The sequence below is a fragment of the Nuphar pumila genome, chromosome 14 (assembly GCF_984573655.1).
Source record: "Nuphar pumila chromosome 14, dmNupPumi1.hap1.1, whole genome shotgun sequence".
NCBI classification, from domain to species: Eukaryota; Viridiplantae; Streptophyta; class Magnoliopsida; order Nymphaeales; family Nymphaeaceae; genus Nuphar; species Nuphar pumila.
In genome coordinates this window covers 90,609,832-90,681,920 of record NC_143262.1, presented here as the reverse complement: position 1 = coordinate 90,681,920, position 72,089 = coordinate 90,609,832, and the positions used below count along the sequence as shown (strand labels likewise).

General features: G+C 39.0%; 2 protein-coding genes across 5 annotated transcripts; one reads left to right on the top strand and one right to left on the bottom strand.

The window, feature by feature from the left end:
- Positions 1-13,334: 13,334 nt before the first annotated feature.
- Positions 13,335-34,181, top strand: SGS3 (XS domain-containing protein / XS zinc finger domain-containing protein-like protein). Of its 4 annotated transcripts, XM_089987665.1 has the most exons (8): positions 13,393-13,419; positions 15,408-15,906; positions 16,016-16,074; positions 18,186-19,296; positions 31,486-31,780; positions 31,926-32,170; positions 32,326-32,525; positions 33,774-34,181. In XM_089987665.1, exons 4-8 carry the CDS (start codon positions 18,226-18,228, stop codon positions 34,006-34,008), a joined length of 2,046 nt encoding a protein of 681 aa, XP_089843791.1. In that variant the 5' UTR covers positions 13,393-13,419; positions 15,408-15,906; positions 16,016-16,074; positions 18,186-18,225; the 3' UTR covers positions 34,009-34,181. The 4 variants fall into 4 exon arrangements, with proteins under 4 accessions (XP_089843792.1, XP_089843789.1, XP_089843791.1 ...); XM_089987664.1 differs by having other exon boundaries at positions 15,408-16,074; XM_089987666.1 differs by lacking the exons at positions 15,408-15,906; positions 16,016-16,074 and having other exon boundaries at positions 13,335-13,419; positions 33,777-34,181.
- A 1,334-nt stretch (positions 34,182-35,515) lies between these two features.
- On the bottom strand, positions 35,516-69,281 carry LOC149817392 (uncharacterized). Its single transcript, XM_089987394.1, has 12 exons — positions 68,930-69,281; positions 66,201-66,347; positions 65,852-65,966; positions 65,643-65,737; positions 63,979-64,082; positions 46,231-46,268; positions 45,570-45,805; positions 38,410-38,503; positions 38,126-38,316; positions 37,236-37,455; positions 36,143-36,310; positions 35,516-35,991 (listed from the first exon to the last, which is right to left on the bottom strand). Exons 1-12 carry the CDS (start codon positions 69,128-69,130, stop codon positions 35,831-35,833), a joined length of 1,770 nt encoding a protein of 589 aa, XP_089843520.1. The 5' UTR covers positions 69,131-69,281; the 3' UTR covers positions 35,516-35,830.
- Positions 69,282-72,089: the final 2,808 nt, after the last annotated feature.

The following is a 72,089-nucleotide window of genomic DNA, read 5'->3' as shown; positions in this document are numbered from 1 at the left end:
GGGTGCATGTGTGTGTGTGTGTGTGTGTGTGTGTGTGAGAGAGAGAGAGAGAGAGAGAGAGAGAGAGAGAGAGAGAGAGAGAGAGAGTGAGGTAATAAAAATCTGTTTGGAAAAAGAGATAGTGCTTGGAAAGGAAACTTGTTTTTTTTGTGTCTTGTAATAATTGATGAAAGGATTACCTCTTGCTAGCAAGAGGACCACCAAGGCATCCTGGTGGCACAATGACGAAATAATATGGTTAGATGATGATGTATTAATTAACTCTTGTTTTTTAAAACTCTTTGCTCTATGGTTCAATTTTTTGTTCACTTTTCTGCATTTGGATTAAAAAATATGAATCATATTAAAACAAAAAGGGTATGAATATGTAACGACCCAAACCAGGGCCCCTCGAGCTTGGGTTCATGAACATTAGTTCTCAGAAAAAAATTATCAAAATAACTTAAAATAATTATGCCAAAAAAAAAAGAATCATAAGAATTAAAGATCCATACATCCATCAACCACTACGGTTATCATCCAAATAAAAGTATCATAATTACACAAGCAAAATAAATAAAATGTAAAATGAATAATACTTTAAATACTGAGAGGTCCGGTGGCACCTGAGTCAAAGTCCACGATCAACTCCTTTGGCTTGCAACAGTCCTTTAACCTACAATTATAACCAAAAAAGGGGGTGAGTCTATAACTCAATAAATTTTTATTTATAAATTAGACATGACCGTTATAGTTGTAGTGAGCTCTAAACTCTTAATCTTAGTTTAATTTGCTAACTAAGCATGCACATTATTTATAGATTTTACCCTTTTTATCGTATCTTTATCATCATTCTCAAAATAGACATTCATATTCTACTCTAATCGTCTATTCTGAAAATAACTTTTTTGGGCATAGCCACTCATGTAGATAACTCAGAGTTTACGGCATTGGCTAGACATATGAATCACTAACAACAACATAATCTAAACCAACCCAAACTATGAACTCACAAGTGTTGCAACTGCTCACCGATTGTAAGTCAAGAGTTACAGTGTGTTCATCATTAGCTAGCCGAAGAGCTCGAGAGGCTATACCTGTCCTCAAGGTACTCAAAGATCTATACATGCCCCCAAGGTGTCAAGAAGTTATATCTACCCCTAAGGTTTTGTAGTTCATGCTACATCTTATATATGTCTAATAGGCAATATTTTTAACCCCTAAGGATCACTTAGAAATTTCTGAGCAAATCCTGATGTACGAATAAGGTACATACTCTAAACAATGCCCTATATCATGCCTCACTTAGTAGAGTTCATTATCATGCTCTGTATTGTTATCCTATATCCATTATTCTTTCAACTTTCATTTCTTAACGTTAGTGCCTTATACTATTATCAATGTATGTCCACTAACTACTTTTAACATGTATACATATGTTATATATTTAAGGATAACATCCCACTACAGACTCAACTCATTAAGTCATGATACTTACAATGCTCCTCCCAAGGCATAAGCGTAACATACTAATGAGAGATCCTATCCCGAAACTTAAAAACTCTATACTCATTTTCTCAAAGTCATACATCAACATTTAGCAATATTTTACATACAATAATGCCATGATTATCCCCACACATGATATGTTAATAATTTAAATTATGTTATAAATCAAGAAACATGTTACATGTATTATCATATTTAAGCATCATACTGAACATCAAGGTTATGGATTCCTAAGCATGCTAAACAGTGTTCTATTTTAAAATAAAATAAAACTTGCATACTTAAAATATATAAAATCATATTGCAAGATGCCTAAAGTAACCAACATGTATTTTATTTAATTATGGAGAAATGTATAAATGTTCACTTATCTGAAACACTTAAAATTTTAAATCTAAAGAATAACCTTAGTCATCTTGCAAGTTATGATATGAAATTGACAATAATCCCGTATCATCATTTAAAGTCTTGTCTTTTTGAAAAATTATATAAATACCACTAGGCTTTAATGTCATACTCTAACTTTATTTTTCTCAGAGTTTGTCATTATATCCCCTGCTAATGGATCCTACTCGAAGAGAAGAATTCAAGGATCTAAAAATTACGTAAATTTAATATCGGAGTGAAAAATTATATTCATTTACTAATAGGGCATATCAAAAGAAAAATGATCTTTTTACTCTTCGACCATCCTTAATTCATTTTGTATTTACACCATACCTAATTCATATTCATTATAGTTCATATTTAGTTTAATGAAATCTTTTTGTTGAATTCTGGATCTAGATTTACTCTTATTCTAAAGTGGATCATTTAAGTTTTTCAATTATAAACTTGACTGGATCCTAGATCTGGTGCGATCGATCTAAACCTTTTCATAAAAAGTTTGGCACACGTGTGGCATCAACAATGGAAAAGACTTGGATTTGAACTAAACTCAACTGGATCCAATTAATTTTAGATTTACTTTATATACACGAGATCCAATCTAGGTTTGGATCCAAACCTAGATTCAACTCGTATTAGGAAAATCGAGGCCTTCACCATCTCAATTTTCACCCTACTTTGTATACGTGTCCATATCCGCTTGCACACATCTATATATACATATATTCTCATATATATGTATATATATAAATATTATATATATCTATTCAATTTTTTTTCTAAAACATGGCCGACCCAGTCTAGATCGAGTCGATCTATCCCAAACACTAGGCCGACTCGATTTAGACTGAGTCGGTCTACCAACAGCAGACTCAACTCGGTCTGGACCGTGTTGGTCCATCGAAAATAAACCCAACTTAGTTTAGACAGTCTGAACACTACAACAAAGCAGTAGATTAGCGACGACCACATTCCGTCGCTAATCCGTCGCTAACATGGTTAGCGACGGATTAGCGACAACGAGGCGACAGTATGCTTACGTCACGAATATTTCGACGCTAACTGGCGACGGAATTATTTCGTCGCCAGGTCCGTCGCTAATTGCGATGGAATAACGAGCGCTATATTCCATCGCCAATCCGCCGGTACTAAACGGCGACTACGGCTTGGCGACAGATTTACTTCCGTCGCTATGCCGTCGCTAGATTAATATGAATAGCGACGGATGGTTCCGTCGCTAATCCGTCGCAAACACGAAAAAAAATTAAAAAAATTTTATTTGAAAATTAAATACCGAGCAATTTCTATTTCCTGTAAATAAAAAACAAACCACACACAAAAATTCATATAACAAGAATCTACAACAATTAATCATTCCACCTTAAAATTAAGAAGTTTAATTATTTACAATTCAACAATTACAATTAGAAAACATAAAAAAAATAGAACTTCTTCAACACAATCCTCTAATCATCGCCAAGATTTTGTGCGTCTTCTTGTTCATTGTCTTTATCTGTCCCTTCAGCTCCACTACGCTGATTATCGCTAGCAGCCTACACAAGAAAAGAACAGTCAGTATTGATAAACAAAATATAATGAAATAAATTACACACTATATGTGATTCTATCATGTGCTCATGTGTGATCTAAGGCAATAAAAAAACTCTATATGTGATTCGATCATGATCATATGTGCTCTAAGGCAGACAAAAAGTTTTATATATATATATATATATATATATATATATATATATATATATATATATATGTGATTCTATCATTCTCATATGTGTGCTAAGGCAGTCAAAAAATTGAATATGTGATTATAGCATGTTCATATGTGTTCTAAGGCATCTAGAAAAACTCTATATGTGATTCTACCATGCTCAGATGTGCTTTAAGGCAGGCAAAAAACTATATATGTGATTCGATCATGCTCGTATGTGTGCTAAGGCAGTCAAAAAATTGAATATGTGAATATAGCATGCTCATATGTGCTCTAAGGCAGGCAAAGCAAAAAAAATTATATGTGATTCTATCATAAATGATATATAGCATGTTCATATGTGTTCTAAGGCAGTAAAAAAACTCTATATATTATTATAGCATGCTCATATGTGTGCTAAGGCAGTCAAAAAACTGAATATGTGATTATAATATGCTCATATGTGTTCTTAGGCAGTCAAAAAACTTTATATGTGATTATAGCATGCTCATATGTGCTCTAATGCAAAAAAAAAACTCTATATGTTATTATAGCATGCTCATATGTGCTCTAAGGCAGTCAAAAAACTGAATATGTGATTATAACATGCTCATATGTGTTCTTAGGCAGGCAAAAAGTTATATATGTGATTCGATTATGCTCATATGTGTTCTAAGGCAGACAAAAAACTGAATATATGATTATACCTGAGAGGGACCTGGAATCGAAGATCCCCTATCCTGAACAACGGCCTTGATCTCATTTCGGAGAAAGGGGGCGACAGTGTATTGGAAGTAGTTATTCAGTGATTCATTAATGATCTGGCATACATCATCTCCGGAAAGAATAGTCGGCTGCTTGGAGCTTATGTCGGCGCAAGAAGTCGGTGAGCCGTAACTGGAAGAACCAATAACTGGTGAAGTGTTCATATTACTCCCAAACCCGAACACGCGACCTTTTTTGGGTTCACCTGCTGCAGTCACCCATGCTGTAGCATCAAATGATGGATGCTGAGTAGCGTCATCGCCATATCGCTCTACCATCTGTTGCTCATATGCCTCCTACAAAATAATGTTTAAAGTATTCATTAATAATTAATGATAACATTATGATAACTTGCATATATATTGCAATGATTATTAATAGAATTAATACATACCGTTGTCGTTCTCGCCTTCTCTGATACGAAGACTCCCGTGGTCTTCCGTTTATGTGTTTCTACAAACACATCCTTATATGGTACACTGCCTCCTTTTTCTGCTTCCTGCGAAGTTAAATGACAAAAGATTTAGTACACAAGTTTGCAACAATACTTATAAAATTAATATTATATATTAATGAGTTACCATTTTCTTTAGGTGACTCCCAAATGTCATAGATCCACCTGTGTGTAGATGGGCTTCGGGCATCTTCGATCGATTTTGTGCAGCCTTCGCAAAGCGATTTCTAAATGCATCTCCCGCCCACTTATCGCACATTTCATCCAAGTAATCTCTCCTGATAGTAATAGGATCATGGCCCTTCCACAGTAATGGATCATCTACTACGCCAGATGCTTTTTTTGCTGCAGTCTTCATAGTGTGCAGCATGTCTGCAAATCGATTGGCAGCCACCTTCTGCCACATCTTCCTTGCATCATTTTCTTCCACCGTAGTTGCGAAGCGATTCGAAGCCTACAAATATTTTCAGAAAGTTAGTAGACATTGCTTAAATAAATTAAATATGAAATACATTAACTATGAGGAACAACTGTATACCATGAATGAGGACCACAATCTGTCTAACACCTCCTTTGGGTACTCTTTCCATTGAGCAACTGGTCCTGGTAGATGTTGAAGAAGTGAATTTCTAATCTCCCGTACTACTTCTTGTGGCTCAAACCTCGTGCTGCACATGAATTGTTACACAGTAAATATCAATATAAAATATTTAAAAGATATGCAATAATTGAAAACAAAATACTTACGGTCGATTATCGATATACACTATTCGAATGAGTCTTCTTATGCCAGCCTGAGAAGACCCTGTTTCCTGTGTTGGCTGTTGACTTGTGTGATCAACTGGTGTAGGTGGATCGTGTACAGGTGCAACATCATCTGTAAAAAAATACATTAGAAATTCTCAGAATGCGCATTTGAACTAATCAAGCATCCAATTAGTTATATGATATACCTATCACAGGAGCCCGTGAAGATGAAGGCTGAGCCTGGCTACTACTGGATGAACGACCACTATAACCTCCATGAACCATATTCTAACAAATAACATATGTCATACAATACATTCAAATAATTCACATCAAGTATTACAATGCATTCAAGTCATTCGCATCAAGCATTGCAATGCATTCAAATAATTCAAATCATTCACATCAAGTATTGCACTAATTCAAATCATTCGTTGCATAAATTATAATACATTCAGATAATTGAAATCATTCACATCAAGTATTACAATGCATTCGAATCATTCGTATCAAGTATTATAATACATTCAAATAAAATTTATCATGAGAACCAGTTAAAAGAGAACCATCAGAATGCTATGATGAAGAAAATATCAAATTTATCATGCAATATATGATGTCATACAATCACAAGAATTATGATGCATGCATTGATAACTTAATATTTTCATGTGCAAACTATTCATGACACGATACATTCATTTGAAGCATGCTTTCAGTATACAATTTCACATGGTAGACATAAACAAATTGAAAGTAACTACATGTAAGCATGGATACAATCACATCAAACATTGCAATACATCGAAATAATTCATATCAAACAAATCTCAAACATGTACCTGCAGCAAACACACTTCAATATCCCACTAACTACTACCATGCCTAGCATGGACTCCGTACTCTAAAAATAAGAACACTTCCATATTCATACATTAAAATCATGCTCAGCATGATCTCCGAACTCCAACAAAGCAGTCCTAGATATCAACAACTAAGTGAGTGTGTGAACAATAAAGTGTTACATTCAATAAATTAAATAACATGTGATGCGCTTGCATCACTTACTCACCATGGGTATTTACCCGATTTGCATTGTTTTTGTCACTTACTTACCACGGGTGGCGGGGCACAAGCGAGTTCCGTTGAGAAATCTACACAAAAAAAATGATGTTTTAAAATGAAGTCACCATGAAAAAAAACCCTTTCAAACTTAGGACAATAGGATCCTGCCAACTCATCCTTGGGCGGATATGGATCCACGAATATCATATTTGTAGGAATTGTGACTAAATTTGCTAATGGGCAGCGCCGTTTAAAAAATGAGGTGTGGAGGGGCCCCGCTGAGCATTCAACGGGGCTCAGCTCTTGTGGAAGATTAGTTGAGGTGGCTCTGGCGATTGGAGGCACATGTAGGTGACTTCGATGAGGCTCCGATGGACATGGGAGAGGCTCAGGAGGCTGTGAATGGAGATGTGTGAGGGTTGAACTCGAGCGCAACGAAGGAGAGGGTGCAATGGGAAAGGACTTTTCCTTGCCGGGGTCGACCCTCTACCGGGGTCGACCCCCTGCCGGACATGACAAGGGGTTGACCCCCGGCCGGACACGGCAGGGGGTCGACCTCCGGCCGGGGTCGACCCCCTGTCGGACATCAAAAGGGGTTGACCCCCGGCCGGACACGGCAGGCGGTCGACCCCCTACCAGACATCAAAAGGGGTTGACCCCCTGCCGGGGTCGACCCCCCCCTGGCCGGACATGGCAGGGGGTTGACCCCCTACCAGGGTTGACCCCCGGCCGGACACGGCAGGGGGTCGACCCCCTACTGGGGTCGACCGCCTGGCGGAGTCGACCCCCTGCCGGAAAACGCAGGGGGTCGACCCCCAATCCATTTAACGGTGAAATACCTGCGATTGCTCCAGGCGGCGGCGACGACAGCAGAAGGTTGACGGAGATCGACTTCCGGCAAACGGTGGGGGCCGGCAGAGAGGTCGACGAGATGGATAGGGCGGCCGAAGGAAGAGGGCGGCAGGAGGGAGAGGGCGGCGGGCGAGAGCAGCGAAAGGAGAAAGGAAAAAGAGGGCTGGGATTAGGGGTAATGCGACAGTTAGCGACGGATTAATTACGTCGCTAAGCCATCGTAATTCAAAAAACGGAAAAGGCGACAGAAAATATTCCGTCGCCTAGGTCGTCGCTATTTTGCGACGGAATTTTAGTCGTCGCCATTCCGTCGCTAACTGCCGTATTTATTGCAACAAAATATTCTCTCGCATAATCCGTCGCTACGTAGCGACGGATTTTGCGAAGGAATATAATCTGTCGCTAGTTTCGTAAAATTCTCCAAATATAGCGATGGATTCATTTCTCTCGTTAAGCCGTCGCTAAGTAGCGACAGTATAACTCCGTCGCTAATCAACTATTTTTTTGTAGTGGAATCGATCTGCCACAATTATGGACCAGACTTGGTCTGTCCAGATCAAGCCGGTCTGCCAAAGAAAACAGACTTAACTCGGTCTGTCCAGACCGAGTCGATCTGTCAAAGGAAATAGACCTGACTCAGTATGTCAAAACAAGTCAGACTCGAGTTGGTCTATTATTTTACAAGCTTGACTCGATCTGTCCAGACTGAGTCATCCCGATCGACTGCTGACCCGACTCAGTCTGGGTTGTACCCAGACCGAATGGCATGGTCGACTCAGTCTTTCGTTATGTGCAGATCAAGTCTGCCACACACTTAGGGTCGAGACAGAGAGTTGGACTATTTGTCTTCCCCTCTTCTCTACTATGTAGTTGCCTTTAGCAACCTTACGGTGTCGGTGGCTACTGCAGGGCACCTCGCCCCCATCACCCACCATGAACACGACGGTACCACCGACAATTGTCGATTGCCAACGGTTGTCTGCCCAACATTCTTTTTTTTTTTGAAATCGTAGGCCGCTGGCAACCTAGTTGTCGACAGTGAGGGCAGAGGGGACGGACCTTCTATGCCTCCTTGCTGCGAACGACAAGTGACAAAGTTCGCCCCCTGCCCATGTCATTTTTTTTCTTTTCCATCGCCAGCAACCTGCTAATTGTCGATTGTGAAGATAGAGGGAAACCCCCTTTGTGTCTCGCCATATTAGGCGTCAGGGACAGGGTCTCCTCCCTGTTCCTGCACCTCTACGGTCACCGACAACCCCACAGTTGCCAGTTTCTTCTCTTTTTCTCAAAAAAATTGGGGAGGAAGCGACTTACTTGGCTGGCAATGGCCCTCTTTGTCACCCTTGCTTCTTCTTATCTCCTTTTTTTTCCTCTTTCTCTCAAACTCTCTATTTCTTTCTGTGTATCCCCTCTTTCTTTCCTCTTTGCCAAAATCGACAGGGGGGAGAGAGGGGACCCATAGCTTTTTTTATAGCCATGGCTCCTCACCCCCCTTGCCTTTTTGAGAGGCATCCGAGCAGCTAGTGCACGTTACCTTGTGTTAGGACGTTGCGGGTTCAAAACCCAATGTTATAGTTGTATAACTGGTAGGGGCCTGGGTAACCCCATCTTGCCTTTCAAAAAAAAGAGGCATAAGCTGATTTTTTCTTTTAGAATTATGTAGTGCATCAACAGGTGAAGGGTGTGATTCTTCATTTCTAATATTTTCTAGTTTTATGTAATACATAAGTAACAAAGGATGCTGATTCTTAATGCTTGATATGCAATGCATACATGTAAACTTCTGATTCTTAAGCCTAAATATAGGCCAAAAAATGCCAAGGTGATGCTGGAGGTACCAAGCATTATGAAATGCATTAACTAGTGAAAGAGTGGCACAATCTTGAGTTACCAAACTAGGAGTGTGCATAATTGGTGAGCCATTCCTCTTATGGCCTCATGGATATATGATGACCCATTACCTTTTAGGGGGATTTGGTAATCTCCTGCCTAATCTGATATACAAACAGAAGAATTGGGTATTGAATGTTTTTTCTTATTTGGATCCCACATTGAACAAAAGAAAAAAGGTTGGAAAAAAGCCAGATCCAATGACATAGAAAATCACATCTTCAAAGAGACACGTGCAAGGTCTCTAATGGTCCATATCTAAATCCGCCTAATCGCATAAACCTCAGTTTCAAGACAATCAAAATGCGCCCAACCCGAGTTGGATTAGTCCAAACTGACCCGACTGGGAAAGCATCTGAGCTGGATGAGGGGTCCAAGTAGGGATGCACAATGAACCGAGCCGAGTCCGAACAAAGCCATTCAAGCTCAGCTCTGAGCTTGAACATATATATTTTGCATCGAGCCGAGTTTGAACATCCCAAGCTCAGCTCAAACTCGACTCGTGTGCATCCCTAGGTCCAAGCATGGCTTGGATACTACCAACCCATAGTTACTGAAAGTGACCTTTAAATATGGGCAGTGCACTTGCAAAGTGGGAAGCGCCAAGCAACGTGGGGAAACTTCTCGTTACATGGAAACCGTGCTTCCCCACGGCTTCCTAGCCGCTTCCTCTTCATTTCTTTTATATATATATAATTTTCTATGACAAGCTTGTATGTTCATTTTACGTTGCCTACTTTTCTTAACGGCTTTTCCTACTTGTTTCTATGTAATTTCTACTTGGTCAAGACTTGCCCTTGAAAGAAAGGCTTTAGGGTACGTGCTTTAAAGAGCTCCCTTAAATGCCGCTGTATTAGTTTCCTCTTTTAACACTCACATGACCACGACTAGGCCCATATGGACCTGGTCCCATTGCCTTGCACCATAGAAAAAGAGGAGGGTTTGCCCAATCAAAAGGCCGGGATGCCCTGACCCGTCCGTACTGGATCAGCCCCTCGAGCTGACCACGAGCCCACGCCTGCGTGTGGCGTTTGCACCTGACTCGACCAGCATCGTTCGTTTTGTGTATCTGACACGTGTTACCTTTTTATTGGAGCTGTCAGTTTTCAATTTTTCAAAAAATATATAAAAAATTACAAAAACACGCGTCTAACGTTACTTATATTTTCAAAAATTACAAAAACGCCTTCGTTAACTAAATAATTCTCAAACACGCCTCTTATTCCTGCAACGGTTAGTTATATGCAAATGATTGTATTACCCTCTACCTTGTTAGTGAGGGTTTCTTCTTCCATTTCACATTTGGTCCCTACTTTCCTCTGTTTAAGTTTTGATGCTCTATGCTCGGCTATTTTCTATATAAAGAGAAAGAGAGAGATTTATGCTTGAGACTCACCTGCATTTTAAGTGACTCACCTGCATTTTTTGTTTTTTTAATAGTCAAGCTGGGGTTGGGCAGACCCTTATCAGTTATACAGTGCAGTTGTGATTGATATTTGAAGTTGGTTTTATCAATATATATATATATATATATATATATATATATATAGAGAGAGAGAGAGAGAGAGAGAGATATGAACCAAATGGGGATTGTAGGGATTCCAAAGCAGCAGCGTAGGAAGGGAAAAGAGGATAATATAGTCATTTACACATACCAAACCCTAATTTAATCATGGTAAACTCACTTTATTTTATGGAAGCATCTGTTGTGAGAATTATTTTGCTAACCTAGGCTTATTTTTGTAACTTTTGAAAATTTAGGCCTTTTTTTGTAAATATGTCAAACGTTAAGCGTGTTTCTATAGTTTTTTAAAATTTTCTTTACTGCGCATCCTATTTTCTTTTTCGTACGAATATTTGGATGATCGATAGGCCCCACCTATACGGGGGGCTCACGAACCTTTCGGTACTCTTCTATTGTTGCCACCAGAACCTGATACAATTACTATGATGCCACAATGCCCTTCACCGCAGCGCTTTAATTGATTTACTGCAAACCCCCTCACCTTTTATGATATTACAAAAGATGAAATGAACAAATAAAAAGATCTTAAAAGATCTTAGCTGTCTAAATTCTAGTTAATCTTCATTCATCAATCATGCATACCATGATTGCTACTATAAATTACAAATTGATCAATATTCTAAAGAATTCAGTCTGTCTTCTTCAATGCCATATAAAGGGTGATCCTAAGTCTTACCCATCTACCTCTTTCACACAGATTACATAATTTGTTAGGCACACGCTAGTTAGCAAATATATTAACAAAAAAAAAAAAAGATAAATGCTGAATACATGATTTAAACATTTTGCATTCAAAGGCTGGTAAAAAAAATGTAGGAAAAAGGTAAAACGTACATTAAATGATACACGAATTTAATTTTATAAAATGAGTAAAAAAAATTATGTGAGACTTTTCCTTGAAAACCAAGGTAGGGTGCAGAAACCAATAGATTTAAATATCTTTTTTTAGAGAAAATAGTTTTAGGGCACCTTTGTAAGAGAGAAAGATACAGGAAAAGTGATGCAAAATAAGAAAAAATGCATACAGTTTTTATGATCCTTCCAAGCTAGAGAGACTTTTTGGCTGAAAAAGTTTTTCTAAAAAGTACATTTTTTGATAAAAAAAATTCCTGCACGAAGGGTGATGGAAGGATGTTTCCTACCAAGAGAACAATTATTTTTATACTTACCACCACCCATCTCACTATATCTCACCACCGTCACCACACGCCATTTCACCATCACCACCACCACCCTTTTCATCTCTCTCATTTTTTTTAAAATATTTTTTCACTCTATTTTTCTCATATTACACAAACAAGCGAAAACGAACTCATATAAAAAACTCTAGTAGGCAAAACTTTATTTTCCTACGAGATTTTTTCTCTCTTCCAAAAGTACCCTTAAATCTTAAGACCCAACAAAACTATATCCATAATAAAATAATTTGAAAAGTAATTTTAATAAAACTTTCATGTTCTTTTTGGACAGCAAAGGAAGAAGGGAGTTTCCATTTTTTGAGAGGGTGTATCAGGTCACAGTGAGCTGTAACAATCATATGTTAAAATTAGCTTTGATGTCGTTCATCCAGGCAATGCACGGCATCCCAAATACCATCAATTGATAATTGAGCTAACTTTTCAACTGTTCATCTTACAAAACAACAAGATTTAGCACTTGCTTAAGTGCTTGCTTATGTGACACAGGACAATCACATGACAGTATTCTATGAACCCGCAGCAAAAGAATGCAGACCCAGCTCATAATGGGGTCATGTGATTGGACTATGTCACGTAGGCAGGCATGTAAACAATCCTTGTATCCCTGCTCTTCTGCAAATCTTAAAGCTCTGTTTGGGAGCAGTAGTTGGGAGTGGTGATGAAAACGGGTTCATACAGGGCATCAACAGCTTAGCTAAAAAAAAAACTTGAAGACCCATCTATAAGATACGCTTTCTCTAAAAAAAATTCTAGAGGTCACTCTGTTCATTCATGGTATTTGGGAGCAACAGAGTGAGCGCTTTTTTTTTTTTTTTTGGAAAGGCAAACTGGGATTAGGCTGGCTCGTACCAGTTATACAACTATACCAATGGGTTTTGAACCTGCAACTTCTCAACACCAGGTGACGTGCAGCTGCTCCAACCAGACTGAGCCGCCGTTGGTATAGAGCGAGCTGTTGCTCTGACCTGATAAGTAAGCATTCTTTTTTGGGGAGTTGGGGGTTATGCAGATGTGTTAATAAGGGCATATTTAAACAGTTTTGTTGCTAATATATGAAACCTTTTTTTTAGGACCACTCTTGCAACTTAAAGTGGTGCTCGATGGGGACTCTTAAGTTATTTTTAAAATTTTCGAGGGCATGAAGTGGTAATCTTCCCTTAGGGATTTCGGGGGCTTTTTTAGTCATTCTCTTTTCACAGACAGGACCCCCACACTCTCCCTCCTATAAATATGTACGGTGGGATATAATCATTTCTTCACACACACACTCTCTCTCTCTCTCTCTTTGGGTTGCTGCGCAAGAGTGAAGAGCGCCTTCTTCTAGCCGAGGATCGAGCCTAGGGTTTGTTTTTTTCCTCCATATCTTCCTCCGCCAATTTAGTTTCGTGCTTCGATCGATGTCTTGGGTTTATTTCTCATTTCTATTTCGAATTCTTGATCCTGGCGTTGTGCACTCTTGTTCGATAAAAAATCACGATTTCGGTGCGAGAATAAACATCTGCTTGTGAATTTATCCCCTTAATATGGGGCTCTATTTGAGAGAATAGAAATTGGGGATTTGATGCTGGAGCCGATGATTGATCTTCTTCTTGGTGATTTATGTTTTTTCTTGTTTGTGGTGTGCATAATGTTAGGGCTTGATTTTGATTCCGATAAAGAGTTCTGGGAAATTTTTTTATAAGGTTGATTTCTTGTCGATTTCATGTTTATCGGTTTTTATTCCTGGAATTTCTGTAGCAGTGGATGTTCTCGAGGGCCTTGCTTCTGTTTACGGCGTAGTTTTCTTGCTTTGTTGTGCTGAATACGTTGTTATTGTCTATTTGTTCCTATTAGGAGAACTCTTCCTTTCAAGTTTCTGTTCACATTTTTAGGAACCTCATAGGGGTATAGTTGGCTTTATGTTATCTTGTAATGCACTATGGACAAGTAAGACATCGTTTTTGGGATTTTTCATTAAAGATATTTGCCTCTTTCATTTAGCGTTTGGTGATGAAAAGACGGTACCACCCCCGAAAGTTTGGGGTCTTTCTTGGTTGTTTAATAAGATTAATGGTTAAATAACAATTTTACTCCGGAATATTGGACACACTTTGGGGTTTTTCTTTTGTGTTTCATTTTTCTTAATCTGCACGAGGCAGCCCAAGGGATTTGACGTAGTGGGACTGCTAGGCGGGGTGGTCAGGGTTACATGGCAAAGGCATTTGCTCCTCGTGTCAAAGCAAGGAGGCAAGGGGTGTGCATCGTCTTGAGCGCAAAACAACTGTTAAGTATGGCAGACATAGCGAGCACGACTATGTCTTTCTTCTGATAGGGGTAAGCTGGTCCAGCTCAGGTTCATTTAGAGCTTGGCCCATCGGTTTTTAAGTGCAGCCCGACTAGAAGATGGTTCGGGTTTTGTCTGGTTTCTAAATGTCTGTTTTTTAATCGGTTCATGACCCGGCCTATTGTCTCAATTGATCAATGTTCATCGAGTGGGTTCAGTCCGACCCAAACCCATTTGTAGGTTATTTTCTAATGAAGTTTATAAATTAATTTTTATAATACCAAAGGCAATGAATTAAATAAAAGATTAATGCACCGAACTAATTATTTTTTTATTTTAAATAGTAATAGTTATCGAGTTAGTATGCAACCAGCTACTAAAAAAAATAATTAGGTAGCTCAAATCCATCCAGTAGCCCGTGAGCTGACCAAGGCACGGATAATGGACTGGGATTCGGCTCAGGTTTGGCTTGGCCCACCAGGCCGCCCGGCCCATTGCCCAACCTTACTTTGAGATGGTTTTCCCGTTCTTCGTAAAAAAAAATCTTCATGAGGCCATGAGAGCAGTACTCATGCGCATCCGATGAACTGCGGTACGGTTTGATAGGAAGTTACGCATGTGTCAATCCGTTTTTTTTTTGTTCTGCCTTTTTTTATGTTTGGTAATTTCTGCATGAACCGTCTGTCCAAAATGTTCCTTTTTCTAGAAATTTTGGCGGCCAAGTTCTTGGCCCCCATTGGAGCGACGTGCGCATGCAGCAGCTCGCCATCGCTGTATTTTTTGTGGAAGACCATAATATCCTTCATATTAAAAAAAGAGGTGTCCTTTTTACTGTTTATATTTTATGTTCTGTTTTTTATTTTTATTCCAATATATGGAATTGACATGGTCGATCGTAGTATTGTTGTATGTTGAAAACGGGCGTAATCTTTAGTGGTGGTTGTATGTTGAGAATGGGCGCAATCTTAGTGGTAGACCGTAGTTGTATGTTGAGAAGGATTCTTGCACGTTTCTTTTCCTTCTTCCTTCTTCATCTGTCTTCTTGTTTTTTCGTTGTGGTGCTACAGGTGGGGACATTAAAAGGCGGACTGGGAGCTAGGGGCGGATCAGGTCAGGGCCACAGACCATCAGGGCTGCCATGAATACCGTTCATCTCGAGATGAACGGCAAAAGGCAACCAAACCCCATCATTTTTCGAAAGCACGAATGCCCATCACTGAGATGGGCCCCACCATTATTTCGGGCGCCGTTCATATTCCGGACGGACCATATATGATCTTTGGATGCCATTCATCATGAAGATGAGCGGCATCCTAACGTCGGATGGCACCCTTTACCTGGTCCCGGGCATCTGGAACGATCAGGCATCCGAGGTTGACGGCGGAGATTTGCGGCTGAATATTTTGTTTTCTACTCTATTGAACCTAATATTAAGTCTTTTTCGCCCCCCCAACGCCTGTGGGTCCCACCGCCTCTCATTCCAGAAAATCGAAATGGAGGATGTTCGTGAAAGCCCAATCTCTCCTTTCATTTCAAGGAGCGTTTAATGCTGGAACGAAGTGCACGGTGGATTTTTAATTTCCTGTCTGCGATTTCGAATTGGATCTCCTCTTTTATTGAAAAGGAGTTGTTTTTTTAACACCTAAATCCTCTTGCCTAAAACTATATTTTGTAGGGTTGGGAATTTTGCAACTCTGCCGCTTTACTTTAGAGCCTAGCTGATTTCGTTGCATTGTAAGGACGAAAATGCGACTCGGCCTTTTACTTAAGACTCGGAATATGTACTGCACTTCTAGATTATTGAGTAAATTTTCTAAATGTCTTCTGTTGGTTTCTTATCTTGTGGTGTCGATTCATACCTTCTCTTCCCTTAATTTGACGCCGGTCTCTTCTTGTTCTTTCTTTTCATTTCCTATCTAGAAACAGCAAAAAATGCAGGTGAGCTCTTTACTGGACATAGGAAATGCTTTCAGATAGCCTAAGTGTCTTTTTAGCTAGGTACCCGGCAAAAGTATCCCGGCTGGGAGTAAGTTTTGGCTCCTTGCATGCCTCTAAGTCTGTGAACGCTACAGATCTATGTCACACAGGTGCGGGTGGGGGTACGGGTGCAGATGCGTCGATGCTGCGCATTAAAAAAACTTGGGTGCGCGGGGTGCGGGTATATATATATATATATATAATGGACTTGATTAGGTTTAACTGAATCTACTTTTGGATAGAAATGGACCTCTATGTGGTTGACTTCACCTAACACAAAGGAAGTTGTGTCCAAGTGTCGCACCCGCCTGAGTGCGGGTGCGACGCGGGTGCGGTGCCCTGTTAGAAGAGTCCGTGTGACATAGCTACATATGCTTCACTTTAATAATAAAGAATTTGAAGTCAACGACTCTGTGTATCCATCTTGCGGAATCTAGTGTCTACGATAGATGCTGTAGATTTGAGTCAGTTTGACATGTTCACTATGTATTTTGGTCGTGTTTTCTAATTTGTTGTTTGTTGTGATTGTGTTTTATTCCATGCTTTATTGTTGGCTTACCTTCTATCTATGTTTGATCTTCTTAAGTTGTGGAATTATGTTGGTTTATTCTTCTGCTGTAATAACTCCTAATCGGGGACTTTCAGTCTTGCCTTTTCCCTCTTTTCTAATTTGCTTGCATCTAAATTCATGGAATATCTGTCTATATTCCATGTGGAAGTCTACACGTTCCTGTTCATGGATATGGATGTCTTTATGCCTCTGGGTTCTGGTTACTCTTTTTGTCGATAGGGATGTTGCCAGATGTAATATGTACGATCTGGTGTTGGAGTTTAACTCACATTAGGGAGAACTTACTATGGTCTTTGTCTCCTTAGAAAACATTTTCATTTTGAATATTGCAGGGATAACGAGTTTAAATATGTTAGAAATTGACATTGATTGCTGCATGAGGTTTGTTAGTGACCACTCCTTTTGCTTTAGTTTTATGTGTTGAATGTAGGAATGGTTAGTCATGGTTACGAGTTCTGCTTTCTGGGCTTCGATTAAACCTTGTTTTATCCTGCGTTAGATTTTGTCGAACGGTTTATCTGTATCATTATATGATCTTGACATTCTCCATCCATGTGCTATTGAATTTTAGATTTTTATGCAACAACATGAAGTCTAGTCCAACCGTTCTAGGATGTTTAGGTAATCACAACTGTTTGGCTCTTTCCTAAATTCAGCAAAAAAATGTATGTTGAACCCTGTGATTGTGATTTTTCCAGTTTAGTTCTGTCTCTAGAATTGGGCTACTGTTAATATTTCATCAATATCATGGATAATTGGTCATTGTGGATTTGATGTTTGAACCAGGATAACTTAAACCACAAACTCCACATATCGTGATCCTGGATAAGTTTCTCGAAGGAATTTTATATTGAGCTTAAAATTGGGTCTCAAGTTCCCCGTGGATAGTCACAAAGTTAACCTGTTTTGCTGATCAATATTGAACATGTTACTGAAATTGTTTTGCTTGTCATTGTGAATTATTACTATGTTCTTTTGAACATTATGAAAGCTGATTGCTTGATAATGTCTTCTGATTCAGTTTCATTGATAATGTCCAATGTTTTACTGAAGTCAGAATTGCTTAGGGTTCGTTTAATACATATAGATTTTCATGATGTGAAATCCGTCATCGTGAACTGAAGTATCTACATTGTACTTCATTTGATTTTTATCTTACATGTTGATTTATTTTACTGATTACATTGAAATGAATAGAGAAATGAAGGTGCCACTTCGTACAAATATTCCAATTATAATAGGTTGAGCTTTTCTAAATTTCACTATCTGATCCTTCAGATGTCTGTTGGTTTTGTAGGGATCTTGTATTTATCTGGTCCCACTCTTCAAAGGAAACTATGCAGGGTTCCTACAGAGATAACCATAAAAAGGGCAAGGTCCCTACCTCTTCTGTAGCATCTTCCCCAAAAGGAAAATTTACAAGTTCCCAGCTTAGATCATCTGGATCTGGTACTGCTGGTTATGACAGTAACAGACCTAATAGTGCTCAGTTGAGTGCTGGTACAGCTGATCTTGGTAATGACTCTCAAGATGGTGAGTGGGAAGTATATAGGAAGCCTAGGCGAACACAAAAACAGCCATCTGTGCCTTCTGCAGCAGCTAAAACTACAACCCAGCATGACACAACACAAAGGGCTGGGTATAATCGGCAGCAACAACCAGTGGATTCTTTTAGACAAGCTGCTAGAGGAAATGTTAGGGCACAATCATCCAATTCTGGAAGCAATTGGCAGTCTTCATACACGTCTCCACCTTCCAGCATTCCTCCTCCTCTGCAGAATGGGTGGCAGTGGGCTAAGAGAGAGAATCCAGGTGCTCCAACAGCCAATTCCAGCATAGCTTTTGAAGCTAAGGATAATGCTCTTTCTCTTTCTGAGGAACAATCGGACAGAGCTGGTGATTCTGAACCTGACACTGGGGCACACCCAAACACCAGTTCTGAAGAAGATGATGTAGCGCTTGATGACAGTGACTATGATTTATTGAGTGATGCAGAATATGATTCTGATGTTAATGAAATCGATGATGAGAACTTCAAGAACAGTAAGTGGTTTAGGAAATTTTTTGAATCTTTGGACTCTTTGACGGTGGAACAGATAAATGAACCTTCAAGGCAGTGGCACTGCCCAGCATGCCAGGGTGGACCGGGAGCTATTGATTGGTACAAGGGAATGCAACCTCTCGTGACTCATGCCAAGACGAAGGGGACCCAGAGGGTGAAGCTACATCGAAAACTTGCAGAACTCTTAGAAAAGGAGTTAACCAAGAGAGGAACCTCAGTAATACCTGCAGGTGAAACATTTGGAAAATGGAAAGGTCTAAGAGAACAATCAGTTGATCATGAGATTGTTTGGCCCCCGACCGTTGTTATTCAAAATACTTGGCTTGATAAGGATGATGATGATAAGGTATCTTATTTTATTTCCATTGCTTCCTAGTATTTGTTGAATACTTGAATTGAATGCTGGAACAGTCTGTAATGTCATTATTTTTTCACCATTAGCAATTAGGCATTGAAGGCAGTTTATATCTATAATTGATTAGAGAGACTCCACTGGTCAGTCGCCCTTCTTGTGTTCCTCTCTCATCCTGTGGAAAGGCAACCTATGGTTTTGAAAGCATTTGCCAGTGAGTTCTGACCCATTGTTCTTACCTTTCCATGCCTAAATTTAGCAACAGTGATCTGTAGATGACTTGTAATCATCAAATGCCCTAAATTCGTGAGGACATGCTCTCATTCTTCTTCCTTTTTCTTTTCCTTTGAGAAAATCAACAATTACTTAGAGCAGTTGAGTATTGTAAGCTACTTTTGTTTGCAACCGGGAGGAGAAATGGGCAAATAAATTTACTTTACAGCAGCTCTCATCTTGAAAGTCTAAAACAGAGCTTTAGTGCATGTGTTGTGTACTGTTGGAAAGCATATGTGGAAAGCATATGAGCAATAGAGAATGCTTTTTAATGACCTGCAATTGCATGTCCAGTTTGTCTTACAAGTACGCACGAAAGATGTCATTTCTTGTTTCTGGTGAATTGTGATCTTTTGGTTTAAAAATCCAGCCATCACCAAGGCTATTACTGAATCATGCATTGGTGATGTGGGCAGGAATTGAAGTTGATTCTGTTTAAGGCTAGCTAACAAGCCCATAATAGCTCTTGGATTTGTATTTCACATGCCTCCCTCAAGTTCATGTGACTTCTATATGTTAACAAAATTCTAAGAAAGCTTGCATGTGTGTGTGTGTCTGTGTGTGTATTTCTTCTTGAAATATTCCAATAACATGGCCTAGCCCTCTAGCGAATTCAAAAGATTGCCTTAGATGGTTCGACCTTTTCCTGATTGGTGATAATGTTTTTGTTGTCTATGCTCCTTTCTTTCTTGTCTTAGATTGTTGATCAATTGCTATTTATGCCCCAAGTGTCACCATCTTCATGAACAATTTAATGTTCTTCATTTGCCAATGGATGTGAAGCTTGAATCCACATGAGGACAAGTATTGAAGGCACCTAACAAGGATTTGTAATGAAATAGCACAAGAGAGCACAAGAGAACATAAAATAAAAAATGTATTTTATTGATAAAATGCTCTAAAGAACCATATAAATAAGACGGGACAAGGTCCCCTTATTTTTACAATAAAGGGGAGCTCAATAGAGCTGGAGGGGGCTCCCCAACGATCACATAGAATCCCAACCGTCCTATAATATGGACAATTTAGTCCATGATCAAAAAGTCAAAAAAGTAAAGATAGAAAAAGTAAAAAATAAAGAGAGAAAAGTCCCTAATGGGTTGTGCTAAGTATATATGATAAGAAAGACAAAAATACCCTTGAGGGTTATGTTAATATACCACTATATATATACATGAATACGTAAATACATACATTTTAACACCCCCCCTCAAACTTATTGTGACATAACTGAAAGTTTGTTAAATAGAAAAATAAATCGAGGAGTGGGAAGGGCTTTGGTGAAGAAATATGCAAGTTGGTGTTCTGATGTGATATACGATAATTGTAAGACCCACAATTTTTCAATAAAAATTCTGAATAAAACTAAGAAGTATTTTATGTAAAACTATCATATTAACTCGAAATGAGAAACGAACGAATTTCATCAAGCCAATTATACTTAGGACGTATACATGCTCGGGGATATATGCTCAAACAGTTAAGGAGCCATAATTCTCTTTATGGATAAAATTAGGAGATTTCGAGTCAATCTGTTTTGTCTCTTCGAGACAAAGAAAATGGTGTACTCATATTTTTTCGTGAAAATTATCGGCAGAACCCAAAAATACACGGGCCGCACAAAAACATCTGGTGGACCCCACAAAAAAATCTTGTGGGCCCTATATAAATATCCCATAAAATTATTAAGTGGGCTCCACAAGGACATAGATATCATTTAGTTTCTTTGCCATTATGGATCAGAACTAGACCCATGTGGATTCAAGATCCATTTTTTTCTCTATAAATAGGAGACCCCCTTTAGAAAAATTGCCCCCCCCTCTCCTCTTTCTCTCTCTAGCCTCTCTCTTGGTTCTAGCCTAGACCAAGCCCACTTGTAGTGAGCTTGGACCTGGATTTGGGGTGTTTACACCTGCCCAGCCTAAGCTGAGCTCAGTTGAGTCAAATCAGCTTGACCTACTAGGTTAGTTGTTCTCTTTGAGCTTGGACCCACCAGCCTAACCCAATTGCTCGCATTGTGGTTTGGCCAACCCATGTATATGATCAAAATCATGTACATGGATCAGCCAACATGCAGACTACATGCTTGTGCAAGTCTATCCAACAGCCTATTTACATGGTTATTTTTAGTTTGGTCGACTCAGGTACATGATTCACATCATGGACATGGATCATACCAATTGTGAAGATGTTCACATATGGCAAGTCAATGCATGTACATGAATCTAATCATGTATATGAATTTAATCTGCGGATTGCATAAGAATCTGATCATGTACCTGAACCGGACCGACAGTGGCAAATTTTTTTGCATAGTTTATTTGAGTATATGAAATTTGTCATGTACGTAAATCTGATCGAAATATGTATTTTCTGATGTTACGTAAATCTGATCGAAATATGTATTTTCTGGTGTGGTACATGAATCTGATCATAAATCGATCAGTTTGCAATTGTGTATATCATGCACATGAATCTGAAATTAATTTGATGTTTGCATGACTGTGATCATATGCATGCTTGGTTGATTATATACATAAAATTGATAATGAATGGTGTGGTCTCTAAGTATTGTATTCGCATGCATGTGTGCTTGGCTTAATGTGCATTTTTTGTGTGTTTTAAATGTGCATTGTGAACATGTTTGAAAAATGTGTGTTGCATATTCACTGAAATTTTGCAATTTGCATAAATCACTTTTGAGATATTGTTAATGGTCAAGTTTGAACCACTACGGGCCGTGTAGGCCAGGAGCATGTGTTGCTCTAAATGTTGATTTTATTTATGCATTGCATGTTGATTTGCAAAATGGTTCTTGTGTAAAGAACTTGAAATTGATTAGAAATGGTAAAAGAGACTAAAACTGTATAATTAATCTCTTTCTTGATGTCCCTTTCATAGTGTGAGCATCTTGGATGGCGGTTATGGGGGACCGTGAGGATACTAAAACTTTGTGTAGGATTATGCCTTAAAACCCGATAGGGTGGTTTATCCCGGTCACGGTTTTAGGGAGTTTTAAGTTACTTTGCCTGAGAGTGGTGTTGTTGACTCAACTGTAGTTATTGGTATACCAAGTAAATGGTGTCTTCGACTTATTGATTTAATAAATGCAGTTTGATTTTATTTCTTTATATTGATTCAATGCATGGATTGGTTGTAGTTTGGTATATTAAAACTCAGATGTGCCCCGAATCCGTGGAAGAGTTTTTGCAATTGTTTTTAAAAAAAAATCATTATTTTTACGTGGGATAGTTGGCGTCGTTACATACATACCCTTGAGAAAGAACAAAGCTTCATTGACTCTTCTAAATTTAGCAATGTTAGCATATATTTTTATGTCAACATTGTTCATAAACTATGCCAAAATTTGTACATGGTTGCTTTCTCAATCCTCTACTTTTATTTGATGTTCATTGATGACTTTAATACGATCATCTCCAACAAGAGCTTTCTCAACACCTTCTTCGACCTTGGTGAGCTTTCACGATGGTTCAAGAGAAGTTCCCATCAGTTTCTTCTAAAATGATTTTACATAGTCGAAGCTCACGTCAAGTAGTTGGATCCATTGAGTTTGAAGGAGAGCTTCACTCTTTATTCATGCTCCATGACGAAAAATAGATAGGTAAAGAGCAAGAGAGGGCAACACACCTTTGTCACAATCTTCAATCACCACAAGCAAGACCTCCAAGATTAAGAGAACCCAATGAGCTTTGATACCATGTAATGAAACAATTGATCACAAGTGATATCCCTAAACACGCAATAACAAGCCATTAATGGGCAAGATGCATAAAGTCACAAGGGCACTAATGGGCAAAATACATTGATTCCAAGCATAAGAGAGCACAAGATAACATAAAATAAATAATGTATTTTATTGATAAAATGCTCTAAAGAACCATACAAATAAGAGGGGACAAGGTCCCTTATTTATACAACAAAGGAGAGCTCAATAGAGCTGTTGGGAGCTCCCCAACGGTCACAAAATGCGACCTTTGGGGAGAATCTCAACAGTCCTATAATATGGACGATTTAGTCCGGGCTCAAAAAGTCAAAAAAGTAAAGATAGAAAAAGTAAAAAATAAAAGAGAGAAAAGTCCCTAATGGACTGTGCGAAGTACATATGATAAGAAAGACAAAAATACCCCTGAAGGTTATGTTAATACACAACTATATATATATATATATATATAATAGCATACATGAATACCTAAATGCATACATTTTAACAGGATTCTGGTTAATTATCTTAATGGTCTTAAACCATCTTAAGCAAGATAATAGAATACTTGGAACACATGACTATGAAAAAGGGTAATTTTTCAAACTTCATGGTTGATTATGTGTAACTGTAACTAATGGTTCCGTGATAGGCCTGGAGATTATTGGGTGCTTGACAAAAGCATAATTTAGATATTTATGATCAATGTCCAAGCCTGCTAGAAGAGTTTGTTTAAGGTATATTCCAAAGTCTTGGGTGGAATCCTTAATCCTTTCGATGCTTTGGATTATTTGTCTTTTCTAGGTTTTATTGACAAAATCCAGGGAACATGAACAATAGGAAAGATCTATTAGCAAACATAACAAAAATAAAATAAAATGGTACATGGTGATATCATGATATTTAAAGAATATTGGCAATATATTTGTCTACATCAATCTCCACCTTCTCTGACCCTACTGTAGATCTTGGTTTGTTGGGTCTTGGCTGGTACGAAGAGATGTATGTGTTAGAAGGAAGAAACTCCAGACTTACCTGCACAGGAGAAAGAAGATGACAGAGAAGAGAATGGGGGCTGCAGAAGGTCACGGCTAAGATTGCATAACCGTGACTGCTCTATTCAATAATATATATATTAGTGAGTGGTTACAAAAATTAGGGTACTGAAATGGCCTTTAATGAACAACTAATATTACAATATAACACAACATTGCGTGTGGATATCTGACTGCATATGGATATGGGTCCAGGTTCGGATCCATGGATGACTTCTTTTCACCCTTCCTCAGGTTGTACATGGTCTTGGATCATGAACAACTTGCCTTTTAACATCCAAAACCTGTCCTTCGTTAATTCTTTTGTGAACATGTCTGCAACTTGCTTCAGTTCGGACAAAATTGGGTTCGATCTCTTTTTCTTCGACCTTTTGCCTCACAAAGTGTTAGTGTATCTAAATGTGTTTTGCCCGACTATGATAAATAGGATTGAAGGACATATTGATAGCACTTTGGTTATCACATAGTCGGAGTGATCTAGCAATCAGTTCTCCTATTTCTGTGAGGAGATGCCTTATCCATGTAGCCTCCGCAGTTGCGGCAGCCATTGATTTGTATTCGGCTTCTGTGCTCGACTTAGCGACGACTTTCTGCTTTCTGCTTAACCAAGTTTGACCCAAGGAAAATGTAATAACCAGATACCGATCGACGTTCATCTGGATCACCTGCCCAATCACCATCAACATAAACAATGATCTCATGTGCACCCTGATTCAGCCCACCCTTTCTATACACACGCCCATCACCGGCAGTGCCTTTTAAATAACTTAGTATTCTTAACTGCCTCCTATGTCACTCTCTCTTTAGAACTCAGTTTCTGATGTATGACACTTGGAGTTCTCAAGGGTTTGCAATTCATCATACCCCGCTCTACTGAGAATGTCCACGTATACTTGTGTTGAGTGAGAGTAAGAATATTACATGTCTTGTAGACTTCTACTCCAAGGAAATATCGCAGATCTCCAGATCCTTCATCTTAAATCTCTGATTCAACAATTTCTTTACTTCCTCAATATAAGTTCGACAGTTTCTTGTAATGATGATGTCGTCTACATATATCAATAGGAGTGTGGTCACATTATGTTTCTTGTAGATGAATAATGAATGATCTAGAAGTGACCTAGAGAAACGGTGTCTCTGTATCTCAAGGGAAAAATTCTCGAATCAAGAACAAGATGCCTGTTTCAAACCATATATCGCTCTTTTCAATCTACACACGTACTGATTAGCATCTTGTTTTGCATATCCAGCGGGTTGCTCCATATAAACTTCCTCCTTTAAATCTCTGTGTAGGAAAGCATTTTTAACATCTAGCTGACTTAATGTCCATCCATGCTCAATAGCTAGACCTAACACAATCTGAATGGTCCCCGTTTTCACAACAAAACTAAAAGTTTCATCAAAATCCTGCCGTTGTTCTTGCGTAAACCCTTTGGCAACAAGTCTAGCCTTATACCTTTCAATACTCCCATCTGGTTTATATTTGATCTTATACACCCATTTCGATACAACCATATTTTTGTTGGATGGTTTGGGCACAATCTCCCAAATTCCACATTCATGTAAAGCTTCCATTTTTTCATTCATCGCTTCAATCCACTTCTTAGAGCTGACAGCTTGATAAAAAGTGAGAGGCTCATCTTCTTTGTGTATGGATGTCAAAAACAATTGAAAATCCAGTGAAAAGTTTTTATAGCTGACCCATCTATCAAGTGGATGTCGAGGCCGAGTAGACCTCCTGACAACCAACTCCTGTGAGGAAGGAGGAGTTACATTAAGATTCAGACAAGAAGCAAAGATGGGTGGAGGTTCTTTTTGACGTCGGGTGTAGATGATGCCCTTGTACCTTCCTATTTCCAAGGGTTGCACAACAACTTCTTCTGGCTGTGGTGCATTTTTTGACATTTCGTATATTTCCTTCTGACTACAGTCTGAAGGACAATCATCATTAATGTTGGAAAAAAGTTCAGAAGTTAGCCATGGATAATATACCTCAACATTGGATCCTGAACTTGAGATGCTAGCTGGTTGATTATCAAAGTTCATCTCATAAAAAATAACATTTCTGGACACTTTGATGCGTCTGCTCGAAGGATCATAGCACCTGTACCCCTCATAGTCATCCGCATACCCCACAAATTTGCACTTCAAGTCTTTGTCTTGAAACTTATGCCTTAACGAGCTGTCAATATGCACATAACAAACAGATTTAAAAACACGTAATTCATGATAATCAAGATGAATACCAAAAGGCGTAAAGTATGGCGATCTGTTTTCTAACGGTGTCATGGGTAGACGATTTATCACATGCACTGTAGAATGAAAAGCCTCTGTCCATAAAGTAATAGGGAGATTACTATCATGCATCATGCTCATTGCACTCTCAACAATATGTCGGTGCTTCCTTTCAACTATCCCATTTTGTTGAGGTGTATGTGGGCAAAACACGCTTCTTATTTCGTTATGCTAGAGAAAATCAATAAAATCACTATAGGAAAACTCTCCCTCTCCATCACATTGAAAATGTAGAATGTTTTCAGAGAAATGATTTTTGATGAAATAATAGAACTTTCAGAACAATCCAAAGACTTCAGACTTATGCTTCATGAAGAATATCCAAGTGTAACGGGAATGGTTGTCAACAAAGATAAGATAATATATGCTACTTGAATCAGAAGCAATTGGGGCAGGGCCCAAGACATCAGAACATATGATTTCAAAAGGCCTTGAAGCTCTTTTATTGATTGAATTGAAGGGTAAAACACGACTCTTACATAAGTGACAACTTGGACATTTTATTTCATTTATTTCTGAACCCATACTAGACTTAGGAATCAAATTATTTGAGACAAGTTTTTCAATAAAATGACGACCACAATGACCCAATCGACTATGCCAAAGAATTGGCTTATTACATTCAGAAATAGCGAACACACACTCAGAAGAAATTAATGGTGGATGCTGATGAAGCTTCAAGGATGAACAAGTGGAATGAACTGTGGAGGAGGGATATTCTTGAAAAATGTACATGTTGCCTCGTCTCTTTCCCTCAGCGAATGTCTTCCTCGTGTGAAGATCCTTGACATAAACTGAAGATGGAATAAATTCAACTAAGGCATTAATATAATCAACCGGTTTTGAGATGGAAACAATATTTTTCTGAATATTTGGTGCATGGAGAACATTTGAAAGCTTGAGAGGAGATTTAGACATGGGTATAATAGCATTTTCAATGTGTGAAATGGAGTGGTGAGAACTATCTTCTGTAACTATACTATTTCTACCAACATAAGGAATAAGGTTTAGGAGTTTACCCACATCACCTGAAACGTGGGTTGCTGCCCCTGAGTCAACATACCAAATGCCTTTATCATTTTGCTTCATATTTAGTCATGCCAGTGCTGTCAATAGTAACTCCTTTACTTCTCCCCAGCCTTTTGAGATTCCTGAGTCTTTCTTAGTCTTTGTTTGCAAAGATTTTCCTTTATTTTGGGGATTGAACCAGCAATTTCCTTTAATATGCCCCCTTTTGTTACATAAAAAACATATAGGAATGGGCCTTTGACTTTGCTGATTGGGAGGAACATTAGGTGTTAGAAGTAGTCCATGACCCCCAAAACTGTGTCTTGCTTGTCCACCTTTGCCTCGAAAAGCACTACCTCCTCTTCTTTCATAGATCAGTCCTGTAGTGAGTATATCTTGAGTCCCTGAGTGCACATAATTTTCTTCAGAAAAACCCTTTAAATTCATTTCATATTGCAGTAATTTTGCACGTAGATCGTCGAACTTTGGAAGCTTTGGAAGCTCTGGAAGACATAATAAGGACGTTGTCAGAACATGATAATTTGGTCCCAGTCCGCTTAGAGTCTGCTGTACTTTATCTTTAGCATTAACCACACATTCCACGATAGCTAGCTGATCCGTAATGCTCTTCATTTTATTCAAGTATTCCATGATAGACATGGAATCTTTCTTTAACATCTGAAATTCCCGCTTAAGAAACACAACTCTAGCGTCGGATATTTGCGAATATCTCTGAAGTAACTTGTCCCACAACTCCCTGGCCGAACAATCATCAGGAACGGCTACAAGAACCTCTTGCGACAGTGTTGAGGTGTATACCACCAATGCTTGGTCTCTCTTCATCCAAGCGACGTAATCCGGATTTTTGAGAAGCACAGTAGAGGATGCCCCTTTATCATCTTCCTTTTTCTGAGAAATAAATTTTGGAGGGGTTGGAATTGATCCATCCATATGTCCAGAGAGATCTTGGCTCCTTATGAAAGGAACGATTTGTCTTTTCCAAGTCAAGAAATTGGTGGTTTAACTTCTCAGAAATAAGTTGACTAAGAAAATTAGAAGAAAGACCTGTTTGTGGGAAGGAGGAATCCATGGAGAAAAACACAAGAAGAAATTGATGTTAAAGAGGAGGGGAAATTTTTCTGGATCAGATTCAGTCTATTGAAGAATTAGCCACTTTTGTAATCTAGCATAATAAAGATGATAAATATAAAGCAAAGGTATTCCAGATAAAACCAGATCAGCAGCGGACGATTCTGTCAATGTTCCCCTTTAAATGAAACAAAGATAATTGGCAAATGAAAAAGAGGTAAGAATCAATATTTTCAATATGGAGAAACGTTTCCGGTTTTCGAAGGAGGGGATTTCAGAAATGAGCAAGGAGTAAGAATGAGGAGATCTCGACTGAAGTAAAGAGACGCGGATTAAGAGACGCAGATGGGAGAAAAACACTGATAAAAGAGACTCAGAAAAGTTTAAGATTGGAAAATCCAGATTTGGATTTAAAAGAGAAACGCTGATTTGAAGAAAGATGCAGGAAAAACGCAGATTCAAAGAAACACAGATCTGGGATTAGAAAAGAAATAGATTGAAAGTTAGATCTGGGTTTAGAAAAGAAACACAAATTGAAGGGAAACACAGATCTGGATTTGAAAGTTAGATTAGGAAAAACGTTGATTCAAAGAAGATGCAGAAAATAGAAACTCACAGTTTTTTCGGCTTGGATTTGAGATCATCTCTTTGGGCATTCCTTTTGGAAAGACAACTCCAGGCCCAACTTTAACTCGGCTGCTATGATACCATGTTAGAAGGAATAAACTCTAGACTTACCTGCACAAGAGAAAGAAGATGACAGAGAAGAGAATAGGGGCTGCAGAAGGTCATGGATAAGATTAGGGATGGCAGTGGACCGGGGGAAAGCGGGGCCCCGCCCCGCCTCGCCCCGTTTGGACCGGGGATGAAGGGTATGAAACGGGGATGGAGGCGGGGATGAAGGTTAAAATCCATCCCCGTCCGGGGGTGGAGGCGGGGATGGACTGGCACGTTCCCCCGCCCCGCCCCGCCCCGCCCCATCCCCGCCCCGGCCCATCCCTGCCCCGCCCCCGGCCCATCCCCGTCCCGGCCCCGCCCCATCCCCGCCCCCAACTCAGATGAACTGTTTACTAACCCTAACTCCCTTCCCTAATTTCCTAACCCTGGAGCCGGGCGACGTTACTGTGCACGTAGGACGCCGGGTTCTCGATAGCGTACCGGACTCCGGCCTGGGCGGCGAGGTGCATCACGTGGGTGAAGGCGACGAGGTCGAAGAGCTTGGCCAGGAGCCGGGCGTCGTTGATGTCGCCGGCGATGACGAAGACGCCGTGGTCGCCGAGGATTCGACGGCGGGCCTTCTTGAGCGAGGGGTCGTAGTAGTCGTTGAAGTTGTCGAGGCCGACGACACCGTCACCGCGCTTCCGGAGGGCGAGCGAGACGTGGGTGCCGACAAAGCCAGCGGCGCCGGTGACGAGCACGCTCATCCCGCGGGGTCGGGGACGGGGTCGGGACGGGGACGGGGCGTGGGCGGGGCGGGGACGGGGACGGGGACGGGGACGGGGACGGGGCGGGGGTGGAGGACATGAAACGGGGATGAAGGCGGGGGTGGAGGATAAAATCCATCCCCGCCGCGGAGGCGGGGCGGGGGTGGAGGATAAAATTTTGAGGCGGGGCGGGGGTGGAAACCTTGTCCCCCGCCCCGCCCCGCCCCACTGCCATCCCTAGATAAGATTGGATAACCGTGATTGCTCTATTCAATAATATATATTAGTGAGTGGTTACAAAAATTAGGGTACTGAAATGCCCTTTAATGAACAGCTAATATTACAATATAACACAGCATTGCGTGTGGATACGTGACTGCATATGGATACGGATACGGGTCCGGGTCTGGATCCGGATCCGGATCCATGGATGACTTCTTTTCACTATAATCAGAAACTTCGCTACTAAAATTGATGAAAGTAAAATCCTATCTTGGTCAAGTTACCAGTTATACTTTTATGTTATGTATTTCAGTATGTTGACCATTCAATACAATGTTCTTTTATGTATATATAATTTGAACTTGGTTTTCTCAAATAGCAAATCTTTTTTATTATGCTTAGCGTGCCACTGGCTTGACAAATGGATGCCCACTACCCTACATGGTTAGATTGCCTAAATATTTCCTACATGTCTCAACTCTCATCTAGTCATCTGTTCAGCTTTATTTCATAACCGAAAAGGTGAGTCCAACACATATTTCACCTGGTCAATTGGAAATCTAAATTGGCTACAAATTTTTGAGTCAACTCTTTCAGCAAGTCTGCCACATGTGCTAGATGATATGTACATATAGTAAAATATGGTCTTATTATATTTCAAATCTTTCCCTAGTCATTGGTCCTCTTTTCTATGAATACTTCTAATATGGCATGGCATACCTCATTTGAAAATGTTTTTGTTTCTATCTTTTTCTTCTCTGTCCAGCTGATTATGTATATGCATATATCTACCCATGGTTCCATTTTTCACCAAGCTTTCTTTGATATATAACATGATGGACTGCTTGCTGATACTCTTTTGTACGGTGGTCTGCTTTTGTTTTGTTTTTTCTTCATTGTGATTTTTATATAGCACAGTTATCCTGGTCTGTTGCCATGTTTCTGCTTTAAAGGCTGTTTTACTCTCTTTCTTTCTTTTTTACTGAAGCGAGTTCCTGGCTGCCTCTTGAGTAATTTTCTTTGATACTGATTTCTATGTATTCATTTTCAATTCTACTTCTTTATTTTTTGTTATGCTTTGGTACATGAATTGCAGTGGATTGGCATGGGAAATCAGGAACTTCTCGATTATTTTCAAGGATATGATGCGAAAAGGGCAAGGCATGCATATGGACCTCGGGGCCATCGTGGGACGAGTGTCCTGCTATTTGACAGTTCAGCCATGGGTTATGTTGAGGCAGAACGGCTACATAAGCATTTTGCTGATGAGTGTAGAGATAGAGATGCTTGGGAACGACGGCGAGTTGGCTTTGTTCCTGGTGGGAACCGCGTCTTGTATGGTTATTTGGCCACAAAACAGGACATGGATTATTTTAATCAACACCACCCAGGTGTGTATTTGCTTTTACCATTTCTTTCTTTATTAATAGATTTACTTTCTAAATCCTTTTCTCATCTCTATGTTGGTGTTCTGGTGTTCAGTATTTTGTCCTTGGCATTCTGTCTGTTCCTAACTCTCTGACAAGCTTGTTCCAGGTAAATCAAGGTTAAAATTTGAGATGAGGTCCTACCAAGAAATGGTTATCATTCCTATGAAGCAAATGGAAGAAGATAATCAGCAACTGATCTGGTACAAGAACAAAGTTGCAAGGGGACAACAGGAGTCAAAGACTTTGAAAGAGACGGTCACGACTGTTGGAAGGAAGTTGCGTTCAAAAGAACAGGAAAATAAGATAGTGAGAGAGATGTCCAAAAAGCAGCATGAAGAAAGTAGAAGGGAGGTAATAGTCTGCTATTGCATATTTGGTTTTAGTTTGTCTATGTTGTTCAGCTAGGCTTCTGTTCTATGTTGTGTCCCTGCATTTGTGGCTTTTCCTTTCTCTGGTAAAGTGTTTCTTTTGTAATTTGCCTCTCATGTGTTTGCTTGAGTATGTAGATGGATGTACAAGAGCAATTCTACAGAAAGCAAATAGAGGAGCTCCATGCAATGGTTGAAGCTAGAGAAGGAGAACTTGAGAAAGTTCAAGAACAATTTAGAAATTCAACTTTGGAAGACTACCGCAACCAGTTGGAGCATAAACAAGCTACCTTATCTGTCATGGACTCTGGAAATAGTAAGCAGGAGCATCAATTGAGGTGAACTCAGCAATCTCTCTGACTTTTGTTATTTCTGAAGTCATGCTTTGAACAGGGGGCTAAGTTGTTGATGAATGTGCTATAAGGACCGAGTATCAAAATGCATGACTAGTTAACATCTAATCTTGTCAGAAAAGCACCATTATCTTGTCTTAAAACAGGTTCACAAGTTTGATGGCTCCATTGCCCCATTTGATTCTGCAGTTTATCTCTGTTGTACAGATGGGTGACAATGATACGGGTTGAAGGGATGTGAAAGGTTGTGAACTAGCTTAGAATTAGCTTTGCAGAAGAATGAAAGGAGAATAGGACTTAGTAACCCAATCCTTCGAAGTTGGGACATGGCTAATGAAGATATAGCTTGTTGAATTCCAAGCTGTTGTACATGTGTAAGAGGATCAAGCCTGTGTCTTGGGTTTTCATAAACTAAACTGCCATCTCCTTGAGTCAAGAACTTATTTCTATGACCTGCACCGATACAAAATTTCACATTTCATGGAAACTCCAGTTCACACGCATCCTTGGGTATCATTTGAAAATGACATCTCTTGTTCTTCTTGGAACGTGGCTTCTGTGGGTCAAAGTAAAATTATCCGATAGACTTTGAATTTCTTGTGCTAAACAGCTGAAGCATACCATAAGCCATCCCCTGGAATCAATAGTATTTGTCTATGAATTATGTCAATATAAAATTCGACCAATATGCATTCTTAGGTATCATTTGAAACTGTCCTGTCTTTGTTTTGCTTGGAATATCTCTTCCATGGGACAAAGCAAAAGTATCAGGGCTTTCAGTTTTATGTGTACACCTGCAATAGGACCTCTTTGGTAACCACCGCCATATTTTTATCATGAGTTTGATAGGAGACCACCTTTGGTTTCTGTTGTAGAAAAACAAGACAGCATAAACAAGCCAATCCTATTCTTGTTTACCTCCAAAGGTGAATGTGGATGGTCTGAGAGGAGGTCCATGCCATCAACTTACCATGAGATGAGCACCATCCATTCTTATGGTCCTGTCTGCATGTATCTTTTAGTTGATTCATTATGTGAGTGCACCTGCGGCAATTGTCTTCTATCTTGTTGGATTGATATTGGTGTTCCCTGTTCATATTCTTAGGCTTTGGACACATTGGAAGCCGCTCATTGCAGTTGTTTATATCAACAATATTTCTAATTACAGTTATAATGACTAGATTTGTAGCAGGATTTGATATCTGTTTGTTTACTCGTCATGCATTTGTTTAGCAGGGATGAAGAAATTGCTAAGGTGGAAGACATTCTTCTAGCTCATTCAAAAGGGGTAGAGGAATACGAGCTGGAAAGGCAAGAACTGATAAAAAAGCATGATGAAATTAGGACGGAATTCAAGCGCAAGCAGCTGGAACAAGAAGTTGAGTTGGAGAAGGAGTTCAAGGCCGCCATGACCCAGTTGCTAGACAAGTACATAGCAAAGGCATGTTCATCTCCTTCAAATGCCTAACTCGGTCTCTGATATTGCCAGAAAAATTGGACCTTGTTTAGGGCCCTTGTTGAACAAGAAACATACTTTTCTGCGTTCTTCTCTACATATAGGGTAAAACTTGATACAAAGGTTTACTATGGAGCAGACTAATATGCACTCGTGGTAGTATTTTCAATGACTATACCAATGTTACAGATTTATATTTTATTGTGTTTGCTTTTGGTGTAGCTTGTAATTTGATATGAGCGATCTAGATGCAGGTGGGATATTTTGAAAAGCAGTTCTGGTATTGGTATTGATCATACTTACTTGAAAGTCAGATTAAGCAGGATCAATTTACTACACCTTGTCTTGCTTGGCATTATGGTTGTCCGAGCAATCAACCGGTAGATTTGGGTATACCATACAGGAATCAATTTTGATATACCCTTTTATACTTTAAGTTGATTGGACTGATGTTGCTTGCTTGATCCGGTTTCCTGTTACGCATTGGTTTAAAGATGGACGCAGTTGATATTCTGCTCGTACTGAACTAGAGTTGTTTCTTCCAACTGAGATTGCTGACTTATTTGCAGACTGATGTGACCCAGGTTGCTTACTGTGGAGTTGGTTTGTGTATGATGTCGAATGTGGTTTTCAGGATTAACTCTTAGGTTTGGTGCTTTCATGTTTTTGTCAACATCTTTCAGACCTCGTCCCCATCCATTTGGCTTTAATATGGTGCTCTTTGCAGGGAACATTTTTCTGATAGCTAGCTGGTATGGGTGTGTCGCCCAATATGACACGGGCCACGCATGCGGCAAGATTTTGGTGCAAAGATAAAGTTGGAAATGCCATCTTAAAATATGATCATGGTTGCACCACCTTTGAACCAAAACGTCCACTAGAATCTCAACGGGTTTCAAGCCGATCCCTCAACTCTCACAGGTCCAACTGTCTAGTTGTACTTGGACCCCATCCAACCACATTACAAAACAAAATATTTTTTTAGAAACATATAGCTTCACCCGCTGTACCACACTTTCTATTATACACCAATTGCTTTGTCACATCTTTATGCTTCTTTTTTCTTTCTTTTTGTGAATCATACCTATAAACCCTACAGACATGATCTACATGGGTTGTTTAGTCAAAACACGTTTTGAACTTTTGGATCGTGTTGGCATTAGTAGTTTGTTAAGAGCTTCAAAAATCAAGACTACAACGTACCAACATTGTACAATTAAAAAAGTGTTGACCTTGAAACCACTAGATCCAAATTCCAAAGCATGTTTTTTCTAATAACTGAGCATGCCGAATGCATATTGTGAGGACAGATTGACAAGATAAAGCTCACCAAAGAATTCCTGCTAGAGAGCATGGTACAGTTGAGTGCAGCCAACATTGTCATTATTTACATGCACAAGAACTTGCACGTGATATATGGTTTAAGGCTTCAATTTAACTGTCCTTGCCGATGGATGGGAGAGAAGATTATTGGTGTTAGCTGCTTTAGTTTTTCACTTGCAGGGGCCTTTCCAACATAGCTAATTTTCAAATGCATTAACCGATTGTACAGAGCCAGATGGAGAACCATAACGTTTCCCTTTGAACTATGAATAAAGTATGGGAAATAAAAAGGAAACAGGAAATGAAAAATCACAATAAGCAAGAAAAGAACCATAACTCCAGGGCACAGGTCAGCCATAAAATTTTATGCCGTATGGCAGAGATGGCTAACTTTGAAACATGGCCAAACTGAAAACAATTAGGCAGGAAGAAATGCAGGCTGTTACTCAAACACCAGTAAAGTCTGCAGCAGCCAGTTGCAGGAATCCTGTGTCCCATGGTCAATGCCAGATCATTTTTGCTTCTTATCTTCTTCTTGGCCCTGCGTCTCCTCAGCTTGCTCAACAGCTGACCTATCAGCGGGGTCTTCACCTCCAAAACCAAACTCATTCACACGTTTGTGGTCTACTGGATAAATCCATCTTTGGTATACGTAAATCAGAAATATGATATCTGCAAACAATTGTACAGAATTATTGCAGGAAAACAGGAAACCTAAGGAAAAAAAAAACTCCCAATCTGGTTGATCTGAGACCCATGACCAGAGTTTCAGAGAGGCTATGCAAGGCTGAGCAGAAACAATAATTTTCATTTATCAACTCACCATCTCGGAAGACAGACAGGCGGTGTAGCGTTGGCATTTTGATGACAAAAGCAAATAGATCGTCAATTATGGTGTTGAGGAATTTATATGTCATCTGCCTCCAAGGCAAATGAGCAACCGACTTTAATTTGTAGTTAATGAACAGCTGCGGACACATCATGATGAACCCTGCAACAAAAAATGGAACCAGATATTCAACTTGTTTCTATCTGCAACTCAAGATATATATATATATATAAAAGAACCAAAATGTCTAAAAAACAGAAGTATCAAAATGTCAAGGCTGCTCAAATATCAACAGTCTGGCCGTTGTTGACGAGTGATTAACTTTTGGATGATGTTCAAGAACAGACACCTAGGAGACTATGGAGTGCCCTATTGTATAATCTAGCGGTGTTATGGCACTGCCATTGCTAAGCATGGGTGATGAAATGAACACGTAACAATCATCTGGTCTTGCTGTCAGAAGAGGTATATGGTCAAATGCTCAAATGGCAAAACATTCAATGAAACCACAACCACAGGATGGTCAGGAATACTATCAATCTGACCTCTCTGCTTGGCTAAAAGTTCCCCAGACAAGGGTGTGCTAGAACGGTATACCAAGACCATTTTACTTTCTCAGCTGGTCTAGGTCTTCATTCTTTAGTCACTACCCATCTCAAACCCCATATACGCCAATATTGAAATGGTTTATGCCACTCAGAACATAAAGGACCGCATGTATCTCTTGAATTAACCAACTCCAATCCTGTATGTTGATGGATCTCCTGATGTCTACATTCCTTTAGCATATCACGAATCTATATCACTTGCTTCTAAATAAGTACATCCCTCATCAGAAAAAGGTAGCGCAGAAGGAGATCACAAATTCTTCTGATGGTAAGGGAGCATCCAAAAAGGATGGTCATTCCATCCATCCATCAAAAATAGATGCATGAAAATAGACAATGTAATAGAGAAAATGAGTTCCTCCATAGACCTTCCTTTTCATAATCAAAAGTATATAACTTAAGTAGTCTCCTAAAGTAGAAACCTTGTAGGTCTCAGCTAAAAATAAAATTAGTAAATGGTAAAAATAGGAGAAGCTTACCAAACATGTAGACGCAACTTGTAAGGGAAGAGAGGATCCATGAGTACCAACTCCTATGCCGCTCATACATAAGGGAATAGACTGAAGAACAGCCTACAAGGAAAAAAAGCACATAAGAGAGATACTTCATTGCCATGTCATCATATTCCTTAGTTTTGTTCTTTGTATAAGACTCCCGGTGTCGGAATCTCAGCAAAGGTATCCTTCTGCTCCAGTCAATCTGCAAAAGAAAAAAAGTATGGCACGGGCAAAATTTAGCATGTTTATGATTTGATGATATGCACGGATGCATGTATTTGTCAATAGCCTTCTCTCACAGCTGAGAAATTACATTTAATATTTCAAAACTGATAAACTACGTGTCTTATAGAACAGCAGAGAACATTTTACATGACAAGCACCCATGGTAAATCAATCAAATACTATAAACAGAGAGCTTCAGTGACTCCTCTCAAAAGGATCTTGAATTCAGAATAATAAAGAAATAAATTGCAAATCAGAGCTTGGTCCATCAACACTTGAGAGTCCAAAACTTCCCTTATGGCTCTTTGCCAAGCTATAGAGTGCTTCTATTTTAGAATAAACAAGCACAATAAGGAATCCCAAACATTTTAGCAGGTTTGGATTTTGTAAAGATGGATATATTAGATAAATTAAGAAAAGACCTTCCAAACCCACTTCTCAAAAACTACAAACCATAACATTACAGCGGGACTAAATCTTCCAAAAGCATGACACCGATGGCAACAAGATGTTGCAAGCATATCACAGTAGCTTCTAATCAATTAATTAGAGGCATACGCTATTATGGTTCCCAGACTCAATATTCATGCCGAAGAGTCCTAAGAGTCAAATCAGATCGTTACTCAGCAAGAACAACCAAATATCACCTCGATATGCATGGCTTTTCCAATTTTCCAGAATTCGATGCAACAGCCAATGCCTGAACTAGCAAGAATCATCCATGACGTTTCATTGTCAAGAAGGTAGAGAAACACAACCAACTGGCATGCAAAGTTCAGCACCACCGACTTTGCAGACAAGCCTTCCATAGACTTGTTCTTATTCCAAAACTGTATATCTACAAAAGAAAATACATGATGGTTACAAAAGTAATCATTAAAGGCAATGGATAACCAGCAACTTAAGCATAACAAAAGCATGCATGACATACCATTTTTGAAAGCCAAGAAATCAAAGATAGAATGGAATACGGATACAACCATCGTAATAACCAGAAGATATGGATTCCCTTCCAAGAAAACCCTCTGTATAGAAAAAGTAAAGATTATGGGAATGATTAAAAAGTTCATACTTCATATAAAAGAACAAGGATAAGGCCATTGAAAATAATCCAGGTCACTCATTAGAAAAACGCAGGAGAAACTAATCCAATTTACCATGAAAAAAACAAAAGGGGAAAAGAAAAGGATCATTCATCCATAGCAATGGCCAATGATTAAAATAGGCTTTCCTCAAATAGGAATAGGCAAGAATATGGAGGAACAGCTGAAATGAAATAACATGAATACAAGGAAATTCACTTCCTACAAGAAACCCACCTAGAGTTCATAGTACCACAAAAACCAAAATTCCTAGGAAAGCATGAAAAATCCAGTCCACAAGCCTCAACAACGTCCATTATTTAATGGAAAAATTGGTGCCAGATATGAAAAACAAAGTAAGAAAATGACCAAAGGAAATTATAACTTTATAAGGGCAAAAATAAAATTCCAAGTTGTAGGCCTCCAAAAAGGGTTCATTATCAGGATTTAAAGGAACTTTGTAGACATATATAGCTCCAATTAGACAATGAACTAAACTTCCCCACCGACATTATGTAGTTCATGTTAAAATGTATCTCTTATATATATATATATATATATATATATATATATATTACATCAATACCCGATAGGGGTATTTTTGTAATTTCACATAGTTGTTTTAGAAAACAAATATTTTCGATTTTTTATAAAATGTATTTTTTCTTTTTTTCTTTTTACAATTCTTTTTTTGTTATTTTTGAGGACCAAAAGAGGCTCCAACTATAGAGTCGTTGGAGCCCCCAACGGTCACAAATGTGACCGTTGGGGGCTCCCAACGACTCTATGGGAGCCTCCTTTTGGGCTCTCCTTCTCTCCTCTCCCTCTTGTATAAATAGGGGTGAACCCCTTGTATATTTTTCATCCTTGAGAGCTTTCTCTCTTCTCAATAAGAGGTTTTTTATATTGTTGCCTTCTTAAAGGCTTGTGCTTGTATTGTTCCTTTGTGGACTTGTGATATTGTCTCTTTTATTCATTGTTGTAAGTGCTTGTATGCACTCTTTATATTTCCGCAATATCTCATTACATGGTATCAGAGCCACTCGATTCTTGAAGGAAAGGTGTGGTTCGTGTATCTCATATTTAGTGGATATCTTTTCACTTCTTGGCAACATCATGGAGGCAAAGATTGACCTATCTTTCAAGCTCAATGAAAAGAATTATATGATGTGGGCATCGGCAATGGAAAATAATCTCAAAGGAAAGAAGCTTTGGGGTTTTGTCATGGGTACCGTTCCGGAACCTAAGCTTATGCTCACAAAGGACGAAGAAGGTCAAGAAAAGGCTCTTGAAGGAGATGCTCGCCTCAAGGCCATTGAAAATCATCAAAAAAAAGTGGAAGATTGGGAAAGCAATCACACAAAAATCCTTGCGTGGTTTATGAACAAAGTTGAGCTTAAGGTATGTGCTAATATAGCTAAATTTCGTAGAGCCAATGAGGCTTGGTCCTTTATGAAGGGTATGTATACCCAAAAGAATCTTGCGAGAGCATACTTCTTGCAATAAAAGATTAGAACCACCAAGCAAGGTGATTCTAGCATTCAAGACCAGAGTTACCGGAAGCGCCTAGCTAAAAGGGGAAGCGCGCTTCGGAAGCGCGAAACGTCGCGCTTCCGAAGCGTGGGGGGAAGCGTCCCCCTTTTTTGGGAAGCGCGCTTCCCTTTAATGGGGGACGCGTTTCCCTTTAATGGGGGACGCGCTTCCCTTTAATGGGAAGCGCGCTTCCCCCACGCTTCCCCAACGCTTCCCCCACGCTTCCCCTGTTTTTTCAAATTTTTTGTATTTTTTATTTTTTTCGCTTCCCCCTCGCTTCCGAGACGCTTCCTGGGTCACTTCCGAGACGCTTCCTAGGTCGCTTCCCGAATCGCTCCTAAGTGGTCCCACGCTTCCCCGCTTCCTAAAATTTTGAAAGTGCCTCGCTTCCCGCTCCCGCTTCCCGTATCGCTTCCCGCTCCCGCTTCCTCAACTGGCAACCATGTTCAAGACTATTATAGTGCCCTAAACCCACTATGGGATGAATTGGCTCTTTTGGAGCCAAAATGGGTTTCTATGGAAAATATTGATTTAAGGCAAAAACAAATAGAACAAGAGCGATTGTTTCAATTCCTTTTTGGGCTACGTCCCGAATTTGAGCAAGTGAGATCCTCACTTCTCCATAAATCTATTTTTCCTCCTATTGAGGATGCTATTGCCGAAATCACTCAAGAGGAGACAAGGCTTGGCATGAGTAAGCATGTTGATGAAGTCCTTGCCGTATCAAAACCGGGTAACAATGTTAGAACCTATAAGCCTCCTCATTTTGGGAAACAAGGAAACTACAATGGAGGAAGAAAAATGATTGTTTGTCATTATTGCAATGAGCCGGGTCACATTAAACCCGCTTGTCCAAAGCTTATTGGAACCTTCAAGCCTAAGGTGGCCTCTCTTGAAGAAACCACCACCAAAGAAGATAAAGGCAAAAACAATGACATCAAAGAAACTCTTGGACAAATATCTATGGCTCTCCAACAAATACTAAAAGTTTCTTCCTCCACATCGGGTGCGGCTATTGCCTCGACATCATCACCCGGTACGTATTCTTGGATCCTTGACTTCGGAGCTTCTTTTCATATGACCCCTCATGAAAATGCACTTATTAATGTTTGCACCAATTCAAAGGACTCTTGTGTCTCTACGACCGATGGAACCTTTTTAAAAATTTCAAGTATTGGCACTTTTAAAGATTCTCAAAATTTTTGTGTTCCAAAAGTAAGAGTTGTTCCCAAACTAAATTTAAACCTATTTTCGGTTTCTCAAATTGTCGACCATGGATGTGAAATATCTTTCTCATCTAATGGTTGCTTTGTGCAGGATCTCCGGTCCGGGAAGCGGATTGGGCAAGGCCATAGAAAAGAAGACCTGAAAAGGAGACCACTATTATATGGACCATCTCGATCTCCCTACAAATTATTTTTGTTCTTATGTCCAAGAAAAAACCATTGAAACTTGGCATAAAAGACTTGGTCATCCAAGTTATTCCAAAATGTATCTCTTTCCTTTTGGAAACAAATTTTGTAAAGAAAAAGAAATTAATTGCAAAGATTGCATTTTTGGAAAAATGAAGTCTATTCTATTTCCAACTAGAACTTTTCTTTCATCAAGACCTTTTGAATTGGTGCATTCGGATGTTTGGGGGCCTTCTCCGGTTATGTCTAAAGGGGACTATTCATATTATGTTACGTTTATTGATGACTTTACTCGGTATGTTTGGATTTATTTTCTTAGTCATAAATAAGAAGTATTTACTTTCTTTAAAGATTTTCATAAAAAGGTTCAAAATCAATTTCAAAATAACATATCTATTTTAAGATCCGATTCCGGTGGCGAATACTTATCTCACGAATTCCAAAACTATTTAACCCAAAATGGCATTTGCCATCAAAAGTCATGTCCTAGGACTCCCCAACAAAATGGCCTAGCGGAAAAGAAACATAGGCACATTATAGAAACCGCTAGAACATTACTTGTTTCTAGGAATATTCCAAAGAAGTTTTGGGCTGAAACCGTTCTAACTTTAACCTATCTAATCAATAGAATGCCCTCTTCTAAGTTAAAAAATGTTTCTCCCTATGAAAAACTCTTTAAAGTTTCACCCTATTTCAATCGTCTTCGTATTTTTGGTTGCAAATGTTTTGTCCTATTACATAAAAGGGATAAGTTATCTCCAAAAGCAATTGAATGTGTTTTTCTAGGATATGGTGAAAATAAAAAAGGGTATAGATGTTATGATTTTAAGAATGATAAACTATATGTTTCAAAAGATGTAACATTTCTAGAAGAAGAGAACAGTTTTGATAAAATAGAAGAAACAAATGAAATTGATTATATATTCTTATATGATCTTATTGATGACATACAAGAATATTTTCTTGAAAACATAGACGATACACGTGAGGTATCCCCTCTTGACATAACACCCTCAAATGATAGTGATTCAAATATAAATGTTTATGATAGTGATACCAATATAAATGTTTACTCAAGAAGAAATCAAGAAAATCCTATTAGTGCCCTCGAAAAATACTCTCAAATTTCTGGATCCACTGAGGAACCACAAGTTAGACATTCTTCTAGAATATCAATACCCCCAAATAGGTTTGTATCGTATGATTCCTTAACCCCCAACTATCGGGCGTGTTTAATAACCTTACATTCTTATTTTGAACCGGCTCACTATAATCAAGCTAAATTTATACCACATTGGGTTGAAGAAATGCAAGTTGAAATATAAATGTTTATGATAGTGATACCAATATAAATGTTTACTCAAGAAGAAATCAAGAAAATCCTATTAGTGCCCTCGAAAAATACTCTCAAATTTCTGAATCCACTGAGGAACCACAAGTTAGACATTCTTCTAGAATATCAATACCCCCAAATAGGTTTGTATCCTATGATTCCTTAACCCCCAACTATCGGGCGTGTTTAATAACCTTACATTCTTATTTTGAACCGGCTCACTATAATCAAGCTAAATCTATACCACATTGGGTTGAAGCAATGCAAGTTGAACTAAATGCTTTAAAAAAGGCCAATACTTGGGAAATAGTTAATCTACTCTCACACAAAAAACCTATTGGTTGTCGCTCGGTCTTCAAAGTTAAAACAAAAAGCGATGGCTCTTTAGAACGATATAAAGCTAGATTAGTCGCTAAGGGATACTCCCAAGAATATGGCATTGATTATGAAGAAACATTCGCTCTCGTAGCTCGAATGACCAGTGTCAGGAACTTAATAGTTGTCGCATCAACCAAAAAATGGCCTATTTATCAACTTGACGTAAAAAATGCTTTTTTAAATGGAAGTTTAAGTGAAGAAGTTTACATGGATCCGCCACCCGGAATTAATATTAAGCAAGGTCAAACACTTCGGCTTTTGAAGGCATTGTATGGTCTTAAACAAGCTCCTAAGGCTTGGTATGATCGTTTCAGTGATATCATGGTAAAGTTAGGATTTCATTCTTGTTATACTGACACTGCTCTTTTTGTTAAAAATGCAGGTACTAGTATCGTAATATTGTTGCTTTATGTTGATGACGTGATTATCACTGGGAATGATCAAAATAGTATTATTGATGTTAAAAATATGTTAAAAAATAATTTTGATATGTCTGATTTAGGTTTTCTTAGATATTTTCTTGGAATTGAAGTTGCATATTCTTCTCGAGGATATATTTTGTCACAGATGAAGCTTGTTGCAGATATCTGTTCTAAGTCTGGGATTTCTGATGACTAGAAAGTAGAGACTCCCGAGGTTATTAATGTCAAATTACGGTTGGAGGATGGGGTTCTTCTGGAAGACCCCACGCCTTACAGACAACTCATTGGGTCTCTTACCTATTTAACCATCACCAGACCAGATATCACCCATGCGGTTCACTCTGTTAGCCAATTTCAGCATGCTCCTACAACTGTGCATATGAGTGTTGTTCTCTGAATCATCCGCTACATTCGGACTACCATCAATAAAGGACTTTTTCTATCCTCCTCTTCTTCCTTGAATCTTCTTGCTTATACAGATGACGATTGGGGAGGTAATCCCAATGATCGAGTCTCAACTACTGGTTTTTGTGTCTTTTTAGGGGACTCTTTGATTGCCTGGTGATGCAAGATGCAGCAGAAAGTTTCACTATCATCCATTGAAGCTGAGTATCGGGCTATGGCAACCACGACAATGAAACTTGTATGGCTTCGCAGTCTGCTTAAAGACATGGGGGTTGATATTACCGAAGCCTCAAAATTATGTTGCGACAACAAGAGTTTCATCTACATTGCGAGCAATCATACCTTCCATGAGCGTATAAAGCATATCGAAATGGACTGCCACTATGTTCGTGATGAATTCTTACGATGAACTATTGCTCTACCATATATCACTTCAGAATATCAGTTGGCGGACTTCTTCACTAAAGCTCTTCCGGCTCCTCGCTTCATGTTTCTTCTTGGCAAACTTTCCGTCATTTCCCCGTAAAGTTTAAGGGGGGTGTTAAAATGTATCTCTTATATATATATTACATCAATACCCGATAGGGGTATTTTTGTAATTTCACATAGTTGTTTTAGAAAACAACTATTTTTTATTTTTTATAAAATGTATTTTTTCTTTTTTTATTTTTACAATTCTTTTTTTGTTATTTTTGAGGACCAAAAGGGACTCCAACTATAGAGTCGTTGGAGCCCCCAACGGTCACAAATGTGACCGTTGGGGGCTCCCAACGACTCTATGGGAGCCCCCTTTTGGGCTCTCCTTTTTAGGCCTTTGGCCTCTCCTTCTCTCCTCTCCCTCTTGTATAAATAGGGGTGAACCCCTTGTATATTTTTCATCCTTGAGAGCTTTCTCTCTTCTCAATAAGAGGCTTTTTATATTGTTGCCTTCTTAAAGGCTTGTATTGTCCCTTTGTGGACTTGTGATATTGTCTCTTTTATTCATTGTTGTAAGTGCTTGTATGCACTCTTTATATTTTCGCAATATCTCATTACAGTTCAATCAATAGCTCTCAAGGTGGTTAAGTATATGGAAAATTTCCATAACACAAGCAAGAAGCAGGTGAAGCTTACAGGAATCTGTCAAACAAACATCATGTTATCTCTTTAGCTTTAAAAACATGCCAGATGAGGTGCAGCTGTAATGAGTTATTAGAGACAAATATTTTTGCAACATAATTGACAGAGAACTGGAAATACATATGATAGATGAACCAAAAACAGGGAACATATAAATACATCACACAAGCTTCAATGTTAAATGTTCAATAGCTCCACTTATAAACTCATTATACTTTTGTTTTCATAAAGTCTCTAAAAATTCAAATGACAGAATTTCATCCCATAATCCTCACACAAAGAATTTTTTAGTGGCAGGCTAAGCGTACATCTAAAATCTCATATCAACAAATCACTAGCATTTTTCAATTCCAGATCGATCAGATCAAGCCAAATATTGTTCACTTGCTTAATTAGAAAATAACAACCTTAAGTTCATCAGCCTCGCCTTCAAGCATACTTCCATAATTATGATGAATCTGGAATGATTGATCCATCTGTAGAAAAAGTTGCCACTTGGTCAGACTGATGGGACCCAGCTCTAAATTTAGAGGCAGTTCTGAGACTGTTTCATTAATTGGAATCAGCTTGTCTCTGAGTAGCCAAAACTCGTTGAAGTATAATGTGGGGTAGTAGTTCATTGTAGAAGGCTCTATGTTTATGTCTGCATTGTCATGGTCAAGAACTAGACAAAGTCACTTTTCATGAAGTGATGCAAAAGAGTTACTAACATGTTGACCATGGTGTTCTCCGACTAAACAATTACAAAACGATAGGGAGTGCCTGGCCTAGCATTAGTAATTTAGTAGGCATCATTAAGGATATTTTGCCATAATTACCCCAAAAATAACCACTTCATAATAATTATTTCCAAAAACTTGTCAAAATATGCATAGCTGTGCCAACCAATGCAAGGCACACTATGCTATTCTATAAATTGTAATTGGCAAAAAAAATCCTCTATTAATGTCGATCAAAAGTCATGGACAATAATAGAAACCGGCGTGGGTTATCATGCAAATCCCTGTTTGCACACCTACACACACACAGAGGAAAAATCAATAGAACATATGATGATCACAAGGATACAGCCAGCAATGTTGGGAGGAACGGCATTATGAGGATATCTGCAAAAAATAAAGAAAAAAGGTAAAAAATAAAAACAATATGTAGCTTATCCAGATGTATTTCTTTTAACAAATGGATGAGAAAATAACAGATAATGCCCAGATCTAAAGTTCATCAACTCTGATATCCTGCATATATTATTTAAGGAAGTTGGTTAACATGATCAATCAGAAATGCATTATTTGTTAGAAAGAGCCATTAAATAAAAACGAAACAACAGCAGAGAGCCTGCATCCATGTCCACGTAATGAAGTATGTGGAAAGAACAAAGTGCAAAATCACATGCAAGTCCGATAGTGGATAATATAAGGGCACAAAGGCACAATATAGGCACAAAATTGTAAGAACACAAGTCCACTATGGGACAATACAAAAAGCCAACAAAAGGCAACGCAAAACAAGTAAAAAAATATATTCGTTATTGAATATATGCTTGGAAAAGCATGAGAAGAATAGGGGGAGAACACCCCTATATATACACAACAAAACAAGAGAGAGAGGGAGACCTTGGGAGCTCTCAACCGTCACATCTGTGACAGTTAGGAGCCCCAACAACTCTATGGTCTGAAAAGACCATAGAGCCCCCATTGGTCTCCCTTAATTACATGTTATAAAAATAAGAAAAGGAACATGAAAAAATACTGTTTTAATAAACAGTATTTAATTACATGTAAAAGACAAAAATGCCCCTATAGGGAAAGCTATAACAATACAGATTTTATATACATATATATTTTAACAATCCATATCTTTTCTTATCTAGTAATCTGGTAAATCATACAAGTTAGCCGTCTACTCTAGAAGCTAGCTATTCCATGAAACATCTTATATACACATTCATCCAACATCTAAAGGTAGAAGTAATATAATTTAATCAGAGGTTGGCTAAATTACATGACTGACTGACGAGAATTTAATGTCAAAAGGAGCTTCCATGCATATGATGCATCTTAGACTTAGCATTCAGGAAGAAAGAACTGTTCATTATGGATGATTATTCTGTCTTGCTACAGAAGACTGAAAGGTTCATACTGGACTCAAGGACAACAACTAAGAAAGCCTGGGAAGTCGAAGTAATAGTTTAAGCATATGATCTACAAAAACTGGGCAGTTAGGCCCTATCGAGGAAAGCCAACCACGGTACATGAAAGAGAATTCAAGATTATGTTTTGACACCCTGAGACAGATATAAAGAGAAGGGAAATAATAGTAAAATAAATAAATTAGTGAGAAAGAAATCCCAGACCAGCTAGCAAGCCACTGAGCTATGTGCTCTTCTGATTCAATTATTGTTTTAGCAATCTTTGGTCCTATAGTCTAGTTATAGTGGTCAGGAAAACTCTCGCTATTTGCCAAGTACCATGAAGAAGTCAATGATAGCATTTCGGTAGATCAAACTGACTCATTCCCCCTCTGGGTCACTGACAAAGATCTCTGAGTAGTCTGGAGGGAAGTATAGCGTATGGTAAACTGGAGTGATTTCACTGACCCTAGTCTGGGCTAAAATGGACAGAGGGAACCTTGTTTCAATGTATATTTCATGTGTCTGTTGTATTTTTACCACCATCTCCGCTATTTGTAACTTCAAAATTTATGAATTAGATGACAACCATGGAATTTAAGAATTTAGCTATTAACTAGTCAGGTTTCCCGGACTTACTCCCAGGTAAGCCAGAGGGCAGTGACAAATTTCAGAGATTTTTTTTAAATCACAAAAATCGTGAGAAATTGCCAAAACATTTAAACTAAATTTTTTGTGATATGTCCAGAATATATGTTTTTATTTTTTATCACGATATGTATAGTTTTAACTTTTAACTACTATTTATAACGAAAAAACATGTTTTTTATTTTTGAAGTATTTTTTTTTCAAGAAACTATTTTTATTAAAATTTTAGTTATCTATTGTTGCTGATATTTTGCCAAAAATGTAAGATTTTCAAAAAAAAAAATCTCACCAGATTTTTATTGTCATTATTTTGACGCTTTAAACCAGAGTTACCGGAAGCTTCTTAGGTAGGTGGGAAGCTCGCTTCCTGGAACTCACTTCGGAAGCGCGATACTCCTTGCTTCCGAAACTTCATGGGAAGCTTGATTCCCCCACGCTTCTTCTATGCTTCTCATACACATGGTCTATGCATACTATATACTTTTCTCATGTTTCCTTTTATCTTTTTCATGTATTTTCTCTCACGCTTTCACTCACTTTCCATGTACTTTCTTTGAATTGGAAACCATCATTGTTAGATTTTAACAAAAATTTAACTCTTTTACAGAAAAATCATGAAATATAAGAATGATCAATTTTATTTGTTTCTTGTTTGATTCCATATTGCTTCATTTTTTATTCATATTTCATTTTTAAATTGAAACTTCGCTTCCCGCTTTGTATAAATTTTAAAATGCCTTGCTTCTCGCTTTCGCTTCCCGTATCGTTTCCCGCTTCCGCTTCCTAGTTTGGCAACCTTGCTTTAAACACTTCTCACAACCCAATTTCAAATTAGGTTTGTTCAAACCCGCTAATCCGTATAGCTCCATATTCTAGAACTATATCACCACTCGGACCCGAACCTGAATTAGAATAGGTCAGGTTTGGGTCTGACTTTTAGAGCCAATACATATGTGGACCCATTAACTCATACCAAACTGCATTTCATAGCCAATGCAACCTAAACCCAAACCAATTATATACCCTAAGAGCATGTTTGAATCACTGAGCAAACGCCGCCTGAACACTCTGTGTCACGGGCTGGGAAGCGAAGGCCCCCGTGACGTAGCCTCGGGCAATCACACACACCGAAGGCAGGCCTTTTAAGCGCACAAGCAACGCACAACACACGCGCACGAGCGGAAGCAAGAGTACGCGTATGCACAAGCACAAAGAGAGAGAGAAAGATGCGAAAAGCTTCTTTATAGATACTTGAAAGCAAAGTACATCAAGAGGGGAAGAGAGGGTCTGAATACACGGGGTGCTTAGGCCATAAGGCCTTGTGGGGCACTCTAGAGTGCCAAAGAGGTATATACATCAGAGCAAAAAGGAGAAAAACATGGCGGTCCGGAACACGCTCCCCCGCCTAAGTTGGCGCCGTCCTCGACGCCAATTGTTCATGGTAGCCTTCTACAAGCTGTCGATGCTGAAACATGTTGTTGGCTTTCTCCCAGATGGCTTCACATTCTGGCAATCCTTTCCACTGCACTAAGTACTTTTTGACTTCCCCTAGATAGTTGTTGGAATGGTTGAGTGTGATATTTGGATCTCTGCCTGGTACACTAATTGTTGAAGGTGCTCGCTGCGGGAACGGAGCACGTTGAGGCATGCTCCGTTGAGGATCTCCTTCATCTTCGTGGAATGGCTTCAGGTTGCATATATGGAATACCGGGTGCACTTGAAAGTTTGCTGGCAAGTCCAACCGGTACGCCAAGTTTCCCACACGTTTGATGATGGTGAAGGGGCCATCATACTTGCGAATAAGGCCTCGGTGGTGGCCCCGAAAGATAGTCGTGCGGTCAGGAAAGAGCTTTGCCAACACTTTGTCTCCAACTCAAAATTATGTTGGGCGACGCTTCTCATCTGCCCATTTCTTCATGCACTTGGTTGCCTTGTTTAGATATGCCTTTGCCAACTCTGTCTGATCTTGCCAGTTCCTGACAAACTGGTATGCATAAGGTGCTTTTCCACGTCCTCGCGCAGCAAGGGAGTGCGGAGTTTGCGGCTGTTGTCCAGTTGTAACTTCAAATGGACTATGGCCAGATGACTCACTCTTTTGAAGATTGTAGCAGAATTGAGCCGTATCAAGTAAATCAACCCAATCCCTTTGGTTGGCACTGACAAAGTATCGCAGGTATTCCTCCAGCATGCCATTTATTCTCTTTGTCTGTCCGTCGGTTTGGGGTGAAAACTTGTGCTGAAATGCAAGTTCGTCCCCATTAAGCGAAACACTTCTCGCCAAAACTTGCCAGTGAAGCGTGCATCACGATCACTGACGATGCTCTCTGGAATTCCCCAATGCTTAATTACATTCCGCACGAATAACTTTGCAGTATCCGCGGCTAAACAGGTGGCAGGGGCAGGCACGAAGATAGCATACTTCGAGAACCTATCCACAACCACATAAATTGAACTGCAACCTTGTGCTTTCAGCAAGCTTACAATGAAGTCCATGGTTATGCACTCCCACGGGCGACTAGGCACAGGTAGGGGCTCCAGTAGTCCACCGGGTCTCTGATTGATGGGCTTGTCTTGTTGGCAAATCAAGCAAGTGCGCACATAGGCATCTACGTCATCGCGCATCTGCGGCCAGTAGAATGCACGTTCCAACAATGCCAAGGTCCTCTGTTGTCCTGGGTGACCCGCCCAAGTAGTATCATGGCACTCGTGCATCAAGCGCCTCCTCAATGTATCCTGTCGCGGAATATATAGACGATCGCCCGCAGCGCAGAGCAAACCATCATCTAGCCAAAATCTCCGCGTCTTTCCTTCCTTCACTGATGCAATCAGTTGTTGAGCCATTGGGTCACTTTTCGAAGCTTCTCGCACTTGTTCAAGAAGATCGCTCGTCGGTTGGCTCACACTGCCCTCCCAAGCGAGCAAAGCTGCAAGTTCCGCCTTTCGACTCAAGGCGTCGGCCACAACATTGGTCCTGCCTGGCTTATACTCGAGGACCATATCGAATTCTGCCAGGAAATCCTGCCAACGTGCTTGCCTTGGACTCAGCTTCTTCTGAGTTTGGAAGTAGCTTGTCGCAACATTGTCAGTGCGCACAACGAATTGTGATCCCAAGAGATAGTGTCTCCATGTGCGGAGACAATGCACGACCGCCAACATCTCGCGCTCGTGCACCATGTATCGACATTCAGCGTCGTTCAACTTCTTGCTTTCAAATGCGATGGGATGTCCTTGGAGCAACACCCCACCAATAGCAAAGTCAGACGCATCGGTCTGCACTTCAAAGGGTTGCCGACAGTCAGGCAACTTCAGCACTGGCTCCTCTGTCAAGGCATGTTTTAACTCATCAAAAGCCTTCTGACAGGCATCAGACCATAGCCATGGTCTGTCTTTCTTCAACAGATCTGTGAGCGCAGCCGCAATCTGCGAGTATCCCTTGATGAAGCGTCGGTAATAATTTGCAAGCCCCAAGAAAGAGCGCAACTCAGGAACCTTAGAGGGCGGCTCCCATGCTTGAATAGCTTCAATCTTCTTGTGGTCCATTTTGAGAGTGCCTCCTCCAACAATATGCCCCAGAAAATGAACTTCCTTTTGACCGAATAGGCACTTCTCTCGCTTGACATACAATTCGTGGTCCTTCAAAGTCCGAAACACAATCTGAAGGTGCTGAACATGCTGCTCCATCGAGTCGCTATACACCACTATGTCATCCAAATAGACGACGACAAACTTGTCGAGGTGCAGGTAGAAGATCTTATTCATTAGGGTCGAAAAGGTAGCGGGCGCGTTCGTCAAGCCAAAGGGCATGACAAGGAATTCGAACGCCCCATATCGTGTTACACAAGTAGTCTTTGCCTCATCCCCTTCTGCAACTCTCACTTGCCAGTAGCCCGATCTCAAATCCAACTTAGAGAATACATTTGCCTTTCTAAGTTGATCAAACAAGTCTGCGATCAAAGGAAGCGGGTACTTGTTCTTCACCGTCATTTTGTTCAGTGCCCTATAGTCGACGCACAACCGCTTCGACCCATCGTGCTTTGCTTGAAAGAGCACGGGCGCTCCAAAAAGAGCTTTGGATGGTTGGATGATTCCTGCTTCGAGCATACCATCCAATTGTCTGCGTAATTCCTGCAGCTCAGGAATTGTCATGCGATAAGGAGCCATTGCGGGTGGCCGTGCACCCGGTATTAATTCAATCTGATGATCTACCTCACGCCTCGGAGGTAGTTTCTTCGGCATCTCGGCGGGCATAACATCACCGAACTCCTTTAATACTGGCGCTAAGGCCTCTGGGACATCCGCGACTTTTTCTACCTCATATGTAGCACAGATTGTGACAAGAAAAGTCTCGTCACCACTTTTCATGCCTCTCTTCAATTGGAGCGCAGACACCAAACGCTCACAAGGCTTTCCTGTCATCGCAGTAACCATACAGGGCTGACCCTCACTCTCAAAGTTGACAACGTTAAGGTGGGGCATCGGCACTACCCTGTTGCTTCTCAAGAATTCCATCCCGAGGATGACTTTAAAATCATCCATGGGTGCGACTAATAACGCGATCCTTCCTGACCAGTTGTGGATCCGCACTGGTACATCCCGAGCAACGCCATAGATGGCTTTAGCCTCTGAATTAACCGCTTTCATGCGGCTCTCTTTTTGTTCCCACTGTAATCCCAACCGTTTTGCTTCTTCACGCGAGATGAAATTGTGCGTGGCACCCGTGTCTACCAATGCCTTGGTAAGTCTTTCGTTGAGCAAAAGTTTCAAATACATCAGTTCTTTGCATACCGTCGGTTCCACACTGGTTGTGGCCTTTACTGCATTCATCATCTACATTGCGCCAACTGTTGGCGCCTCTGCAAGTTGATCATCTTCCTCACCCTGAACAGCATTCGCAACTCGAGGTGCGCGGTTATCTCCATTCCCTTGACCGCGGTTTCTATTGGGACATATATCCTCCCAATGATCCCCATGGCAGATACGACAGTCACGGCGACGATAATTACCACCGTGAAAGTTATTCCAATTCTGATTATTATTTTGGCCATCTTGACGGCCATGATTCTGCTGGTTTCCCCGACCAACATTTTGTCCTTGGTCATTTCTTCGATTGTCCCTTCGGTTGTTGCGATCATTTCCCTGCTGTCTGCCTTGAAATGCAGGGTCATTCCTATCCAGCTCGGCAAGTTTCTCTGCAACTGCAAGCGCCTCAGCTAGTGTTGTGGGGTCATGCCGGATAAGTTCTTGGTTTGCCCATCCTTGCAACCCGTTACCAAAGTAAAACAACCGATCCTCATCATCCATTCTCTCCACTTCCAACATTATCGAAGAGAATGCCTTGACATAGTCATGTACTGACCATGTCTGTTTCAATGCCAATAACCTTTTGCGGGTCATTTTCTCTTAATTTTTAGGTAGAAAGTAGTCTCGCATTTCCTTCTGGAGGTCTTCCCATGAAGCTATAGCAACCAATCCCCATCGAACATCACCTAAGCGACGTCTCCACCAAAGGGTCGCTTCATCTGCAAAGTACATTGTTGCGGTGCGCAACCTATCTGCGTCCTCTTCTATCCTCGCAGCTTCTAGAAATTGGTCCATCTCGTAGATAAAATTCTCGAGATCCTTTGAGTCCCGCGTGCCTTTATACTTTGCGGGCTCAGGTAGCCTGTAACGTGGTCTCTCCACATATGTCGCAACACTGCCAGTCGGGGCAGTTCTCAACTGCCGCTCTAACTGTTCATTCTTTCGTCGAACAATATCCAATTCAGCAGCCATGATGTTGAACCGACCCAACAAATCATCAAATCTAGTGGAAAAGTCCTCCATCGAGTAGTTAAGTTTAGTGGCAAGACTTTCCACCGAGTCTTTCACTCCCTCTACTGCTGTCTTGATCTCTGCATTGAGATCTCTGAAAGCAACACAAGTTCCATTAACCAACTTCTCCATGTTGGTCACTGACCCAGTCAGCTCCGCCACATCGCGCGAGATGGCTGACACCCGATCATCGGTCATGAAGTCCTCTTCAGCAGGAACCACACTGCTTGAAGGAGTCATGGCAATCTTCTTCGGCGCCATTGTCACTCCCAATGTCGACAAGGCTCTGGTACCAACTTGTCACGGGCTGGGAAGCAAAGGCCCCCGTGACGTAGCCTCGGGCAATCACACACACCGAAGGCAGGCCTTTTAAGCGCACAAGCAACGCACAACACACGCGCACGAGCGGAAGCAAGAGTACGCGTATGCACAAGCACAAAGAGAGAGAGATGCAAAAAGCTTCTTTATAGATACTTGAAAGCAAAGTACATCAAGAGGGGAAGAGAGGGTCCGAATACACGGGGTGCTTAGGCCGTAAGGCCTTGTGGGGCACTCTAGAGTGCCAAAGAGGTATATACATCAGAGCAAAAAGGAGAAAAACATGGCGGTCCAGAGCACTCTGAGTGGGGTTTGTTAAGGACCCATGAGTCACACCCCTAGGGGTGAGACTCACAGGTTCCAACATGCCTTTTTGAAAACAAAGCGGGACACTGTTTATCCCGTCCAGGACAGGCCTCACCAAGTGTATCAAATATGGAATGCACACTGCAGGGGCCACTTTGTCCCTGAGGCAGCGTGTGTCCCACCACTCAAACAACCTCTAAGCCAAACCCAGGTGGAGCTAAAAATTGGCAAAGTGTTGTATAAATTATTAGATCCAATTAAAAATCAAGTGTGTTCAAGACCCGACCCAATTATGTGGGACTCTATACATACCCAAACCCATGAAAAGAGCAAAATTGTGTGTTCACATATATTTTACGAATTCAATCCTATCCCATCAGATATTATTCAGATCAACATTCAGAAAACCATTTTGATACCCTACCCATATGGCTCTATCTAGTTTGTAACGAACTGACATGAACCAGAGGTCCAGAACCTAGTTCGTGTTGAAACTTGTTTCATACCAAAGCCATTTGCAGCCCTAATCAAAGCTCAAACTTATACCCATTTTGGCCCCAACTTATCACTTAAAATAATTGTAGTCCTAAACCTGATGTATACCCAAACTTGTTTCGTTTCTAATATCCTTTGGGGTAGTTAACCTTTCTAACTCAAAAAAGAATCCTAAGAGCCCATTTGTTCTGTTGCCTGGAAAGAGGCAAAATGCCATCAAAGCCGTTCCCTGAGCAACGAGGAATGCAACTCGACTTCCAGGGCATTTGTCTCTCCACCCATTGAAATGAGTGAACCCCATGCTACTTTCCACTTGAAGTGTTCATTTCTCTCAATTCAGGGTGAAATAAATAGCCCTAATAGAAAAGGTTTATGATATCTAAGTTTTGCATGATTTTATAGGCTTTTCATTCTATCAATGTTTATATTGAAGTTTGTTAATGTATAACCTTGTTAGAAGATAAAATCTAACTAATTTAAAAAATGGTCCATTTAAAAGCCGATCAATTAAACTGACCCTATTAAAATTTGTCACTCCTAGACTTGAACCTAGTCTAGATTAAATTGGGTCAAGACTTGCTTATACCAAAATTCATTAACCCATACCAGCTACAATTTGTTATATCTAGACTTGAACCTAAATCAAGAACAAATTGGATTTAGATTTGTTTATACCTGAGCGTACTTATGTATTTTAACTACTGACTCTATATTTATGGAAATACTGTCGCATCACAATATTATAGGGTATAATATCATTGTTAAGATCAATGTACTCTTTTGTGTGTGTGTGTATACAAGTATATATGTATATATATACATGTTTATGTATATATCTTTATATAATACTCCATGCATATATTTGAATATTATATATATAATTATATATTTTATATATTTATTTATTATAAAAATATATATAGGGGACTAAGTCAAACAAGTTGACTTAGTCCCAACGGCTAGAACTCTAGCCGTTGGGACCTAGTCAAACTTGTTTGACTAGGCTCCCAACAGCTAGAATTATAGCTGATGGGAGGTATCTCACTTTGGTTATTTGAGAGGGGTTCTTCCCTCTCTTGCCTCTTTCCTCCCCTTCTCTTCTATAAAATGGGATGTATTCATGTGTAAGGGTATGAGAGTGATGGGTAGTATTAGGTACTTTATGTTTTGAGAGTTATGTAGTGAGTAATTTATGTAATTTTTCATTTTGTATCTCTAGTGTCCAGTGTTGTGAAAAATGCGCTTTAAGGCGCAAAAAACGCGCTTCACCTCAAGGTGAGGGGCTTTTTGCCTTGAAGTGCAAGGCTAAGGCACAAATGTGTATGAGACGTGTGCCTCATACGCCTTGGGGTGCACGCCTCGCTACCATGCCTCAAGGTGAGGTGCACACCTAAATTAAATAAAATAATAAAAAGAAAAGGGAGGAGGGAGGCCCGATGTTAGGGCACCCCTCCTCCTTTCGTCTCTCCTTCCTTTTGCTCCTCAACCCCCACCCTCCTCACCACTGGCGGCAGCTACCACCAGAGGCAGCCACCACCAAGTACGTACTTTCTTTCCTCCTGCTGCTGCTGCTTCTTCTTTGCTCTTCCTTTTTTCTTACTTTTTCTTCTTCTTCTTCGCTCCTTTTGTTTTTCTTCTGTACTTTTCTTCTTCTTCTTCTTCTTCTTCTTCATCCTCTGTGCAATTAATTGACTGTGCATGTGATTATGTATGTACATATAATTAACTCCGTATGTGTTGATTTTTGTAAAGATTGTGTGTCCTACTCCTATTCGTGAATGTTCTATTGACTTTTTTCACTTTTCACCTTTTTCAATTTAAATCTGGATCTGATGGTGCCTTGAAATTGTCTGTTTGTGATATTAGAACACAGAAACTGAATTATATTGTCAGTAGGGCCATCAATAAAATGGAATTGGTTTAGTGGTGTTAAGATTTTCATAAACTGGAATCATAAGCATGTATTAAGTTAAGATTTTCAATCCTGTAACTTAGTGAATATGGATTTTTTCTGTATACTATTCTTTAAACATGTATTAAGTTAGTGAACATGTATTAAGTAAAGATTTTTTTTCTGTATGCCTATGTCACATAGGTGCTGGTGCAGGTGCGGGTACGGGTGCAGGTGCGGGTACGGATGCAGATGCAGATGCAGATGCAGATGCAGATGCAGATGCAGATGCAGATGCGGCACTTTAAAAAAACTTGGGTGCGGGGGTGCGGGGAGTATATATATAATTTTTAACAGTTTTAAGTTAACACTATGTGTATTTGTGTGCATTTATGTATTTATATATATAATAAAGATAAAAATGGACTTGATTAGGGTTAACTGAATCTACTTTTGGATAGAAATGGACCTCCGTGTGGTTGACTTCACCTAACACACAGGAAGTTGTGTCCAAGTGTCGTACCCGCCTGGGTGCGGGTGCGGTGCCCCGTAAAAAGAGTCCGTGTGACATAGATGTACGCTATTATTATTGATTTTCTTCTAAGGAATTTTTTCTATCCAGCTTGTGATTCTTACATTATATCTTTGAAGCTTTTTTATGGCTTGGCTTTTAGAAATTGCAGTCCAATTTATGATGGTTATGTTGTGACTTTGAATTTTATTGTCTGGTAGAAGACAAGTCAGTTTGGAAATAATCTGAAAACTTATTGGTTGTTGCTTCATCAATAAATCATCTCTTCTATTTATTTGTATTTTTAGATATTTTTTAAATATTTTTTAAGTTAAAAAAAAAACACTGAGGGTTACGCTTTACGCCTTGAGGTTTACACTTCGCTTTGGTTTTTGGTGGAGCACTTCGCTACACCTCAACGCTTTTCACAACATTGCTAGTGTCCATTATGACTAGAGTTATTCAAAGTAGTCTTTCTTTTGTATTCTTATTGTTGATTATGAATAGAATTATTCATTCACTTTTCCATGTAACCTTTTAGCTCTCATACTTTTATCCAAATGTTTTATGTTCTTGGAGACCATTATGGAGTGTGTTGGGATCGGTGTCATTTCGTGATATGGTACCAGAGCAAGGCATCATGGTCGTGAAAAAGATTTGTATTTGTGAATGATATGGATTCAAGGATTTTGTATTCTTGTATGTATATCTTTGTCGTTCTATCTTTATATGTATGGTAGATGTTTTTTCTAAATAGGTTATCTTAAAATTAAATATTTTTTCTTTTGAAATTAGAATATGCAGATAGGGAGATTTGCTATGCTTTTTGAAATTAAAACTTGTCTTGGCATGACTAAAAAAATGAAGAGATGAAGTATTGGCCGAGACTAAGCCTGATAACAATGCAAGGACCTCCGGATCAAGGACTGAGCTTCTAAATGAATCTGAAAATGCTCTTTGACAATGATACCCAAATGAAAACGTAATCACCCACGGCAAAGTTGAGCTACTCATACCTCTGATTCGCATAGCTTTTTTGTCTACTCTGCGTTGCGATTAGATGATGGTGAATCAATTGCATCTGATCTACATAGTGTTGTATCACTTTTGAGGATTCTACTGCCCTAACACCAACTTCATTCCAGCACACAGGAGATCTGCGAAGCCTGCCATATAAGGTTTCATATGGGGACATACCAATATTGGCATGATAGCTACTATTATAAAAAAACTCTTGCAAGTTTCATGCATGTCTCATGCTCTTGCTCAATCTAACGCGCATGATCTCAATATATCCTCGAGAGTATGTATGATTTTATCTGATTGTCCATTTGTATGAAAATAAAAAGTTGTACTGAACTTCAATATGGTACCCAAAGCTTTCTGCCGCTGATTCTAAAATCCAATGTAAAACGAGGATCGTTATCTAACACTATCGATAGGGATAATCCATGTAATCTGAATATCTCATCTATGTATACTTTTGCCAAGCTCTTTAAAGTCTTATTGGTTTGGATTGGCAGAAAATGTGCACTCTAGTCAGATCGTCCACTACCACCCAAATTATGTCATGCTAGTGTCGGGTTTTGAGCTGCCCTACGATAAAATCCATCGTAATATCATTTCATTTTCATTCTGGAATGTCCAATAATTGCAGTAACGTAAATTCATTTGGCACTATTGTAATAAACAAGGGCATATCAAACAAGCATGTCTCAAACTCAATAAAAAAATGGCTTCCGCTGGAGAATCCACATCTAAGAAAAATAAAAAGACAAATAGAGATCTTTAAAATTTCATTACTCAACTAACAGAGGCACTCCAACAATTTCTCAAGACATCTTCTACTACAAGTATTTTTTAAATGTAACATAATACAAATAGTCACCCTTTGACATGACCGGGGACGAGCCCCATACATCTGAATGCACTAACTCAGAAGATATTATTTGCAAAGATTGCATTATTGAGAAAATGAAATCAATTCTATTTTCAAATAGAACCTTTATTTCTAAAAAACATTTTGAGTTAGTGCATTTGGATGTATGGGGGCACATCCCCGATCATGTCAAAGGGTGGTTATTTGTATTATGTTGCATTTACTGATGACTTCACTAGATATTTATGGATTTATTTCCTAAACTTCAAATCAGATGTTTTCTCATGTTTTACAAAATTTCATATGATTATTAAAAAACAATTTCAAAGCAATATTTTTATACTAAGGTCTGACTCAGGTGAAAAATATACGTAAAAAAAATCAAAATTATTTAAAACAAAATAAAAAATTGCATCAAAGATCTTGTCCTAAGACTCTACAACAAAATGGGTTGGCGGAAAGAAAAAATAGACATATCATAACAATCACTAGAACCCTACTTATTTCTAAATATTTGAGTTGAAGTCGTCTTGACCTCAATCTATTTGATAAATATAATGTCTTCATCCTCTTTGCAAAATATTTCTTCATTCGAAAAAATATTTAACACCACCCAATTTGTTTGCAAATGTTTTGTTCTTACTCATAAAAATGACAAATTATCTCCAAAAGCATTTGAATGTGTTTTTGTTGGGTACGGTGAAACTCAAAAAGGGTATAAGTGTTTTGATCTTAAACTTAACATACTATAGGTAGGTGTTTTGATCTTAAACTTAATATACTATATGTTTCTAAAGATGTAACTTTCTTGTAAAGTTAAAATGGTTTTGATAAAAAAGATAACAAAGAGAAAGTAAACTACAATTTCTTCTTTGATCTTTTGCCAAAAGAATAACATAGTTCCTATGAATCAAATGATTGTGAGATAAATCATGATGGTAATTATATTTGTGATAACTCTTTAGATAATGATGTTGATAATGGACATTGACATGTTGATGATAATATAGAGTCATCTCATAATAATGATAATATGGTTGAAAATTCCTCTAATGATATGCAATGTCTATACCCAGCGTGAGCAAAGTGATCAACCTTGTGCTTATGAAAGGTACTCACACGGTCTACCCATAGAACAATCAACCCGTATGAGATCCTATTGAGTTTTCAATCCACCAAATAAGTTTGTATCACATGACTCATTTTCTCCAAACTATAATGGCACTTCACTTTTATCATGAACTATCACATTACAATGAAGCTAAAAGCTATCTTCATTGGATTGAAGCCATGAACATAGAACTAGATGCCCTTTGTAAGTCTCGCTTGGAAAATAGTTAGCCTACCATTAGGAAAGAAACTCATAGGATGTAGACTAAGTCACACGGACTCGGCTAAAAGGTCAGTGCACCCGCGTCGAGACGCCCCGACACGGGTGAGGCTTCGAACACGGGACGAACACGGTCAACTAAGTGTCGGACTCGATCAACGGGTCTGAGTCCTTCCACATTTTGGACTCGGTCAACTTTGACCAAGTCTATTTTTGTCCATTTATTAAAATTAATTTGGACTCGGGTCCAAATCCAAAACGTATCACACTCACAAGCTTCTTTATGTGTTATATTTTGGTATGTTTGTGTTATTACTTCAATAAAATTACTTTTTTATTTTTGCTTTAAAATTTACAATCTTATTATTGTTATATATATATATATAGTCGTGTCCCCGTATCCAAAAATTTTGAAATTGCTCTGCACCCATGTCGCACTCGTACTCGTACCCGCACCCATGTGACATAGGATGTAGATAGGTATTTAACGTAAAAAATAAAAGTAATGGTTCTCTTGAAAGATACACAACTAGGTTAGTTGTCAAAGGGTATAATCAAGAATATGTGATTGATTATGAGGAAACCTGTGCATTGACAACGAGAATGACTAGTGTAAGAACCCTAATAGTTGTTGCCTTCATGCAAAAGTAACCATTTACCAGTTAAATGTTAAAAATGCATTTTTAATAGAAGACTTAATGAAAAAGTTTACATAGATCCTCCGCCAGGGTTTTCTTGTGATTATCATATCATCTACATACAATAGTAGAATAACGATGCTAGTACCTGTATTGACAAAAAGAGAGTCGATGAAATTAAAACTATCTGAAAGAAAAATTTAATATGTCAAATTTGGGCATTTGAAATATTTTTTAGGTATTAAATTTGCCTACCCACCCAGAGGGTATATCTTATCTCAAATAAAACTTGTTGATATTTGTGATAAGTTGAGAATTTCTAATGATAAGAAGGTGGAGACTCCTGAAGTTGCCGATGCAAAACTCAAAATAGAAGATGAAACCTTAGTTGAAGATTCTACTCCTTACAGACAACTGATAGAAATCACTCACCTAATTATCTATCACCAAATCAAATATAGCTCATATTGTTCATTCAGCAAGTTAATTTCAGCATGCTCCAACCATTGTGCACATCCATTGTGCACATCCATTGTGCGCTATTAAGGATCACCAGATACATTAAAAACTCCATCACTAAAGGGTTTTTCTTATCATCATCTTCACCTTTAGATTTACTTGATTAATTTGATGCAGATTAGAGAAGAAACCCTAATGATAGAATCTCAACAACTGGTATTTTGTTTTCTTAAGGGATTCTTTAATTTTTTTTGAAGAAGCAACAGAAAGTTTTATTATCCTCTACTAAAGTTGAGTATCGTGCAATGGCTGCGATAACCATGGAGCTTGTATGGCTAAGGAATCTTCTCAGAGATATGGGTGTAAACATCTTTATCTTTCGAAGATGTGTTGCGACAATAAAAGCGTAATTTATATTGCAAGCAATCACACCTTCCATGAGCTAACAAAGCACATTAAGATGAATTGTCATTATGTGCAGGATAAATATATGAGAGGGACTATCGAGTTGTTGTATGTTACATCTGAGTATCAGCTTGCAGACTTAACTAAAGTTCTTCCTGCACCTTCGTTTCTCTTTCTCCTTAACAAACTTTCAGTGATCACACCGTAAATTTGAAGGAGGGTGTTAAAATATAGTTATATATATTGTTATAATAGGCAGTACCCATCGGGGGTATTTTGTTCTTTTTGTCTATGTAGTAGGGTCTATCCAATAGGGACATATTTGTATTTCCTTTTATTTTTATCTTTGTGTTATTGTGTAAGGGCTCTATGGTCTTTTGATCATAAAGCCGTTGGGAGCTCCCAATGTCTCTATTGGGAGCTCCCCAAGGCCTCCTCCTTGTATATATAGAGGGGTTTATCCCCCTCTCTAGTTAGCTTTTCTTAAGCATTTGTTAGTCAATAAAGACATTTTTTTAATTGGTTTTGTTCTCTTTATTGGCCATTAGTAGCCATTGTATGCATTTCTGTGCTTGTGTGTTCGTGTATTGGATTTTGCACATTGTATTGTCCTTGAAGTGGACTTGTATTTGTGCTTAGGCACATTCTTTTTTCATCTCCGCTTGTTTCATTACCGTGGGTTGGGGTTTGGGGGGGGAAAGAGAGAGAGAGAGAGAGAGAGAGAGGTGATGAAGGCTGGATTTGAAGGGGTGACACATGGCAGACAAATAGAGAGGATGTGGGGCCCATACTTAGGAAAACCATGTGCTCACCTCAATATCCTAAGAAAACAAGTGTTTTCTTTTTTTTATTATTATTATTATTATATTTTTTGTGTTTACATGTTATCCATGGGCTGGTTCCGTTGGTACGGGATGGCAATGTGGTTTCAAGAAAACAGGTTAACGATACGATTTTAGTATATATATATATATATATATAGAGAGAGAGAGAGAGAGAGAGAGAAACTTCAACATATTTACAATACAACCCATATTCATACAAGATAACAAGAATAAAATTGATTTAACAATAAATACATTTATGGACCTTTAATAACCCCTCTATCAACACCTTCATATTTCTGGAATTTTTTACATTGTTTTAGTTTTATAACATATAAAACTGCCACTTTGGGGTCTTACTATTCCAAGCACTTGTTTGAACAAATGGCCTTCCATATAGAAGCCTAAATACCAATCTGTTATGGTCACACCTAAACCTAGGGATGTCAACGGTATGGGTCTGGGTCAGATATCCAACTGAGCAAAACCCATTTAGTCAGATTTGGTAAAAAAATCTTGAATCATAATATGTGATCAGGTCGGATTATGTCACATGGATATGGCTGAGGATACGGGGAAATGGCTATTTTTATAAAGTTCTCATCGTGACTTTTATATAAAGGGATACGGAACAGGAGTCAAAATGGAGTATTTGTGTGACGTAGGTCGGATACAGTATTGCATGGTAAAATCTGATTGGATTTGGACTTGGTTCCAGTTTTATATGCTGATTCGGTCGGATCGTTTTGGTTTTAAAAGGTATACAATTGGAACGCAGATGATGTCCCAGCTACAATCAACGAAGACGACACCATTTTTATGATTGTTTTACCATGTGTCCATTCAGCTTTTAAGTGTAATAAGTGATATAAGGTTGGATTCAAAAAGGCTTTTATCGTAATAACTGGATTCAGGTTCAGTTGGAGTGTTTTTACATCCAACTCTGATCTGAACCCAAAACTGAATGGAAGAATGAACAGTCAGATCTGATATTAACTACATCCCAACAGAATTTGACTTGTATGCATCCCTACCTAAAACACAAAAAAACCTAATCATTAACGAACAGGTTTCCCTGAGAGTAGTCTAACTTCCCATAATGCATAAAGAGCCCATGAAATCATACTTGGCTTCTAACAACCTATAAATAGAAATCATCCCAAGCACACTTACCGATTGAAATCATCGACTAGATTGATTGTGATATTCGGCTTCCAATATGAAACCCATTCTGTGGGGCCATTATCCTCGTCAGTAACAGAACTTTTCTCACTCACCTGTACATAGTAAAACTAATTTTATTCATCTACTGAATTGTATTATTGCAACCATAAGAAAGATATGATGATGCAGCTGCACAGATTTTAGTTTCTGTAAAACCATGAAGGAAAAACTGAAATGAAAAAACTACATCAAAAGAATGACACTTAAAAATATGTGTAGTTTCCAAATATTTTTATTCATCTATGCTTTCCAACCTCAATTAATAAACAACAATGTGAACAAAAAGCTACACACTTGACCAGCCTCATTTAACCAGGGAAGACGATGTCCCAAGTTAAAACACATCTCAATCAGGAAATATGTCCAGCTCCAACTCATCCAAAGTAAAACCATAGTCATCTCAAGAAAGTAAAGAGCAGTTCAGACAAGCACAACTTTTCTTTTTTTTGGCAGATATATATATATATATATATATATATAGAGAGAGAGAGAGAGAGAGAGAGAGATTCTGGACTGCAGTAACAACACAGACCCAAACACTCTACATGCATAAACCAGATATTTTAAATATCGTGTTAGTTACATGTTTGATTATTGACTGAGATAGTGTACATTTGCCTCATTTTTCCTATGGAAGCATATTTCTTAATTGCTTATCCATCACTATTTGCCATTTCAACATAAAAAGATACATTTTACCAAATGCAGCCTTTTGTTTTGGTGTGTCAGTTACTGCTATTATGTTATACTGACATCTAATCACCTTCTTGCTTCATCGGACTTTTACCCAACATATAGTCATTTCCAAACGCACACATTAAAACCCTCATCAACTGTTTGCCCCATATTCTTGCCAAGATCATCATGGGGTATCCCAGGTATCACAACAAGTATTAGATTACCTGACCCAATTCATATATGGTCTGAACAATCCACTATAAACTGAGGCCGAGAGGAACTCAGGTCCCAACATGGGTTGACATCTTACCAGTTCCAGCTTATGCTTGGAACTAAGCCCCAACATAAGCTTACAAAAAAATGTACAAGCATATAGGGATAATGTTTGCTACCCTCGTGGGTTCCAATAGAGAGCTATTTCTTTTTTGCACATTTGACCCTGCATCATGTTTTTCCTACATGTACGTCAGATTTTCCAGGGTTTGAAAAATCAACAGCCTACACTACCGAATTTTCAACCCTCAAAAATTTGTACTTTTACATAAAAAAATATGATCCAAGGGTCTATCCTTCCTATTTTGACCATGCTGAAAACATCTGTGGGGTCAAGTTTGGTCAAAACAACCTCACCCTATGAGTTTGGACCCACAAGGATAGTCAATGTTCACACACACACACACACACAAAATATATATATATATATATATATATATATATATATATATATATATATATATATATATATATATATATATATATATATATATATATATACTGATATATAAGTGAATGTATAGGGGGAGAGGGAAAGCAATAGCAAAGAAATAGATTAAATCAAGTGAAAGGTTCCCACCCTCAAGCTGCTCAATCTACAAGGAAGAAGGTGACAGGATCTACAATAAGACTAATTACTCTATGGAAGTGAGAAAGCAAACCTTAGATGCCAATTCATCCTTTTCAGCACTTTTTGAATCACTAAGCAAGCTCCTTTTTTTATCTGCCTTTGACTTAGGCAAGTATGTCACAAGAGCTGCAGAGGAGCAACATAATGCATAAATGTTTCTCCCAAGCAGTAAATAAGGCAACTAATAGCAGACCATAGTGATGATAAAAATTAAATTTAAGAAAAAGAGAACGGATTTACGATGTGCTCTTCCAAACGCATATAGAGGTTGATACTCTGGATCGTTAGGATCAGGTGGGTAACCAGACCGAGCAAAGTAAACATGAGCGTATAAGCTCCCATTATGCTTAAGGCCCTGAAATAAGTTCATATAATCATTAACCGAAAAAATAAAACATGTAAGCCACATCAAACAGATTAAAATAAATGTGTGTTGATACCATCCAATAAAGTGGAAATAATTAAATGAAGTAGATTCTTATTACATTTACATGGTTGAAAAGTCGAGTTTAAAGCAAATTGCACATTATCGTTTTCTAACAGTATCTACCCAATGAAAAGGCAATTAGCAAATGTCATTTGTCAATACCTCTGATGGAGAGTACATGAATGAATATGATCTACTGCTCTGTGGTCCCCAAACTGCATATGGGATGTTTGCCTCATGCCAAACTAGGGAACCCTCATTGCCGAAATCATTAAATTTTTCATGCTCGGAAAGATAAAGCCACATGTCCTGATCATACAAAAGCTCGCTGTTAAATAAATCAAGTTGCAAAAGTTCAAAGTGTTATTAGCTGAAAGACTAAGCTAGAAATGGCAGGCATATAAAATCTGTAAAATAAAAAAAGAAAAGAACCATATGCAAGAAAACTTGATTGAAGCGAATGTGGTAGGTTTCGCATATGAAAAATGAATAAACCGATGAAATCATATGAAGCAATATCTACAGATATTTTCTCTAGCTACAAGAACAAATGGTGACTGCTGAGTGCTGAAGATCAGAAGATGAATGTAACCCATTCGTAGCCAAAAATAATTTCCCAAGCGGACTCCATTTTGTTTATTCCGGACACCAATTGCATGAAGAAAACAGTAAAAAAATAGATTTTCATGTCAGGCCTTAAAGACGTGGATGGAAGAATGATGTCAGTGTTACAGTATAAAAGTCTCACTCTATCCATCATCTAACATGATCAACTGATTGAATGTTCTATGAAGGAGATATGATGACATATAAAAGGAAAATAGACAGAGCAGAGTTGGGAATGACATGGAAAAGTAATTTTTTCATATTACAAATTTAACCTTTCACAAATATTAAAATAAATAATGTCATGTACTTTATATGTTAAGTTTACTATTAGAGAGTGCTTAAGTGTCTTGAACCTGACCATAAGACTGAACAAACAGTATTTGGAATAGTATTTATTAAAAAGATGATAAACCTTGACCCTGTTGAAAGGTGGTCACTTTTTATTATGGCCAAGTTACAGGGGTATCCCCTCTCAGGTTTGAACCCAAGAATGGCCACGGTGGTAAAATTTATCACAGACCCCAGCTTCTAAATTAAATCTTCAATATGTAATTTATCAATAAATACCCATCCCCAAAAAATTGATTACAAACAACACACTCCATATTCTTGCTAGGCATATTTTAGTCCATTCAGCTATTGGTTTTATCGTATCAAATATCTTGTAATTTAGTTATTGTTTGATGTGTAATAGGAGTTGTGCATGTGGCATATCCTTATAATTTTTGTTTGTTTCAATGATTGTTTGTATTCAGCCCACATTAGAGCTTTACCATAAATAAAATAAGAACTGCAGCCTCTCAACCTGAGAACTTTTATAGAGGCCCACGAACTCCTGCTGTGCCTCCTCTTCTCCATTAACTTCAATCAACAGCAAGGTAACAAGGTTTACATGGTATCTGATCTTCAACAGCAAGTCATTCATATTGATCTTCAGTTCCTTGTCTATTAAGGTACCTACCTCTTGCCTTATTTCTCTTTATCTTCCTTTCTCTCCCTTCTTGTTCCCTCATTGCTTCTAATCTGTTGTTTCTAAATTCAACCTTATTTCAATCCTTCTTTATTGTCTAATCTGATGGTGTTGCTTCCTCTTTCACCCATCGTACATATTTCCTTCATACAACTTCTCTTTTTCATCTCTCCTTCAATATCAAAAACCCAAGGACAGCGACATCAAAATCTGCTTTACGGACATCTTTCCGTTATCTGAACATTCGACCCGCTCACATTAGTCTTCGGTTATTGCAACTTACAAGTCTCTTTCAATTCGTGCATGTGAGGCCAACCACTCACAGAACAGATACGAACATCTTCAGTAGCTTCTGCTGAAACCAACACCTTCACTCGGGGGGGGGGGGGGGGGGGGGGGGACTGCAGGTGGTTGCTTTGAATTTGACTTAGTCAAATTCTCATTATTCCAGTTTGTTTTCTGACATCTTTACCTTTGCCTTCTCTTCTTTATCATGAGTTCCCATTCGGCCTCTTCCTTGTTTGTGCCTACTTTCCCTAAGGTTAATATCAAACTTATTGTGCCCAACTATATTCTGTGACAGAGAGTCGCGCCTACCCATATAAGGGATTTACTATATTCAAGGTTCAAACTAAAGCTAAATTCTTGAGCTTCCCGAATTGAAACAAGCAATGAACTCGAGGAGATGCTGGATGGATGCACTCTCTGTTTTTTGTAGATATAAGTACCTATAACATAAACCCCGACAAATCAAAAGCTTATTTCGCCTAAATCCGTAAACTCATTGTTAGTTAATCATTTCCATGTTAAAAAACGGTTATTTCCTAAGCTAAAGCGATCGATAACCCAAAAGGAAATACTGAATCGTGCACACGTATTCGTAACACAAAGGTTCTCAAAGTACAACGTCGGATGAAACAACACATGCAGTTCCTAACACGCCTAAATCCCCAAGCACATCATTTTATTCAATCCAACGTTCAAATCCTCATATGGAGAAACTATTCCGCCGCAAACACGGTCGCAATATCGAACAATAATAATTCCCACAGAATCTCCACAGTTCTCTTCAGATCACACAAAAACTCACACTAGAGAACGACAATCATCACACGCACAGGACAATGGATTAACAAACAATAACTCAAACACTAGAGATGCCGTCGAGATAGCCGATAAAAAGATCTCTCGAGAAGTTAAACCAGTAAATAAAAAAAACAAATAAACGGCAACACAGAAGCAGAGAGAACCGATCAATCAGCCACGGCAGGAAGCCGATCGGGGAATTAGGGTTCGGAATCGAGGGCCAGACCAGGGGTTCGCCTCTGGGGAAGAGGTTGGACATGAGCTCGGAGGGCTGCGGCGGCGGCTTCTTCGGCGAGAAGAACTTCATGGCGAAGTACCAGAAGACCGCCATCCTTATGACGCCCGTGATCGCTTTCCCTATCCCTTGCTGCTGCTGAGGCCGCTGCTGCTGCTGCTGCTGCACCGCTCCTGATGCAGACGGCGCCATCCCTTCCCCCCTTCCACCGCCTCTCCTTCTTCTCTGTCCTCTGTGTACGTGGATCAGATGATCTAGTGACGAACGATCTCTCAGAGAGATTGGATCCGAGAGACCAGAAAGAGAGGGATACGGAAGGGGAGAGGGAGAGAACGGAAAGAGGAATGACGACGTGAGCACGACTCTTGGATTTATTGCATCGTCGTGGAATCTCGACGGTTGGCTCTCGAGATCGACGGATGATGATATGTTTCGGGGACTCACTTTACTTCCATCGCACTCGTCTGCGTAACACGAGAGCATGAAGACATCGAGTTGAATTGTTAAAACAAGTTGGTAAATTTTCTTGCTGCCACGTGTGACCTAAATCCTAAAAATCCGGACCAGTGACATGTGTGACTAAAGGTTGACACGAGATTGTTTCTTTCCACCGTGTTTTCTTATGCTCTCTTTCATAGTATATAGGGTCTCTTTCTTGCAAGGGGGTGAAACAAACATGGAGAAACAGGTAGGTGTTAAACGACACTTGTTAAATAGGTTTTTTTATTTTATTTTTAAATTTTGATTATACATATGTGATATATGTACTTGATTTTATAGGGATCAGCTCTTTTAAGTGTTCTATTCCGATGCATGAGTGGGTTTTTATAAGGTTCAAAAATTAATATGTAACAAAAATTGTAAATTTTCAAAGCTCCAAATATCATTTTTTTCGTAAAAAACACATGATCCAGGCATGGGTTCTTTATAAATCTAGCATGCCCAACATATTTATAGAGTCAAACTGCGAAAAAATACCCAAAGAGCAAAAAAACTCATTTAGCATGTATCATTTAGCACCTACACATTACTCAACAAACATATATATATATATATATATATATATATATATATATATATATATATATATATATATATATATATATATATATATATATATATATATATGCTACGATCGATTTGACAGGATCAAACGCTCTCAATATATCATAGGACCCACTTAATATATGCAAGAAAGCAGTTTTCTTCTCAAAATGGTTTCCTGCCTTCTCTTGATAAATCACTTTCCCTCTAGAGTAGCTCTTTCAAAGGAAAGAGGCTTCCCTTAAGAGGGAGTGTAACAATCACCCTCTTCAGTCACTACAAACAATTTTTTCGCAATTTAGGATCTTAAAGTGTATATATAAACAAAAAAAAATGTCATTAAGATATTAAAACTTGTTAAAATTGTCACATGATGTCTATAATCTATGTGTGTCAATGTCTTGTTATGATTTAAATGGCCCGTCAATTTTTTTCATATCACCAAATTGACAGGATATCGCGAGTTCGAAACCCATCAAAGGCATTCATTCACCTTCGTTGCTTCAAAGTCTGCCCTAGGGTACTACCTAGCTAGTAAGCATCAAGAATTCATCAAACCCATGGTGGGTTTCCTCTTGGCATGGCGTGAGACGCACTTGGAACTTTTGTATAGCCTCTAAATGGTGAGTGCATTGCAATTTAAAAAAATTCATGTCCACATGACACTATTTGTGCCATATTTGCAAAAAAAAAAAAGGGGAATTCCATGTCTCGACAAAATAGTCAGCTTGAAAAATAAGCAGTGAGATTACACGTATGTTCCCACTTCCCTCATTCCTTTGCCTTTTCTCAACAACTGTCCAAGTGTATGCTTTTTTTTTTAAATGCAAATTGCATTGTTATGTGATCTAAACCTAACTTTTGGGTTGTAATTGCCATCTGAAGTTTTTTTTGAAATGCAAGCTGGGGTTTGGCAGACCTCTACCAGATATCTCTTTAAGCCCTATGTGGCAGAGGGATTCGAACCTGGGCCTTCAGCTTGGCACAGGACCTCGCTTACCACATGGGATACCACCAGAGCCGGACCTGTAAAGAGGCCAATGAGGCTTGGGCCTCAGGGCCCCTGCGCCCAAAAAAAATTTAGGGGTCCATTTTAAAGGCCAATGAGTATTGTTGAGGTAGTTTATATAAATATTTTATACATTTTTATTTAATATAATATAAAATATTTGGAATATTATATTTGTTTAATGTCAATGCAAATTTTATTGTTATTTTGATTATTTAAAAAAAATTAGGAGGCGCTGCCCCCGAACTCCTACTATTAATAGGGCGCCCATTTTTTCCCTCCGCCTCAGGCCCCATAAAACACAGGTACGGCTCTGGATACCACCATCTGAAGTTTTTAATAGCCATACCTTGGAGCGAATGGTTTTGCATGAAGCTACCTGTGGATGGTTGACTATAAGCTAGTTCAATGTACTATGTTAAAATTTGGTTGTTTGTTATAAAAACAAAGGATTAGTTAAAATTTGGTTACTTCTTTCTAAGGATGCATAGATGATATGCTGTTATGCATGGTATATGTAGGGGTGGACATCAGGCCGGGCCAGCTCGATAAGAGCCTGACTGGCCCGACCCATATTGAGGCCCGAGCCCGGCCTAACCCAGTTACTATCGGGCTCGGTCAGGCTGGGTAAGCCCAACCCAGTTAACAGGTCGGTCTTGTTGGGTTCTGTGCATTTTGTACATGGGCCTGGCTGAATTAAGGCCCATGACCCTGATTCAGGCCAGGTAACCGAATCAATTTCTAAATGGCAACAATACAAATACTAACCAAGCCTCTTGATCTAATTCATATATACACCCAAATTTTAGGATTTTTACAATTTCATGCTAAAACTTTTGCTTGAATTAAGCAAATGTACCCACTTTCATTACCGCGAACAATTTTTGTCATTTATCTATTAAGGGGACCATTCTACTCATGCACATTTCTTAAATAAAAGAGCCTAGTTACTTGAAAACTTGTTATGCCTTCATATAATGCATGACTTCTCATCTAATTCATTTTTTTTTTATAGTCAAACTGGGGTCAGGCAGACCCCTACCAGTTCAATGAAAAAACATGAAAACTATTACAATCATCTACCCAAACATGGGTGCA

Bases quoted from the DNA above. Each gene is read 5' to 3' on its own strand.
- SGS3 (XM_089987663.1), top strand. From the start codon at position 18,226: ATGCAGGGTTCCTACAGAGATAACCATAAAAAGGGCAAGGTCCCTACC. The intron at 31,781-31,925 runs GTGTGTATTTGC...AGCTTGTTCCAG, and splicing joins TTTTAATCAACACCACCCAG to GTAAATCAAGGTTAAAATTT. The intron at 32,171-32,325 runs GTAATAGTCTGC...TTGAGTATGTAG, and splicing joins ATGAAGAAAGTAGAAGGGAG to ATGGATGTACAAGAGCAATT.
- LOC149817392 (XM_089987394.1), bottom strand. From the start codon at position 69,130: ATGGCGCCGTCTGCATCAGGAGCGGTGCAGCAGCAGCAGCAGCAGCGG. The intron at 38,504-45,569 runs GTTGTTATTTTC...TTTTCTATACAG, and splicing joins GCGAGGCTGATGAACTTAAG to AGGGTTTTCTTGGAAGGGAA. The intron at 36,311-37,235 runs GTAAGCTTCTCC...TTTTTGTTGCAG, and splicing joins AAGTTGCGTCTACATGTTTG to GGTTCATCATGATGTGTCCG.